This window comes from Lepidochelys olivacea, assembly GCF_965140295.1.
Source record: "Lepidochelys olivacea isolate rLepOli2 genome assembly, chromosome: 13".
NCBI classification, from domain to species: Eukaryota; Metazoa; Chordata; order Testudines; family Cheloniidae; genus Lepidochelys; species Lepidochelys olivacea.
The window spans coordinates 38,824,480-38,878,059 of NC_140423.1; the positions used below are offsets into that span (position 1 = coordinate 38,824,480).

Below are 53,580 nucleotides of genomic sequence, written 5' to 3' on the forward strand. Positions count from 1 at the left end.
CTCCTCCAGGATGGAGGGGCTGGGGACTGGGAACTGGTAGTCCTGGAGAGCAGGATGGGGGATAGGATGGTCTCCATCTCACGTGGGGATGCAAAGGGACCCAAGGCCAGGATCCCAGGTTGTTGGGGGTTGGGGCTTCCCCTTAAGGAGCATCCCTCCCTGCTGGGGTGGGGATAGGGGAGTCTCTCCCCTTAGGGACCCTGCTCTCCTCCTACCTGGCTTCTTGGAGATGGATTTGATGAGGGGTGAGGGCAGCTCTGAGTGCTCCACTTTGCAGGTGAAGGTCTCTCCGGCTTCCCAGTCGCGGGTGAAGATAGGCATGGAGCTGGAGGCGGTGAAGGTGCCGTTGAACTGCTCACCGATATCCAGGCGATCAGGGCTCATGGACTCTGGCTTCTCCCGGGACCAGACCACCCTGAGGCTGGAGTTGCTAGGCAGGTTGACCACCAGGCAGGTGAGCAGGGGGCTCTGGGCCACATACAGGGCGGTGGGAGACGGGGGCACCGGGAAGACCTGGATGTTACTGGGAGATGTTTTTTCTTCTGGGGACAGGAGAGCCCAGATCAGCAGGTAGCCCTGGGTTCCCCTGCCCAAGCCCATCCCAGTCTCCCCCGCAGTCCTCTCCCCCCTGGAGCCCAGCCCGGCACCCACCTCCCCAGAAGTGGATTTCCAGTAAAACCCAGAGTGCCCTGGCACAGGGCCTCCCAATGGCAGGGGGCCCCAGGGCCGGGCAGCTGCGAGGGCAGAAGCTTGGTTCTGCCCAGTGGGAGATTTAGAGTTAGTGGAGCCCCTCCTTGGGACCCAGCCAGGAAAAAGATCACTCTCTCCTATCTCCCCCCCGCCCCCATTTCTCATTCTTGTTTTCTTCCTCCTCCTCCTGTAAGTAATAGCAAGTGAATGAAAATGAAGTGAGATACTGTGACTGGTGTTGTCGTCAAACTTATTTTCCCACAGACCACTTGAAAATCGCTGGGGGTCTCGGCGGACATGTAATGATCTTTCCAAATATTGTGTGTACAGTTCGCTAACGATTGTAAAGTGCTTCGGATAAGAGCCTTTTGTAAAAAAATGTAAGAAAAGGTGGGGTGAGGGGTGTGGCCAGGAGTTAGGGTTTGGGAGGGGGCTCAGGGTGGGGGGTGCAGGGTCTGGGAGGGAGTTAGGGTGCAGGAGGGGGCTCAGGGTCGGGTTCCAGGGTCTGGGAGGGAGTTAGGGTGTGGGACAGGGCTCAGGCAGAGGGTGCGGGGTCTGGGAGGGAATTAGGGTGCGGGAGGCGGCTCAGGGTTGGGGGTGCAGGGTCTGGGAGGGAGTTAGGGTGCGGGAGGGGGCTCAGGGTTGGGGGTGCAGGGTCTGGGTGGGAGTTAGGGTGCGGGAGGGGGCTCAGGGTTGGGGGATTGGTGTCTGGGAGGGAGTTAGGGTGTGGGAGGGTTCTCAGGGTGGGGGGTACAGGGTCTGGGAGGGAGTTAGGGTGCAGGAGCAGGCTGGGGGTTGGGGTGCAGGGTGTGGCCAGGAGTTAGGGTGAGGAAGGGGGCTCAGGGCTGGGGCAGGAGGTTGGGGTGTGGACCAGTTCCCTGGGGAGCTCCATTTGGTGCGGAGGGTGGGGGTGGGAATGTGGGGGGGTTCAGGAGTCAGGGCTGGGTGTGTGGGGGTGCTCCCAGCCCCCTGCCCCTGGCGACTCACAGGGGGAGATGTGCGGGGGGAGTGCGGCAGGCCCGAGCGCCGGCAAACAGCTGTTCGGGGGCAGGGGCAGCGCTGGGGAGGGGCAGGGAAGAGGTGGGGGAGGGGGGAGCGTGATGCCGGTGGGGGCGGAGCCTGCAGAGGAGCCCCTGGAGCCGGCAGGAGCAGATGCGGATTGACAGTAAAACACGGGGGGGGGGGGGTCCAGGGCCGGGCAGCTGCGGGGGAGAAGCTTGGTCCCCGCACTCCCCCTACACATACCCCCCCAGGCCCTGCTGTGAGCCGCTTGGGGGAGGGGACTGGGAGCACCCCCATGTGCCAGTCCCCTGCCCAGATTCCTGGACCCCCCCACATTCCCACCTGCACCCCTGGCACCAAATGGAGCTGCCCCAGGTAAGCGCTGTGCACCCCAACCTCCTGCCCCAGCCCTGAGCCCCCTCCCGCGCCCTAACTCCCTCTCAGACCCTGCACCCCCCAGAGCCCCCAGCCACCTGCCCTCCCTGTCTCCTGCACCCCCCTACTGCCCCCAGCCTCCTGCCCTCCCTGTCTCCTGCACCCCCCCACAACCCCCCAGCCTCCTGCCCTCCCTGTCTCCTGCACCCCCCACAGCACCCAGCCACCTGGCCTCCCTGTCTCCTGCACCCCCTCACAGCCCCCAGCCACCTGGCCTCCCTGTCTCCTGCACCCCCTCACAGCCCCCAGCCTCCTGCCCTCCCTGTCTCCTGCCCCCCCCCAGCCCCCCAGCCTCCTGCCCCCCTGTCTCCTGCACCCCTCACAGCCCCCAGCCACCTGGCCTCCCTGTCTCCTGCACCCCCCCACAGCCCCCAGCCTCCTGCCCTCCCTGACTCCTGCACCCCCCCCACAGCCCCCAGCCTCCTGCCCTCCCTGACTCCTGCACCCCCCCACAACCCCCCAGCCTCCTGTCCTCCCTGTCTCCTGCACCCCCCAGAGCCCCCAGCCACCTGCCTTCCCTGACTCCTGCACCCCCTACTGCCCCCAGCCTCCTGCCCTCCCTGACTCCTGCACCCTCCTACTGCCCCCAGCCTCCTGCCCTCCCTGACTCCTGCACCCCCTCACTGCCCCCCAGCCTCCTGCCCTCCCTGTCTCCTGCACCCCCTCACTGCCCCCCAGCCTCCTGCCCTCCCTGTCTCCTGCACCCCCCCCACAGCCCCCAGCCTCCTGCCCTCCCTGTCTCCTGCACCCCCCACAACCCCCCAGCCTCCTGTCCTCCCTGACTCCTGCACCTCCCACACTTCCCACAGCCTCCTGTCCTCCACAGAGCCCTCCAGCCTCCAGCTCTCCCTTACTCCGGCAACCACCAATCCCCATCCCACTCCCAGCCCCCTGCCCTCCCTGACTCCTGCAGACCCCCACATCCGCACCTGCACCCCTTGTACCAAATGGGAGCTGCCCCAGGGAAGTGATCCACACCCCAATCCCCTGCCCCAGCCCTGAGCCCATCCCTCCCCCTAACTCCTGACCACACCCTGCACCCCAACCCTGAGCCCCCTCCCGCACCCTAACTCGTGGCCACACCCCTCACCGCACCTTTTCGTACATTTTTTTACAAAGGGCTCTTATCCGAAGCGCTTTACAATCATTAGTGAATGGTACACACAATATTTGGAAAGATCATTACGTGTCCGCTGAGACCCCCAGCGATTTTCAAGTGGTCTGTGGGAAAATAAGTTTGACGACAACACCAGTCAAGGTACCTCCCTTTATTTTCATTCACTTGCTATTACTTACAGGAGGAGGAGGAAGAAAACAAGAATGAAGAAATGGGGGTGGGGGGGAGAAGAGAGAATGATCTTTTTCTTGGCTGGGTCCAAGGAGGGGCCCAAAAATGACGCTGATCACAGGGCCCCACTCCCTCTACATCTGCCACGGCCCCGTCTCTTCCGAGGCAGCCTAGTGGGAGTGACAGTCACCTTCGCACTTGCAGGCATGGTCCTCGTTTGTGGTCTTGGTGCCCGGGTGGTACACGTGGCAGGTGTACGTCTTGCCCTCCCGCCACTCGTCCTGGGAGACAGTGGTGTTGCTGCGGGTGCTGAAGGTGCGGCCGTCGGCGTCCTTCTTGGCAGGGTCGGTGTCACCATGAAGTATCCCGGGCTGGCCATCCACCAGCCATTGCACCGTCAAAGGCTCGGGGGAGAAGCCGGAGATGAAGCACACCAGCTGCACGGTGCCTGGCTTGGCGGTGCAGGAATATAGAACGTGCACCTCGGGTTCAGAGTGCTGGCCCTCTGGCAGAAGGGTGGCAGGGGTTAGTTTTTGTACAGACCCCTGCTGAGCCCCCCCACCTTGCTCCCCGCTCCCCGGCGCCCCCGACGGAGCCCCCTGCCCCTTTCCCTGCACTGCAGCACCCGTCACTTCTCTCGGCGTGGTGTCTCTCTCTCTCCGTCCATCCACCCACCACAGCGACTCCCTCGGCTCACAGCGCCGGCAGGCTCCCATCCTCTCTCCCTGCTGCAGTCACCAGATCAGGGAGCTGAGAGACCCCCAACCCCTCCCGTTCCCCCCTCGGGCTGCACCGCGCTGTCCCTACTTGGGATTTCCTTGGAGATGCTGGAGCTGGTGGGCCGGTGTTGTACGTTGCAGCTATAGGTGTTAGACTCCCAGCTGCTGGCCGGGACGGTGACCTGGCTGCTGAGCGCGTAGAGGCCGCTGGAAGGTTGCAGCAGGGAGGGATAGGTCTTCACGCCCGAGGAGGCGACGCTTGGGCTCCACGTCACGGTGACCGGCTCGGGGAAGTATCCTTTGGCCAGGCAGCCGAAGGTGACCTGGGGGGTGTCGTCGCCGGTGCAGGAGGTCAGGGGGAAGACAGACGGGGCCGTGGGGCTGACTGCAAAGGGAGAGAGAGCGAGGCCATGAGACGCAGCCCCTACCCCGCTCCATGCAGCCCGGGGGCCCTAGCGTGGCCCTGGGCCCAGCACTCAATGCCGGGGGAGAGCGTCCCCTAACGGAGCCCCACTCTGCTCCATTCAGCACAGCAGACAGCTTGTGGTGACACTGATGCAAGGTCTGTGTGTAAGTGGGTGCCTGAGAGAGGCTGCCCCCGTCTTCCCGGCGGAGTCACAGAGTCACCAGGAGCAGGGCCCCCAAATCACTTAGCGCTAAACAGGCCCTGTCTGTGGTCGGGGGCCCCATTACACGGGTGCTGCAGAGAGACACAATGACAGACAGTCCCTACCCCAAAGAACTTACAGGCCAAATAGGCAAGGTAAAGGAAGGGTCAGAGGGGAAACTGAGGCAGAGGGCGAGGAAGGGACCTGGTTACAGCAGGTCAGTGGCACAGCCAGGTACTTAAATTGGGGGACACATCTGGGCTCTCGGAAGAAGTGTGGTACCAGAAACTTTTGGGTCTTCCGGTCTCCAGCTGAAGACATGCAGAAGTTAGACCAGCAATTTTAGCTTGGGTACGAATATTAAATGTTATATTCTCATGAGGCTCCTAGGTTCACTGCTAACATCATCAGTGCCTACTGGCCAATTAGCAATTCTGTTGCTCAAACACACGTTATTAGAGTCCTGGGAACTCACTTGAGACACTGGTAGGAAAGACTGGGACTGTCCAAATCAACCCGGGACATTTGGGCCCTTTGGGTTAGAGTTCGGGTTATCATTATACATGGGGAGGAGGATTAAGGGTTAGCAGTTAGGATTAGGTGCTGGGGTTAAGGGCTATAATTAAGTGTGATGGTTTAATGGTTTGGGTCAAATACCTTTCCACTCTCAAGTTCAATATTTGATGTGTTGTGATTGGATTGGAGTTAGTGAGACTCTTGGGTCCTATCCCAAGGGGCAGTTTGCCACGATGACTCATAATTCTGATGCTGGGATGCTTGATACCCCACTGGAAACATGGAAACCCTAGTGCTCAGAGGGTGAAGGTGGGGAGGTTAGGGTAAGAGCTGGGGTTATGGTTAGGGGTATAATTGGTCGTTAGTACTTGTATCACAGTGTCTAGAAAACCCAATCTAGGATCAGGGACCCATCGCGCCAGGAGCTTTACAGAGACATAAGGGTGAGGACTTTACTGATCCCAGGACCATTGCAGCATAAGAAATCTAAAGGTTGGGGGGATCAGGTTGGGATGTTAGGGGTTGGGTTTGACGAGAGGGTCAGAGTTGGGGTCAGAGTTAGGGAGTAGGGGCTAGAGAGCCGGGGTTCAGGATGAGGATAGGACTATAGGGAAAGGGCGAGAATTAGGGTGTTGGGGTTAAGGAGTTGGTGCATCTTTTGGGGGTTCGGACACTGGGGTTAGGATCCTGGTTAGGGAGTTAGGTCAGAGTTGGGGGTCTAAGTAGTTGGGTTTAAGGTTGGTTTAGGGTGATAGTTCTGTGGTTAGGGTAAAAAAGCTTCCCTCCCCCAAACTCTGTAGTTGACTAGTTATCATGACTTCTAGCTCACAAGCTTTCTAGCCAGATTCCCACACAAGCAGTTACTGGGGTCTGCATCTCCAGTGGGCTTTAGCCGGAGACGTCAGAGCTCGTCCCCCCTGGAAAGGAAGCCCAACGCGTCACCAGCTGAATGCGCCGCAAAAACGGAGCCAGCTCAACTGAAAGGCCAAATTAGGAGCCTGAACTCTGAGCTGTTGCCCGAACAGGGGCTGCCAGTTACGTCCAGCCCCAGGCAGCCAAGCTGACATCTAGCTGTGCTGGGAACTCCCCACGCTCGGCCCTCAGCATGGAGCATGAGCACAGAGCTGGTGGAGGGAGGCTGGGACGGCTCAGAGAGACGTGTTCCTGCACTCGGTGAGTTGAGGGTTTTACCTCTGACAAGGGACATGCAAAGGGAAATTTATGCCTCAGTTTAGAAAGTTTTTGGTAGCAAATATTTGCGACTGGGCTAAAGAGAGGAGACAACAAAAGTCCCTTAGAAACAATTCAGCTGTTCCCCCAAACCTCTAGTTTCAGCCCCCCCAACCCTGAGCACCCCATGTCTGCTTATGTCCCTAAGTCCTGACCCCCAGCCTCCTGCTAGCCCAGCCCTGTCCCCCACAACTCTGCCAGTGCCCCTCACTCCTGACCTGCAGCCTCCTGCTAGCCCAGCCCTGGGCTCCCCCAGACCTGCCAGTGCCTCTCACTCCCAACCCACAGCCCCTGCTAGCCCCGCTCTGCCCCACTGCCCTGCCAGTGCTCCTCACTCCCGACCCGCAGCATCCTGATATCTCAGCACTGCCCCCCCAGCTCTGCTGGTGCCCCCTCACTCCTGACCTGCAGCCCCCTGCTAGCCCAGCCCTGGGATCTCCCTACAGCTCTGCGGGTGCCCCTCACTCCTGACCCATATCCCCTGCTAGCCCAGCACTAGGCTCCCCCACCCAGCTCTGCCAGTGACCCTCAATGATGACCTGAAGCCCCCTGATATCTCAGCCCTGTCCCCCCCGGCCTTGCTGGTGCCCCTCACTTCCGGCCCACAGCACTGTGCGAGCCAGGCCCTGGCTCCCTCACAGCTCTGCGGGTGCCCCTCCCTCCAGACCCGCAGGTCCTGCTAACCCAGCCCTGGGCTCGCTCCCTACAGTTCTTTCAAAACTGTTATCCCAGCTTATAGGTGGAGTGTGAGATAAGCACCTCTGTTCCCCTGTCTCTGTGGGGGGCGGGGGGCACAGCGCTGCCTATGTTACCCATCCCGACCTCCCCAGCATATCCAGGCTCTGCAGGGGAGCCATGTTCTGCACCCTGCTCTGGTTTTGGGTCCACACAGGGGGCGTACCCCACTGCCCTTCATAGGTGGGACCAGAGCACAACAGTCCTGGATCCCTGACCCACTGTTTTAACCTCTGAAAACCCGCCCCCCTCCCAGAACTGGGGAGAGAACCCAGGCATCTTGCTCCCCTCTCTAGCACACTCTGCCCCCAATTATTTATCTCTGATAGGGTTAAAACACCCTCTGCACTCATGTGAGAAGCCAATAGCAGCCACTTTCCTGTTTTTACTCACCATGTTGGGTCGTGGTCCGGCACTGTAGACCGGGGGGTTCTGTCCGGGAGTCCAGCTCTGCTCTGTGGCTGTCGTGTAGCTCTTCTGAGGTATCTTTGCCTGTCAGACATCCCCTCTCCTCCCTACCAGATGGTAGTCAAGATAATTATAGATTGAGAACAATAGATGACGCCCACTGGGGAGCTTTCACTGTTACAGCTGGTGAGAAGGTGTGAAAATTGGACAGGCGGGGAAGCCGAGGGGGCTAAAACCGGGGTGAAAAAACAACCTCAGTGTGACTTTCACTTCTGTAATCTTCCCCTTTTCAGCCCATGTTGTTTGTTTGTTTTGTTGGTCGGTTTTGCCCAGAGATTCGGTCACGAAGGCCCCAAAGCTCAGAAAAGATTGAGGCCTCCTGGGGGCTCTTTTTGAGAACCTGCTGTGCGGAAGGGTGAAGAAGGAGACTTTACGGCTGTCCTGGAACTGGGGATAGAATCCAGGAATCCTGACTCTCAACCACGCAGGATGGATAGATTGATAGTGGGTGTGTACGGGGATAGATAGATGTCCTGTACCTAGGTGCGCACAAACATCATGTCTCCTTCTAGCCATCTTTTAATTCTTTTAACATCTCCTGGCAGTTTGTCTTTATTATTTGTCTTTATTGTCTCTTCTGGTTCTTGCTCCTGTGAAGGTGGTGAGAAGTAGTTGGGTGGTTCCTCGCACCATGACTGGTGGTGGAATGTCCACTGCAATTTGACCTGTTTAGAACTCATCAATTTTGGAGTGAAGTTTCAGGGCAGAAGAAGGGATCACCATGATTGGCACGTCTCCCGGCGATCCCTGGCCCAAGCCCCAACCTTCTGGTCGAGCAGAGCCGTTAGACAGAGAGGCCAAAGCTGGCTTTAAGGACTTCGTGTCATGGAGAGTCCACCAGAATCCAGAAATAAGGACTGCAACCCCCAAAATACTGTAAAATTGGGAAAGCCAGCTGGGAGTGAAGATTTCGTCCTCAGTGAATTGCCCCTGGACCTGTCAGTGTCCCGGAGAGGCAGATTGTAGCACCCAGAATCCGAGGTGTATTGTTTGAAAGATCTGTTTGCACAGAAGGGCAGGGACCGGAGGAGAAAGCGCGCGTGTTGAGTTATCTCATCCATCCATGACTCTTGGAGGGCTCTTCCCTAGCTTTAACGAATGGTCTTGTCATCAAACAGAGGAAGGGACTTAGGGAGCTGGCTTTGGTTCCCAGATCTCCCACAGACTCACCCTGTCACCTTGGGGAAGCCACGTCATCTCTCCAGGCCTCAGTTTCCCCATCTGTTCAACAACAGTACTGATGCTCGCTTCATACTGGAGAGATGAGGAGGGCTGGACTCACATTGTGAGGCGTGTGGGGAATATTTCTGCCTTCCAAAGGATCAGAGTCTCCTCTTAGCATCACTTGCACAAAACCAGAGCTAGTCCTCTGGAGTTGCTCCAGGTTTACACTGGAACAGCCAAGGTCAGAATCCCATTTCTCGTGTTTTTCGTCCATCGCTCCGACACCACTTCACAATGGAAAGTTAAAGGGCGAGAGAAGGTCTGCGACAGGCCCACGGTCCCACAGCAGCTGGGAATAGAACCTCAGAGTCCTGACTCCTTTCCCAGTGAATTGGCCACTGGGCCAGGCAGCCATCAGGCCACAGAGGGAGGTGGATGGACGGATGTAGGTTGATCAGTGGCCGGTTTTCAGAGTTTCCCCTTTTGATGGTTTCTCTCATATTCTCTTTCTTTTTCCAGCGACCCGCACAGCCCCCTCCGTTTTCCCCCTGGTTCCCTGCTGCAGCAAGACTGGCAATGTGCCCCCGGACACCAGCTTGGCCTGCCTCGTAACTGGCTATTTGCCATCATCAGTGGACATCAAGTGGAATTCTGGCCAAGTGACCAAGGGGGTCAAAACTTTCCCAGAGGTGACGATGAGCAATGGGCTCCACACCCAGAGTAGCCTGCTGATCCCCTCCGACAGTTCCCGGCAGGGCGATCCCTACCAGTGCGACGTGACGCATCAAGGCACAGGGAAGACAGTGTCCGGGAAGTTCCCTCAGGAATGTAAGACATGCGGCGGGGGGAGGAGGGGGCAGCCAGGCTGAGATTTTCAAAGCACCTAGAGGGTCTGGGAGCCAGTTAATCTTAATCCACATCCCGTAGGTACCTTTGGAAAAATCTCACCCTGCAAGAGTGGGGAAAGTTTGGCCCCATGTTGAAACACACTGAGCCCCGGTGCTTTGTCATTGCAGAACTCCCGCCCCCAGCGCCCCTCTCCGTGGGCCCCTTAATGAGGCAAACCTCAGGGTGAAATGCACCCCTGGGCAGAGACCTATGTTCCACGAAGGGGGAGATTTTTCAGCCCTGCCTAAAATATTTAGGTACCCATTTCCCATGGGAACGTGGCACGTAAATCCCTCAGGCACCTTGGGAAATCTTAGACACGCAGCTGGTCTGAAATGGCACCGAAGCCTCATGCTGCCCTTCTGTACAGGGGAAATCTTCGGCTCACTGCCTTACTACCTCACCCTCACCCAAACCCAAACCCAGACCCAGACTCCTCCCACTGGGGGGGTAGAACAAAGCCCATTCGCTGCTTCAGTCCAAAGGCCAGGTTTGTTCACACACAAGGACTCAAAGCAAAACCAGTGGAACTCAGAGCACAGGCTCCCAGCCACCCGGGGTCCCCCCAGCGTTCAGCCGGCTGGATGGGGAGCACACGCCCCCTTTCCCACTAGGTCCCCTTTCCCGCATGGTTCCTAGCCCTCCTGCCTGGTCCGCATCTAGAGATTTCCCCCTCAGGTGCTTTCCTCAGCACTGAGCCAGAAGCTTTCCCTTATATAGACTGCAGCAAGCAGCCCCATGAATCTCCAATTCCCAGCAACCACTGGCCCTAACGGGGCTACACCCCCTTACAAGCTAGCACTCGCTTACACCTCTTTGTCATGGAGCTGTGTGTGTTTCTTGCTCTCCGGCTGTTCTCGGGCATCTTTTGAAATGGATACAACCCCAGAGCAGCAAACCTAGGCATTCTGGGGTCAGAACTTCAACGGGTGTAAATCGACTGATCTCCATGGAAGTCAGTGGCCCTGTGTCGACTTACATCAGCTGAGCATTTGACCCTTTTTCCATACTCAGACACAGTCAGTCCTCTCCCAGGTTTTCTTCTGATGCCATGTCATGCTCTGCAGTGCCACACTCCCCCTTAAACAGGGGACATTAATTGAGGAAAAGAACTTCAAAGAAACAAAGCTCAAGTTCCAGCTTTGTCCCTGCTGTTTACCAGGGAGAACATACTCCATGCAGCATGTGCAGAAAAGCAGCATGTGCAGAAAGAATGCACGGAGGCATTCATTATTTGCCTAAATGGTTTAAGGGCCCTGTTCCCATTTGTTTTAATCCCTTACATGGCTGTAAAGTTAATCCCTAGAGGCTGAATAAAGTATGCAGTGTAAACACAGCACAAGAAGGTGGGGGTTTTGCCAGTGCTGGGAGGACTGTAGAGTTAGCACTCTCTCGGGAAGGGGAGTGGGGATCTACAGAGAGTGACACTGGACTGTGTTTTCCTTTGTCATAAATATAAAGGGAAGGGTAAACCCCTTTAAAATCCCTCCTGGCCAGAGGAAAAATCCTCTCATCTGTAAAGGGTTAAGAAGCTAAAGGTAACCTCGCTGGCACCTGACCAAAATGACCAATGAGGACACAAGATACTTTCAAAAGCTGGGGGGAGGGAGAGAAACAAAGAGTCTGTGTCTGTCTGTATGCTGCTTTTGCTGGGGACAGAACAGGAATGGAGTCTTAGAACTTTTAGTAAGTAATCTAGCTAGGTATGTGTTAGATTATGATTTCTTTAAATGGCTGAGAAAAGAACTGTGCTGAACAGAATGACTATTCCTGTCCGTGTGTCTTTTTTGTATCCTAAGGTTTTGCCGAGAGGGATTCTCTATGTTTTGAATCTAATTACCCTGTAAGGTATCCTGATTTTACAGAGGTGATTCCTTTACTTCTATTAAACATCTCCTTGTAAGAAAACGGAATGTTTTTTCATTGTTCTAAGATCGAAGGGTTTGGGTCTGTGGTCACCTATGTAAATTGGTGAGGATTTTACCAAACCTTCCCCAGGAGGTGTGGTGCAAGGGTTGGGAGGATTTTGGGGGGAAAGACGTGTCCAAACTACGTTTCCCAGTAAACCCACTTAAAGTTTGGTGGTGGCAGTGGAAATCCAGCATCAAAGGATAAAATTAATTTGTACCTTGGGGAAGTTTTTACCTAAGCTGGTGAAAGTAAGCTTAGGAGGTTTTCATGCAGGTCCCCACATCTGTACCCTGGAGTTCAGAGTGGGGAAGGAACCTTGTCATCCCCTCTGTCTGCCCTCAGCATATGGTTTGACAGTGCCACCCCAGGTTTACCTCCTGGTCCCCACCTGTGAGGACAGCGCCACAGAGAGCCAGGTGGAGCTGGTTTGCCTCCTCCTGAGCTTCAGACCCGGGAAAGCTGACATGAAATGGCTGGTGAATGGAAAGGAGAGGAGCCCCCCCACCCCGGCCTTTTCCTCTGCAATGGGCACAGATGGCTTCTACATGGGGCAGAGCTGCATGACCATCACCAGGCAGAGCTGGGAGATGGGGGACATCTTCACCTGTCAAGTGACCCACCCAGAAGTGGGAACAGAGCTCTCCATGCACAATGCCAGCAAGTGCTGGGGTGAGGGGCTACGCCCGTGCATGGTGGGGTGGAGAGTTACTCAGAAACCAGCCCTGCCTAAGGGTAGGTGGGACTGCACCTAGACACTAGTGTGATGGGAGACATAGGAGTACCATAGAGAAATTGATACTGTAAGTGGATGGGAAGAGAAAGAGATATAATGGGGGGATGGATGGATGGGATGGATAGTACCAGTGTTCTGATGGAGGTGGATGGATAGATTAGATTAGATTTCGATAGTCTTTTTCTGCCTTTCCACATTATTTATGCTGGTCATTGACCTCTCTTTGCATTTCTCAGCCAGCCTCAGAAGTTCACTTGACCCAACCATCTACTTAACCAAACCCTCCTATGAAGACGTCATCAAAATTCTGGTCATGTTACCTGTCTAGTTTTGGGTTATGACTTAGCAGCCAGCAGAATCGCATGGAAAGTGGATGGGGAAGTCAGCTGTGCGGCGAAGACAGAAACTCTCAAGAAGAACAGCAACGGGACCACCAGCCTGGTCAGTTCTCACCCTGTGTCACTGGCCCAATGGGGACAAGGCACCATATTTACCTGCAAAGTGACCACACTCTGTTCTGAAGAACTAACCCAGGACATAACCATGAGCAATACAGGTCAGTAGCCTTGGCATCTCAAAGGAAAAGGCAAACTCCAGTCATTATTAATTGGGATTAGAGGGTGAAACTCACCCCGCACAAGTCCTAGGCAGCCTCTAAGTCCCAGTTAACCCCCCGAGAAGTAGGACTTTAGCGGAGCCCAGGCCCTCAGCAGAGGGGTGTATTGCAGGTATAATTATTATTTCTCCTATGAATCTTTCATTCTCTATCTCTCATTAATTTCCACTTGCACAGTTTCCCCAGTATTCCCTGCTTTATCATTAATTTCCTGATTCTCCAAGAATTTCACTCCCTCTGCTCCCTGGGATCCAGCGATGTGGCCTGTTATGGACTCTGGTCTGATGTGCATATGTACTTCTTACCTCTGGAAATCAGGCTGGTGCTTGTCGCTGGCATCTGGTCTTTCAGGGATATTTCTGATGAGAATCTCTAAGTCTCCAGTGGAGTTAGGTGCCCAAATCCCATTGAAATACCCAAGGTGTCCAAGTCCCTTAGCCAGCCTTTGAAAAATCTCAGTTGTGTTTAATTTTGCTGTGAGTGTTTGAAGGAGGGAAGAGGCTCCATCTGAGTGAGCAAATGGGTTGGTGACCCAATGTCATGATGATGCATGGTGGAGACTTGGGGTGAAGAGGAGATAGTGTGGTTCAAGGTTTGGGGTGAGGGTTCAGATTTGAGACACAGGACTCGCTCAAAGCCCCCTGCCCATCTGCGTTACTGTAAAACCAAGCTGAGGATAACAATTAGGATGATGATCTCGAAGGGGATGAAGATGATGTCGATAACAATGAAGAAGGAAATGAAGATGCTGAAGGAGAAAAAAAGAAAGAATGTTAGAATGCTGGAGAAGATGAAGATAAGGAGGAAGGAAGGGAGGTGAAGAAGATGAATATGGTGATGGAGATGAAGATGATGATATTAAGTTGTTGCCATTGAAGGTTGAGGATCTGGAAGTTCACTGTGCATTCTGCGGGGAAGGCTTTGGAGTTCAGTTGAGTCTTTGGGTGAAGATCCAGGCTTTTTGAGTTTCAAGGGAGATGATGCTCAAGGGTTGGGTTTTTATTTTGCCTGGTCTAGCTTCACACGTACCCTGAACAACTGCCCTTCCTGTCCCCTTCACACAGAGATAGCTGGTGGATCTAAGTCCTTAACTTAGACAGACAAACCAAGTCTTATTCTTTTCTTGCCCCTCTTCCTTTTCATTTAGGCATCCGTGAGAAGGCAGGTATTAATTTGGGGATATCCACACATGTATTTATCCCGTCCAGCCAATGGCATAAACAACCGAATGACTCCATGTGAGCCCTGGTGGGGGGAGGCGGGGTGGCAATGAAGGCATTATAATGGAGAAAGAAATCTGTCTTTGGTGAAACCAAGATTTATTGCAACCTGAGCTGGGTGGGAACCTCCGCTCCACTCCAGTGCAGGAGATTACCCTGTATTCCCAAGGCATTATCCAATCCGAAATGCCCCAATTAATGGGGATCCCACCCCACCCCTGGAGGAGATGATTCTGCAGCTTCATAGACCCCATCACCACTAACGGAAATGCAGGAAAACTGTCCTAACTGCAAGAGGGAATTTAAAGAAGGGTGCAGAATGTAATCTCATTGGGCTGTGATTTGGCCAAGACATTGGGATGGACACTCTTGATCTTGGGGAAAGTTCACAGAGGACTTTCATGGCAGGGAGGTGGTTCACTGAAAAATTTCTTTCCTTCTTAACCATGGATCCCCCTGGGAGTTGTTTGCTCCACATTTGGACATGGATTCCCAAGGTGGCTGTTTCAGAATTTTGTCCTTATTGTCCCTTTTTATTCCTCAAATTTGTTGCTGGCACATTAGGAAAGTCTTCATGGATCTGCAGCCATGACAGGCACCCAATTAAAATCTGTTCTGAAGGAAAAGATGTGTTGGGGTGGGGCAGATTCCATATCGGATTCAGAAGCCCATGAATTCATTCAAACAAAGGAGAGAAACCTCTCAGCTCCATTGCCCCACAGTGGGGCTTGGACGTTCACTTTAGAAACTAATCTCATGAGCGACACCATGCATATCCTTCACACAACATTCAAGAGAGGACATTGTCCCTGGGTGCCAGGGCTCCCATGAGTCTGGGTTTCCCTGCTGAGATTTCTAAAGTGATTCGAGGTCTCCCCTCCTCCATCGGCTTGCAGTGGGAGTTGGGGGACTCATGTCTTGAGGGACCTCAGCAGAACACAGGTGTGAAATATAAATGGCCCTTCTCCCTGTGCAGAGGGTAGGGTTTAGGGAACACAAGTTCTGTCCTGAGCTGTGGGTGCAGTGTGGGGTCTAGTGGTTAGAGCAGGAGGATCTGGGTGCCAGTCATGACCATGGGCAGGTCATTTGTCCTGTGTACCAGCTGCCATCTCTGGGAAAGGGGAATAAATGCATTGAGCTCAGGTGGGTCATCAAGCTCATGAATTTCTGGCTGGAAGGACCCAGAGTTGAGCAACCATGGCAGGTCTGTCCCTGGCCATGTTTTCCTCAATGGGGCTTTCTCCCAACAAAGCCGGAGACCTTCAGATTTGCTCCTGGCACCGAGAGACCCAAATAAGCATAATTGGACCCAGGAATCCCAATCTCTCTGTTGGTTGGAAAATCTCAGCCATTTTCCCCGCTGCTCCATAAGATGAGGGTCCTGCCCCTTCTACCAGGGCCCCGAGTGCCCTATTTCCACCTCCAATGACCCTCAGCCCCTTTCCCAAACAGCCCCTGGGCTTTGCGCCCCTGAGAGAGAGGCACTCAGTTACCACCTCGTGCCTGTTGAAATATTTGCTCAGCCCAGCCCTCAATGCTGCCTCCTGCCCCCCACCAGGTGTCAGCAACTGTAATCGACACCCTCTGGAGGTCTCTCTCCTTCCCCCTTCCTTGGAGAAGCTCTACATAGGGCAGAACGCCACCATCAGTTGTTTGGTGAGTGGCATGGAAACCCCTGGCAGCCTGGAGGTCTCCTGGAACCGGGGTAGTGGGGGCCCGTTGGCCGTGGTCTCCAGGGAGGCAGTGCTGCAGGAAGATGGCACCTACAGTGCAACCAGCATCCTGCGGGTGTGCGTGGAGGAGTGGCAGGCGGGGGAGGAGTTCACCTGCACCGTGAAGCACCAAGACATCCCGTCGGCCATTGTCAAGAGCATCCGCAAGAGTCACAGTAAGAGCTCAGCCTTTCCCCTGTAGGGGGCGCCAGCTGCCATCCGGCTGCAGGCTTGGGAGAGTGGCTGGCTCAGGATGTGGGGAATGGGACACGGGACCTTCTGTCTTTAGCTGTGATCCGGCTTGAGGTCTTTGGGACTGGGTGTCGCAAATTTGTGGTTGGGATGAAACGGGCAAATTTATGAGACAGAAGGGGACAGAGTCAGGACTCCTGGGTTCTTTTTCTTTCTCTGGGAGGGGAGTGGGATGTCGTGGGTTAGAATAGGGAGACTGGAAGCCATGAGTCTTGAGTTCTAGCCACTTTTCAGGGAAGGCATTTGGATCTGGTGGGTTAGTGTGGGCCGAACTCCTAGATTGTATCCATGGGTCTGGGTGGGGAGTGGGGGGTCTCGTGGGATATAGCAGGGTGATGAGGGTGGGGGGTGGTAGCCAGGACTCCTGGGTCCCAATCCTTTGCATTAACCCTTTGCTGTTTCTCATGGCAGTGGTTTCCCTCCGGGCCCCTTCTGTCTACATCTCCCCTCCTCACGCTGAGGAGCTGGCTCTCCGGGAATCGGCCACCATCACCTGCCTGGCCTCCGGCTTCCAGCCCAGAGCCATCTTGGTGACACGGACCCAACAGGAGCAGCCTGTTCCCCAGGAAGCCTACACCAACATCGGCCCCGTCCGGGAGGCTGGGAAGGAGGAGCGCTACTTCATCTACAGCAAAGCCTTGGAAACAAGCTGGGAGAACTGGAGGTCCTGGTGATGTCAAGGAACTATGACGTGATCGAAATAACAGAGACTTGGTGGGATAACTCACATGACTGGAGTACTGTCATGGATGGTTATAAACTGTTCAGGAAGGACAGGCAGGGCAGAAAAGGTGGGGGAGTAGCATTGTATGTAAGGGAGCAGTATGACTGCTCAGAGCTCCGGTACGAAACTGCAGAAAAACCTGAGTGTCTCTGGATTAAGTTTAGAAGTGTGTGCAACAAGAGTGATGTAGTGGTAGGAGTCTGCTATAGACCACCGGACCAGGGGGATGAGGTAGATGAGGCTTTCTTCCGGCAGCTCACGGAAGCTACTAGATCGCATGCCCTGATTCTCATGGGTGACTTTAATTTTCCTGATATCTGCTGGGAGAGCAATACAGCGGTGCATAGACAATCCAGGAAGGTTTTGGAAAGCGTAGGGGACAATTTCCTGGCGCAAGTGCTAGAGGAGCCAACTAGGGGGGGCGCTTTTCTTGACCTGCTGCTCACAAACCGGGTAGAATTAGTGGGGGAAGCAAAAGTGGATGGGAATCTGGGAGGCAGTGACCATGAGTTGGTTGAGTTCAGGATCCTGACACAGGGCAGAAAGGTAAGCAGCAGGATACGGACCCTGGACTTCAGGAAAGCAGACTTCGACTCCCTCAGGGAACGGATGGCCAGGATCCCCTGGGGGACTAACTTGAAGGGGAAAGGAGTCCAGGAGAGCTGGCTGTATTTCAAGGAATCCCTGTTGAGGTTACAGGGACAAACCATCCCAATGAGTCGAAAGAATAGTAAATATGGCAGGCGACCAGCTTGGCTTAATGGTGAAATCCTAGCAGATCTTAAACATAAAAAAGAAGCTTACAAGAAGTGGAAGGTTGGACATATGACCAGGGAAGAGTATAAAAATATTGCTCGGGCATGTAGGAATGATATCAGGAGGGCCAAATCGCACCTGGAGAGGTGGTTAGGGACTATTTAGAAAAGCTGGACGTGCACAAGTCCATGGGGCCGGACAAGTTGCATCCGAGAGTGCTAAAGGAACTGGCGGCTGTGATTGCAGAGCCATTGGCCATTATCTTTGAAAACTCGTGGCGAACGGGGGAAGTCCCGGATGACTGGAAAAAGGCTAATGTAGTGCCTATCTTTAAAAAAGGGAAGAAGGAGGATCCTGGGAACTACAGGCCAGTCAGCCTCACCTCAGTCCCTGGAAAAATCATGGAGCAGGTCCTCAAAGAATCAATCCTGAAGCACTTGCATGAGAGGAAAGTGATCAGGAACAGCCAGCATGGATTCACCAAGGGAAGGTCATGCCTGACTAATCTAATCGCCTTTTATGATGAGATTACTGGTTCTGTGGATGAAGGGAAAGCAGTGGATGTATTGTTTCTTGACTTTAGCAAAGCTTTTGACACGGTCTCCCACAGTATTCTTGTCAGCAAGTTAAGGAAGTATGGGCTGGATGAATGCACTATAAGGTGGGTAGAAAGTTGGCTAGATTGTCGGGCTCAACGAGAAGTGATCAATGGCTCCATTTCTACTTGGCAGCCGGTATCAAGTGGAGTGCCCCAAGGGTCGGTCCTGGGGCCGGTTTTGTTCAATATCTTCATAAATGATCTGGAGGATGGTGTGGATTGCACTCTCAGCAAATTTGCGGATGATACTAAACTGGGAGGAGTGGTAGATACGCTGGAGGGGAGGGATAGGATACAGAAGGACCTAGACAAATTGGAGGATTGGGCCAAAAGAAATCTGATGAGGTTCAATAAGGATAAGTGCAGGGTCCTGCACTTAGGACGGAAGAACCCAATGCACAGCTACAGACTAGGGACCGAATGGCTAGGCAGCAGTTCTGCGGAAAAGGACCTAGGGGTGACTGTGGACGAGAAGCTGGATATGAGTCAGCAGTGTGCCCTTGTTGCCAAGAAGGCCAATGGCATTTTGGGATGTATAAGTAGGGGCATAGCGAGCAGATCGAGGGACGTGATCGTTCCCCTCTATTCGACATTGGTGAGGCCTCAGCTGGAGTACTGTGTCCAGTTTTGGGCCCCACACTTCAAGAAGGATGTGGATAAATTGGAGAGAGTCCAGCGAAGGGCAACAAAAATGATTAGGGGACTGGAACACATGAGTTATGAGGAGAGGCTGAGGGAGCTGGGATTGTTTAGCCTGCAGAAGAGAAGAATGAGGGGGGATTTGATAGCTGCTTTCAACTACCTGAGAGGTGGTTCCAGAGAGGATGGTTCTAGACTATTCTCAGTGGTGGAAGAGGACAGGACAAGGAGTAATGGTCTCAAGTTGCAGTGGGGGAGGTTTAGGTTGGATATTAGGAAAAACTTTTTCATTAGGAGGGTGGTGAAACACTGGAATGCGTTGCCTAGGGAGGTGGTGGAATCTCCTTCCTTAGAAGTTTTTAAGGTCAGGCTTGACAAAGCCCTGGCTGGGATGATTTAATTGGGGATGGGTCCTGCTTTTGAGCAGGGGGTTGGACTAAATGACCTCCTGAGGTCCCTTCCAACCCTGATATTCTATGATTCTAACTCAATGTCTTGGCATCTGAATGGGGACAGGGGGACACGTACGCCTGCGTGGTGGGGCACGAGGGTCTGCCCATGACCTTTGTCCAGCGGAGCATGGACAAAGCCTCCGGTAAACCCACCACCGTCAATATCTCTGTGATCTTGTCCGATACTGACGTCACCTGCTACTGAGGAGCAGAGCCGCGTGGGCTCCTCATGGCATATCTGAGATGGCCAGGGAACCTCGTGGGCTCTGGGATTCCTCTTAGCCTGTGTGTAAAGCTGTGGGAGCTCTGGTGTACAGAGCGTGGCTGTGTGTGGAATATGCCCAAATTAAAATGCAGCATGCCAGAGTTTGTGATGAAGGGTGTGTCTTCTGGCGGAGACTGTCTCTGTGTCTCATCCACGCTTCCTTCCCCAATATCTAGATCTATCCCCCCACCTTTCTTTCTTTCTTTCTTTCTCTTTAGCCATCCTCTTTTCCTTATGGATTGTCTACGTCAATTCATCCTTCCACAGGATTTATCCATCCATCCTACCCTCTGCAGTACCTGTCTCGTTGATTGCACAATATCTGTCCATCCATGCATGCAAAATTATGCAATCTCCTCTCTGCATCCATCCATCCATCCTCATGGTCATGTTTCCACCTGCCCATCCCTCTGCAGGGAGTTGCTATCCATCCATTATTATTCATGATATTGCAGCTCCTAGATCTCCTGACTGATGTCAGGGCCCCATTGGATGGGTCCGGTATGAACACACACACAGCAAACGTCCTGGAAGCAAGGAGCTGATATTTTGGCAGAAAAGGATTAAAATTGTTAAGCTAAAATGGAACGAGACACCCAACTCCCATTCAATTGTGAGTTTATTTCACTGGCACCTAATTTCCTAAGAGTCCTTTAAAGTCCCCAGCCCAGGTGGCTTGTCTCGGGTCATACTGCAGGTCAGTGGGAGAGGTGGGAATAGAGCCCTGATCCCCCATCTCCAAGACTTGTTTCGTAACTATTGCACCTGTCTCACAATGTAGCCCTAGCCACTCCGGCATGAGAAGCCTTAGGAGATGTGTCCTCACTTGACCACATAAGGTTAGAGGCAGAGCGCCCAGGAATTTGGTGTTATGTCTTCAGGGAGATAGGCAGGAGGGTGAGACTGAGTTAGGAGCCTTCATTCCTCCCAGCTCTGTCCCTGGATGTATAAACATGGGGGTGGTGTGCAGGGGAAGTGATTTCACCTCTGTGTACGGGGTTAGGGAGACCGATACTGGAATACAGCACTCAGTTCTGGAGTCAACACAGAGTGACAGTCAGAAAAGGTAACAAATGGTAGGAACCATTAGGAAAGGGACAGATATTAAGACGGTAAATCTCATAATGCCACTGTATAAATTCATGGTATGTCCACAGCTTGAATACTGCATGCAATTCTGGTCGCCCCATCTCAAGAAAGATGTATTAGAAATGGAGAAGGTACAGAGAAAAGGGACAACATTGATCACGGGGATGGAACAGGTTCCGACTGAGGAGAGATTAGACAGGCTGGGACTTTTCATCTTAGAAAAGACATGACTAAGGGGGATATGACAGAGGTCTATAAAATCATGGCGGGTGTGGAGAAAGTAAATCAGGAAGTATTATTTTCCCCTTCACATAATACAAGAACCTGGGGTCACCCAATGAAATTAAATGGCAGCTGGTTTCAAACAAACACAAGAAAGAACTTCTTCACACAACAGAGTCAACGTGTGGAAGTAGTTGTCAGGGGATGTTGTGATGGCCCAAAGTATAAGTGGGTTCAGAGAAGAATTAGATAAGTTCCTGGAGGATAAGTCTGTTAAAGGGCACTCATGAACACAGAGCGGTGTGGCCTAGTGCCCATGGTGAATATATCAGTCCTCAAGTGCAGGACTTTGTTTTCTTGGGGCTAGAGTCAATATGGCAGCCCTTGAGTGTAGGGGAGTGTGGCCTAGCAGCCAGAGTGAATAGAGAGGACCTCAAATGCAGGGCAGTGTGGTAATGGCCAAACCCAGGGGCTGTCACCGGAGGGGATGAGGCAAGGGCAGTGGGACACGGGCTCACCTGAGCGCTCATCTAGTCCCGGCCCCTGCACTCACGGCAGGACTAAGTATTATCTAGACCGCCCATGACAGGTGTTTGTCTAACCTGCTCTTCAACATCTCCAGTGATGGAGATTCCACAACCGCGCTAGTCAATTTATGCCAGTGCTTCACCACCCTGACAGGAAGTTTTTTCTAGTGTCCAACCGACCCCTCTCTTGCTGCAATTTAAGCCCATTGCTAATTGTCCTACCCTATGAGGTTAAGGAGAGCAATTTTTCTCCCTCCTCCTTGTAAGAACCTTTTATGTTCTTGAAAGCTGTTGTCATGTCCCCTCTCAACCTTCTCTTTTCCAGCCTCAACAATCCCAATTTTTAATCCTCCCTGAAAGCTCATGTTTTCTAATCATTTGTGTTGCTCTTCTGTGACTGTCTCCAATTTGTCCACATCTTTCCTGAAATGTGGCACCCAGAACCGGACACAATACTCCAGTTGAGGCCTAATCAGCACGGAGTAGAGCGGAAGATTGTTCCTTCCCAAGTGGAGTACTTTGCATTTGTACTTATTGAATTTCATCCTTTTTACTTCAGACCATTTCTCCACTTTGTCCAGATCATTCATAGTCAAGTTGCAGTGGGGGAGGTTTCGATTGGATATTAGGAAAAACTTTTTCACTAAGAGGGTGGTGAAACACTGGAATGAGTTACCTAGGGAGGTGGTAGAATCTCCTTCCTTAGAGGTTTTTAAGGTCAGGCTTGACAAAGCCCTGGCTGGGATGATTTAACTGGGAATTGGTCCTGCTTTGAGCAGGGGGTTGGACTAGATGACCTTCTGGGGTCCCTTCCAACCCTGATATTCTATGATTCTATGATTTTGAATTTTAATCCTAACCTCCAAAGCACTTGCAACCCCTCCCACTTGGTATCATCCACAAACTTTATACGTGTGTTCTCTATGCCATTATCTAAATCATTGATGAAGATATTGAAGAGAACTGGTCCCAGAACTGATCCCTGTGGGACCCCACTCATTATTCCCTTCCATCATGACTGTGAACCACTGATAACTACTCTCTGGGAATGGTTTTCCAACCAGTTATACACCCACCTCATAGTAGTTCCATCTAGTCTGCATTTACCTAGTTTGTTTATGAGAAGGTCACATGAGACTGTATCAAAAGCCTTCCTAAAGTCAAGATATACCATGTCTATCGCTTCTGCCCTATCCACAAGGCTTGTTCCCCTGTCAAAAAAAGCTATCAGGTTGGTTTGACACGATTTGTTCTTGACAAATCCACGCTGTTACTTATCACCTTGTTTTCTTCTACATGTTTGCAAATTGATTGCTTAATTATTTGCTCCATTATCTTTCCGGGTACAGAAGTTAAGTTGATTGGTCTGTAATTCCCCAGGTTGTCCTTATTTCCATTTTTATAGATGGGCACTAGATTTGCCCTTTTCCAGTCTTCTGCAATCTCCTCCAACTTCCATGACTTTTGAAAGATAATCGCTAATGGCTCAGATATCCCCTCAGTCAGTTCCTCGAGTATTCTAGGATGTGTTTCATCCGGCCCTGGTGACTTGAAGACATCTAACATGGCTAAGTAATTTTTAACTTGTTCTTTCCCTATTTTAGCCTCTGATCCTACCTCATTTTCACCGGCATTCACTACATTAGACGTCCAATTGCCACCAACCTTGTTGGTGAAAACGGAAACACAGAGGTCATTAAGCACCTCTGCCATTTCCGCATTGTCTGTTATCGTTTTCCTCCCCTGATTGCAACATGCTGACCTTAGACGGGTGGGAGATACCACTCCCTCCCCCTCCCTGGGTCACTTGCTACCGGGCTTCCTGAAGCTGCAGTCCATATCACGTTGGGGTCTGCGAGCTCCTCGGAGCAGGTATTTCCCTGTGACTCCGACTCCAGCTGGTCAGCTGAAGGCAAGAGGTCCCAGGTCTGTCTCAAGATGTCCACCTTCCACAGGCAAGGGCTGTAATGGCTCCTGGGTTGGAGCCTCGACCAAATGTCCTTCCTCCTTGGCGGTCAGTGCAGAGTGAGCTGGCCTGCTCTTCTTCCTACCAGCACAGCATTTGGAGCTTGCTTAGCATGGTGTGAGGTGAAGGACTTCCTCCACCCCTAGGGTGTGATTAACCCTTTCCTGGCTAGTGCGGGTATGCACACCCTGCCACCAGCACAAGATCTGGAAGGGAAGCATTGGAATGAACTGGCATTGGCTGGGAAGATGCCGCTGTTGGATGGGTGCGCATGGCCCTATTGAGCTATGCATTGGCAGGTCTCAGCCCAGCTCTGTTGCTGGCCTGGGGAGGGGAATCGCATGCGCGGGGTGGCTGGGGCGTGTAAAGGAGCCAAAGGGCGTGAAATTTAATGGAAGTTGGGGCTGAAATCCCTGAGGTTGCTGTGAGAATTGCAGCCTGTGACGGGGGGTCTCCCCCTGCAGCCTGCCCGGTCTCCCCTGGCCTCTCTCCTGCCCAGAGCCCAGATCAGACCTCCCCGCTGTGCCCACTCAGCTCCCTGGGTTAACGAAGAGGCCTCTCTAATTGGCACGTTTGTCTCATCCCCAGCTCCTCACTGCCTAGTGGAGGACCACGGCATCTCTGTTGAAGGAGAAGAGGAGGAATCTGACTGCCTCTGGACACCTGTTGCCTTCATAAATATAAAGGGAAGGGTAAACCCCTTTAAAATCCCTCCTGGCTACAGGAAAAATCCTCTCACCTGTAAAGGGTTAAGAAGCTAAAGGTAACCTCGCTGGCACCTGACCAAAATGACCAATGATGAGACCAGATACTTTCAAAAGCTGGGAGGAGGGAGAAAAACAAAGGGTCTGTGTCTGTCTGTCTGATGCTTTTGCCGGGGACAGAACAGGAAAGTCTTAGAACTTAGTAAGTTATCTAGCTAGGTATATGTTAGATTATGATTTCTTTAAATGGCTGAGAAAATAGCTGTGCTGAATAGAATGAATATTCCTGTTTGTGTGTCTTTCTGTAACTTAAGGTTTTGCCGAGAGGGATTCTCTATGTTTTGAATCTAATTACCCTGTAAGGTATTCACCATCCTGATTTTACAGAGGTGATTCTTTTCTTTTTACTTCTATTAAAATTCTTCTTGTAAGGAAACTGATTGCTTTTTCATTGTTCTAAGATCCAAGGGTTTGGGTCTGTGGTCACCTATGCAAATTGTTGAGACTTTTTACCAAACCTTCCCCAGGAAGTGGGGTGCAAGGGGTGGGAGGATTTTGGGGGGAAATATGTTTCCAAACTATGTTTTTTCTGGAACCCAGATAAAGTTTGGTGGTGTCAGTGGAAGTCCAAGGGCAAAGGGTAAAATAGTTTGTACCTTGGGGAAGTTTTAACCTAAGCTGGTAAAAGTAAGCTTTGGAGGTTTTCATGGAGGTCCCCACATCTGTACCCTAGAGTTCAGAGTGGGGAAGGAACCTTGACATGGTGGAAGAGCGGTGGGATTAAGGCAGAGTAGTTAACCTCCTGCAGGGAAATTCTCAAGTTTTCACAGACCTAAGAGCAACTAGAGGGGATTTCTACCTATTTGTCTGAATACAAAAGTGTTAGTTTTTGGGTTTTTTAGGATTTTTATTTTTTTTTTTTTTGGACAAGGAGCAGATTTGAAAAGGAAATTTTTTCCTTTGGGCTGCTAGAAAGCAGGTATCCAACTGGAAATCATTGGAAGCAAGTGTTGAATCTCCAGTAAATTTGCCCTTCCTAATGCAAATGGAACAATTCTTAGAGGGTGTTCCTGAGGAAATAGAAAGATACATCCTAGATGGGCAGCCCAAAAAGATACATCCTAGATGGGCAGCCCAAAACTGTAATCGAGGCAGGAGAGATTGGAGCCAGATGGGTGTTGGTGGCAGAGAAGAAAACTGGTCGCAGTTGGAGTGGAGACCAGAAGGGACAACCCAAGACCACACCCTATTACCGGGGGCCACCCAAGGCCCCACCTACCTCCCAAAGAACCCTCCAGACACCTTATCGTCCCACCTCCCCGTTCTCCAGCAACCCGCCTCGCCCCAGTGACCCGTCAGCTGGACGATGTTTTAAATGTAACGAGCTGGGGCATGTAAAAGCCAACTGCCCCAAGAACCCCAACAGATTACAGTTCATTGCACCGGAATCACACCAGAGATCTGCAGGCCCAGATACCTCCCAGATACCCTTGGAGCGGAGGGAAACTGTGAGTGTGGGCAGGAAGAAGGTCACCGCGTGGAGGGACACCGGAGCACAAGTATCAGCTATCCATGCTTCCTTAGTGGACCCCAATTTAATCAACGCAGAGATTTAAGTGACGATTCAACCCTTCAAGTCCAACTCTTTCAATTTGCCTACAGCCAAGTTGCCTGTCCAGTACAAAGGCTGGTCAGGAACGTGGACTTTTGCAGTCTATGATGATTATCCCATCCCCATGCTGTTGGGGGAAGACTTGGCCAATCATGTGAAGCGGGCCAAGAGGGTGGGAATGGTCACCCGCAGCCAGGCTAAACAAGCCATGAGGCCTAGCTCTGTTCCAGAAACTTCTATCAGGACCCAGTCAGAGGTGATGGAACCGGGACCCCAGGCCAATGTCTGCAACAGCAGTAGTGGATCCAGTCCCAGAGACCCAGACGGAACCAGTCCCAGAACTGGAACCAGCGGAACAACCAGCACCGGACCCATTGCTAGCACTGAATCCAGTACTTGCAACCCCAACACCAGAGGGCCCCACCGAACCTGAACCGGCAGCAGCCGATAACCCTACACCAGAGGCTCAGCCGGAGCCTGAATCCCAACATAGTACACCAGCGGAGAGCGGTTCACAGTCAACAGAAACAGCTCCATCCCCTATATCGCTTCCAGAGGGACCAAGCCTAGGTCCACAATCCCATGAGGAACTGATGTCTCCAGCATCAAGGGAACAGTTCCAGACCGAACAGGAAGCAGATGAAAGCCTCCAGAGAGCTTGGACGGTGGCACGGAGCAACCCACCGCCTCTCAGCTCTTCTAATCGATCCAGGTTTGTTGTAGAAAGAGGACTTTTATAGAAGGAAACTCTTTCTGGTGGACACCAGGAAGACTGGCATCCTCAGAGACAGTTGGTAGTTCCAACTAAATACCAGGCCAAGCTCTTGAGCTTAGCCCACGATCATCCTAGTGGCCATGCTGGGGTGAACAGGACCAAAGACCGTTTTGGGGGGTCATTCCACTGGGAGGAAATGGGCAAGGATGTTTCTACCTATGTCTGGTCTTGTGAAGTATGCCAAAGAGTGGGAAAACCCCAAGACCAGGTCAAAGCCACTCTCCATCATTGAAGTTCCATTTCAGTGAGTAGCTGTGGATATTCTGGGTCCTTTTCTGAAAAAGACACCCAGAGGAAAGCAGTACATACTGACTTTCACGGATTTTGCCACCCGATGGCCGGAAGCAGTAGCTCTAAGCAACACCAGGGCTAAAAGTGTGAGCCAGGACTAGTAGACATTTTTGCCAGGGTAGGTTGTCCCTCCGACATCCTCACAGATGCAGGGACTAATTTCCTGGCAGGAATTATGGAAAACCTCTGGGAAGCTCATGGGGTAAATCACTTGGTAGCTACTCCTTACCACCATCAAACAAATGGCATGGCGGAGAAGTTTAATGGAACTTTGAGGGCCATGATATGTAAATTTGTAAATGAGCACTCCAATGATTGAGACCTAGTGTTGCAGCAGTTGCTCTTTGCCTACAGAGCTGTACCACATCCCCGTTTAGGGTTTTCCCCATTTGAACTTGTATATGGCCATGAGGTTAAGGGGCCATTACAGTTGGTGAAGCAGCAATGGGAGGGATTTACACCTTCTCCAGGAACTAACATTCTGGACTTTGTAACCAACCTACAAAACACCCTCTGAACCTCTTTAGCCCTTGCTAAAGAAAACTTACAGAATTCTCAAAAAGAGCAAAAAGCCTGGTATGATAAACATGCCAGAGAGCGTTCCTTCAAAGTAGGGGACTAGGTCATGGTCTTAAAGGTGCTCCAGGCCCATAAAATGGAAGCATCGTGGGAAGGGCCATTCACAGTCCAGGAGCGCCTGGGAGCTGTTAATTATCTCATAATTAACACCTCCAACCTCCCACCTCCAACCGAAAGCCTAAGGTGTACCATATTAATTCTCTAGAGGCCTTTTATTCCAGTGAATTAAAGGTTTGTCAGTTTACAGCCCAGGGAGGAGACGACGCTGAGTGGCCTGAAGGTGTCTACTACGAAGGGAAAAGTGCTGATGATGTGGAAGAGGTGAACCTCTCCCTGACCTTTGGGTGTATGCAGCGACAGCAGATCGAGGAGCTGTGCACTAGCTATGCGCCGACGTTCTCAGCCACCCCAGGACTGACTGAATGGGCATACCACTCCACTGACACAGGTAATACTCACCCAATTAAAGTCCAACCTTACCGGGTGTCTCCTCAAGCTAAAACTGCTTGAGGAGACTGGGAGATCCAGGATATGTTACAGATGGGTATAATCTGCCCCTCTGGCAGTGCACGGGCATCTCCAGTGGTTCTAGTTCCCAAACCAGATGGGGAGATACGTTTTTGCGTGGACTACCGTAAGCTAAATGCTGTAACTCGCCCAGACAACTATCCAATGCCACGCACAGATGAACTATTAGAGAAACTGGGACGGGCCCAGTTCATCTCTACCTTGGACTTAACCAAGGGGTACTGGCAGGTACCGCTAGATGAATCCGCCAAGAAAAGGTCAGCCTTCACCATACATCTCGGGCTGTATGAATTTAATGTCCTCCCTTTCGGGCTGCGAAATGCACCCGCCACCTTCCAAAGACTTGTAGATGGTCTCCTAGCGGGATTAGGAGAATATGCAATCTTGAGGGATTCTCTGTGTTTTGAATCTGATTACCCTGTAAGGTATTTACCATCCTGATTTTACAGAGGTGACTCTTTTTTTCCCTTCTATTAAAAGCCTTCTTCTAAGGAAACTGATTGCTTTTTCATTGTTCTAAGATCCAAGGGTTTGGGTCTGTGGTCACCTATGCAAATTGGTGAGGATTTTTATCAAACTTCCCCAGGAAGTGGGGTGCAAGGGTTGGGAGGATTTTGGGGGGAAAGACGTTTCCAAACTACGTTTTTTCAGGAACCCAGATAAAGTTTGGTGGTGTCAGTGGAAGTCCAAGGGCAAAGGGTAAAATAGTTTGTACCTTGGGGAAGTTTTAACCTAAGCTGGTAAAAGTAAGTTTAGGAGGTTTTCATGCAGGTCCCCACATCTGTACCCTAGAGTTCAGAGTGGGGAAGGAACCTTGACAGCTCTCTTCCTGCTCAGCCTGTTGTACAGCGCCGGCATCATGCTGCTTAAGGTAACAGCAACAGCATGGTCCTGTTTTACTGCTTAGAGCAACAACCAGTGCTCAAGAATCGATCCCATGCCATCAGCATGCAGCCAGCCGCCAGCCGCGGGAACTACTTAGTCACCCACATTCAGTGATGAAATTCAATAAGGACAATGCCAGGTACTCCACTTAGGAAGGAACAATCAGTTGCACACACACAAATGGGAAATGACGGCCTAGTGAGGAGTACTGCCGAAAGGGATCTGGGGGTAGTAGGGGATCACAAGCTAAATATGAGTCAACAATGTAATACTATCGGGGAAAAAAATGAATTCTGGGATGTATTAGCAGGAATATTGTAAGGAAGATATGAGAAGTAATTCGTCTGCTCTACTCCGTACTGATACGGCCTCATCTGGAGTCTTGTGTCCAGTTCTGGGGACCATATTTCAGGAAAGAAGTGGAAAATTTGGAGAAAGGCCTTAGGAGAGCAACAAAAATCATTCAAGGGCTAGAAAACATGAGCTGTGAGGGAAGATTGAAAGAACTGGAGAAGAGAAGACTGGGGTGGCCTGGGCGGGGGAATGAGATTATAACATTTTTCAAATCTACAAAAGGTTGTTCTAAAAAGGAGGGTGAAAAATTGTTCTCGTTAACCTCGGAGGCTAGGACAAGAAGCGATGGGCGATAATTGCAGCAAGGGTGGTTTAGGTTGGACATTGGAAAAACCTTCCTTACTGTCAGGCTGGGTAAATACTGGAACAAATTGCCCAGGGAGGTTGTGGATCCTCCATTGTTGGAGGTTTTTAGGAGCAGGTTAGACAAATACCTGTCAGGGATGGACTAGTTATGACTTAGTCCTGCCTCAGGGCAGGAGAGGGGACTAGGTGAGCTGTGGAGGTCTCTCCCTGTCCCACAGCTCTATGATGTTACGGTTGTCAGAGGCTAACACCAAAGTCAGGAGTTAGAGCCCAGCTTTAGGAACAGGTTACCTGGAGAGAAGAAAGCCTGGGTGCAGGACAGCAGCTGGGCTGGACCCAGAAGGGAAGAAGGCAGGAGCCGGGCTGGAACAAGCAGTCACAGCTGCTATTGCAGCCCTGGGGAAATTCATTGGGCAGCTGCTTAACTTCTGCTGGGCTCATGAACCGGGCTGCTGACTCTGCCAAGCAATCAGGGCGGAGCCAATCAGGCAGCCGGCTCCAGGCCAGGTGCGCACGTCAGGTTGCCTGGGACTCGCTCTGCTGCCAGCCCTGATTCCTGACAGTGACCAACGATCAGTGAGAGAGAATCAGGAACGATTACTTATTAATAATCCACCACCCGTCATCACTAATTAATGAGCTCCCATCAAGGTTAATGCGGCAGTGATCAATAAATGAGTATCAACAGTCTATTATCAATTCCAATTGTTTATCACTGAGAAATCAATAATCATGGATTGGCTATCCCTGGTCAGTACGGAGTGATCTGTACTTAATGCTGAATAGCCATTAATCTGCAATTAATTATCAATAATCAACACTCACAGATCAGTAATTAATGTTAAAGAATCGAGGATCAAGCATCAATAAGCTGCTAATAATTATCAATTGATAAGAATCACTTGTCAATAATGAGGAATTAATGATCAATGACCAAAAATGAATGATCCCTAATTAAGAAGCAAGAGGAAATGTTCCAAGAGCAAGGCTCAATGAGGGTCAATCAATAAGCACTCAGCCGTGATCACTAAGGATCAGTGGTCAGGCCCAGAAGCACAAAGGGCCAGAGGTGCCCGTGAAGCCGGTTCTGTGCCGGGCCGCGTTGCAATGGGGCTGGTACCAGAAGCAGGGAGAATCGGCGGAGGCAGCTGCGGCTCCCCAGGGACTTGATGTGCGGCACCCGCTGGGCAGTGGCCGTTCCCTGAGGCGGTTTGACAAGGCTGGTGTCTCTGTCTGGAAGATGAGCTCCAGCTCAACCCAGACATCCTGGCAGGATGCAGGCGTGGCTGGGCGAGGCTAGATGGTCCCAAGGGTCCCTTCTGGCCTTGCTCTCCCAGCCGAGGATGCTGCCCGTGAGCGGCACCGGCTGAACCCCTCTGCTCTCTGTGTCCCACAGGTGCGGTGAGTGCCCGGCTCCGGGCTCCTAGGAGGGGACAGCACTGCTTCGTCCTCTTCATTCCCTCCCTCCATCTTCAGCCCTCCCGGGCTCCGGCCCCCTCTCCGGACACAGGGAGGGACCATGTTCCACGGCAGCGCGGAGGGCGCGACAACGGCCGCTGAAGGGTCTGAGCTCTGCAGAACGCAGAGCAGGGAGGGCAGAGTCCTTCCCCGGACGTCCCCGTGGGGCAGACCACGCTGGAGCTTGAGCTCAGCCCCGTGCCCCTCAATCCTCCACCCCCATCCCACGGCAGGGACTGGATTTCCTTGTGTGTCTGTGTGTGCAGGGCTGTAGTGTCCTGAGGTCTGGTCAACGTGGACTGTGGCGAGGGAGAAGAGTCTCATTTGATCCACCGTTTAACTTGCAACTTACACAGGAATTGTGTGTTTGATCGAAAATAAAATAAAGCTGCATTTCAGGGTGGTTTGGGGGATTTAACCAAGGAGAACGGTACCCACTGTATGTCCCAGCCCACCGGTGTCTATCTACCCATCCGTCCATTCTCAGACATACACATCTTTCTTTCTTTCTTTCTTTCTTTCTTTCTTTCTTTCTTTCTTTTCTTTCTTTCTTCCTGACCAGTGGTATTCCCTGCCCCAGAGATCTCCCCTTTCTGCCCCTCGGTCCCAGCTCTCTGGGTTCGTAACTAGGCCCCCATCTCCCATTGGGGCCAGTGCAGCGGGCATCCTTCATTTCATTCTCCATGCCCTGAGACACTCCCTACAGACACGACATGACCCTCTGGCGGGTGTCAGCGGTCCCTGAAAGTGGGGGATGGAGGTTATGAATGAGATGGAGCCTGATTTGTATATCTATTTATTTATTTATTTATGGTCACTCAGTGCACACAACAAAAGTCACACCCACACACCACCCATAAAAATCCCAATGAAGAGCTAAATATGCAACATACAGCACGACAGACACAACTCTGGCTATGGTCCTGCCCCAGGGCGAGGGGCTGGCTGGCGCAGGGGGTGGGGAAGGGGATATGGGGGCCTTTCCGCTCTAGGGCGCGCTGGCTCTGATCCAGTCCCAGAGCAGAGGGCTGTTGGGCTCGGGAGGGTGGGAAGTGGGAGTCGGGTTGTTTCCTCGCTAGGGGTGCTGGTCCCCTGCATGAAGCGAGTTGTCTGGTCTCAGCCCAGCTCCTAGCAGGGCAGCGTCCCCAGTGGCTGAGGGTGGATTAGGCCATGTGGGGTGAGCTCCTCGCTCCCCCCAGGGGGGTCTCCCAGGGGCACAGCGCTAGCGGGGGGCAGCTGTGGGACTCAGGGTGGTGTCACCAATAGAGCCGGGAGTCCCGGCCCCTTGTCTCTGGGCGGACGGGGGCAGCGGCCCCTACACCACGCGCTGGACAACGTTCTTGTACTCGGGGCCACTCGCCTGCCTCAGCTGCACCATGGCGGAGAACAGCCACTTCACCTGCACGGGGGCGGAGAGAGCAAGGGTGAGAGGGGTCAGGGCTGGGGGAGCTGCTCAGTCTGTCTGTCTGTGTCATCCCTTCCTGCTTTTATGTCTGTGTCTCATTCACTCAGTCTCTGTCTTATTCACCTATTCTTCTTTCTCTTTCCTTCTTCTGTTCTTTCTTTCCCTTCCATGCTGCCCTCTGTGATGTTATTGACATGAACTGTGACGGCATGGATCATTGTTGCAACCACTGTTATGTATTTGCAGGAAATGTTGTACGAAGATTGTTGTATGACGTGTCTATGACAAGGTTATGACTTGCTGGTTGTGATGATCCTGTGTGTGTGTGTGTATGATTTTTGTAGTTGAAGTTATGGATATTGGCTTTGGACTTGTATTTCAAAGTGTTTTGATTCTAAGTAGCCTCAGTCAAGCATTTGCTCAGCTTCCTGCGAAAGGACTATTCTCAGTAAGTGGCCAATCCAGAAACACTTAACTGACAATGAATTTGGGAGATGCCAATCCACGTCTGAGCTTTCCTGGAAATGTTCAAACTAACATGTAAACAATAGCATCGGCCTGCAAACTGAGCCATGCATGGACATGTGACTTGCCCATGTGACTCCAGACTCCATCTTGGTGCTGTGAGTTTCCACAGTAAGAAGAAAGGATAGAGAATATAAAAGGCCCGGAAAACCCCTCCGTTTTGTCTTCAGTCCTGCTTCAGACCTCTGGAAGAACCTTGCTAGAAACTGAAGCTCTGAACAAAGGACTGAATGACCCATCCCCTCTGTGGATGTACTCCAGAGACTGGATTTGAACCTGTATCACTGGTACAAGCCTGGACCAAGAACTTTGCCATTACTCTCTGTGTCATAAATATAAAGGGAAGGGTTCCAACCTTTCTGTATGCAGTAACATAAAATCGCTCCTGGCCAGAGGTACAGAATCACTTACCTGTGAGGGATTAATCAGTGCAATTAACCTAGTTGACACCTGAGCAGAAGGACCAATGGGGAAAGAAGATACTTTCAGATTGTTTGTGCTCTCTTTGTTGTTCCCTCTTAGAACAAAGAGAGAGACGGAGCAGGTAACCCAGCTCCTAAAAAGATCCTGAAATAATATGTCTAAAATTACAGAAATTGTAAGTAATAGCAAGGAAATGCGTTGGATTATTTTTTGTTTTAGCTTGTAAATTTTCCCTATGCTAAGCGATAATTTTATTCCTGTTTTGTGTCTGAGAAGCAGAGTCAGAGGGGAATTCCCTGTGTTTTAAATCTTTTTATTTACCCTGTAAAGTTACCTTCCATCCCAATTTTGCAGGTGTGATTCTTTTACTTTTTTTTAAATAAAATTCTTCTTTTAAGAACCAGATTGATTTTCAGTCCCCTAAAAACCAGGGATTTGGTCTGTGCTCACTTTGGTAACCTATTGGTTGGTATATTATTCTCAAGCCCCCTCCAGGAAAGGGGGTGAAGGGGCTTGGGTGGATATTTTGGGAGGGAGGCTAAGGGCTCCAAGTGGCCCCTCCCTGAATGTTTGTTTAAATCACTTGGTAGTGGCCGCGATACTGTCCAAGGACAAGGAAAGGAATTTGTGCCTTTTGGAAGTTTTTAACCTAAGCTGACGGAATATAATCTTCGAGGGTCTTTCATGCGGGTCCCCACGGCTGTACCCCAGAGTCCAGAGTGGGGAGGGAACCCTGATACTCTGGCTGGCTGGTTTGGTGCTTTAGAAGTGGAGAAACCCCAGCCTTGGGCTGTGACGGCCCTACTCTGAGCAATTTGTCCTGAATTGAGACTCTCAGAAGTGTCCCGCCAGAGGCAGCGTCGTTACGGTCATGTAGTCGTGCTGGGATCCACAGAACCAGATCTGTTAAGCTTTGGACCAGAACCCCACACTATCCAAAGTTGAATTTTGGTGTTGAGAGTTTGGCTGGCTACAGAGCAGTTGCAATGGGTGAGCAAAGAGCGTATGAGGGCTGTGAGAGAAAGGCCCTGGAAGATTTGTGTTCAGAAAAGGGAAAAAGCTTAAAAAAGAAAGCTACAAATGAAGGACTGGGAGATCTGTTCATGGGCAGTGATCAGGAGGCAGGAGCACAGCCCTTACCTGAGGCTACAGAAGCTGCAGAAGCAATTGGAATGCAAAAGGCAGGAAATCATAGAATCATAGAATCATAGAATATCAGGGTTGGAAGGGACCTCAGGAGGTCATCTAGTCCAACCCCCTGCTCAAAAGCAGGACCAATCCCCAATTAAATCATCCCAGCCAGGGCTTTGTCAAGCCTGACCTTAAAAACTTCTAAGGAAGGAGATTCCACCACCTCCCTAGGCAACGCATTCCAGTGTTTCACCACCCTCCTAGTGAAAAAGTTTTTCCTAATATCCAACCTAAACCTCCCCCACTGCAACTTGAGACCATTACTCCTTGTCCTGTCCTCTTCCACCACTGAGAATAGTCTAGAACCATCCTCTCTGGAACCACCTCTCAGGTAGTTGAAAGCAGCTATCAAATCCCCCCTCATTCTTCTCTTCCGCAGACTAAACAATCCCAGTTCCCTCAGCCTCTCCTCAGAAGTCATGTGTTCCAGCCCCCTAATCATTTTTGTTGCCCTTTGCTGGACTCTTTCCAATTTATCCACATCCTTCTTGTAGTGTGGGGCCCAAAACTGGACACAGTACTCCAGATGAGGCCTCACCAATGTCGAATAGAGGGGGACGATCACGTCCCTCGATCTGCTCGCTATGCCCCTACTTATACATCCCAAAATGCCATTGGCCTTCTTGGCAACAAGGGCACACTGCTGACTCATATCCAGCTTCTCGTCCACTGTCACTCCTAGGTCCTTTTCTGCAGAACTGCTGCCTAGCCATTCGGTCCCTAGTCTGTAGCTGTGCAGTGGGTTCTTCCATCCTAAGTGCAGGACCCTGCACTTATTCTTATTGAACCTCATCAGATTTCTTTTGGCCCAATCCTCCAATTTGTCTAGGTCCCTCTGTATCCTATCCCTGCCCTCCAGCGTATCTACCACTCCTCCCAGTTTAGTATCATCCGCAAATTTGCTGAGAGTGCAATCCACACCATCCTCCAGATCATTTATGAAGATATTGAACAAAACCGGCCCCAGGACCGACCCTTGGGGCACTCCACTTGACACCGGCTGCCAACTAGACATAGAGCCATTGATCACTACCCGTTGAGCCCGACAATCTAGCCAGCTTTCTACCCACCTTATAGTGCATTCATCCAGCCCGTACTTCTTTAACTTGCTGACAAGAATACTGTGGGAGACCGTGTCAAAAGCTTTGCTAAAGTCAAGAAACAATACATCCACTGCTTTCCCTTCATCCACAGAACCAGTAATCTCATCATAGAAGGCGATTAGATTAGTCAGGCATGACCTTCCCTTGGTGAATCCATGCTGACTGTTCCTGATCACTTTCCTCTCATGTAAGTGCTTCAGGATTGATTCTTTGAGGACCTGGTCCATGATTTTTCCGGGGACTGAAGTGAGGCTGACTGGCCTGTAGTTCCCAGGATCCTCCTTCTTCCCTTTTTTAAAGATTGGCACTACATTAGCATTTTTCCAGTCATCTGGGACTTCCCCCGTTCGCCACGAGTTTTCAAAGATAATGGCCAATGGCTCTGCAATCACCGCTGCCAGTTCCTTTAGCACTCTCGGATGCAACTCATCCGGCCCCATGGACTTGTGCACGTCCAGCTTTTCTAAATAGTCCCTAACCACCTCTTTCTCCACAGAGGGCTGGCCATCTCTTCCCCATTTTGTGATGCCCAGCGCAGCAGTCTGGGAGCTGACTGTGTTCGTGAAGACAGAGGCAAAAAAAGCATTGAGTACATTAGCTTTTTCCACATCCTCTGTCACTAGGTTGCCTCCCTCATTCATTAAGGGGCCCACACTTTCCTTGGCTTTCTTCTTTTTGCCAACATACCTGAAGAAACCCTTCTTGTTACTCTTAACATTTCTCGCTAGCTGCAGCTCCAGGTGCGATTTGGCCCTCCTAATTTCATTCCTACATGCCCGAGCAATATTTTTATACTCTTCCCTGGTCATTTGTCCAACCTTCCACTTCTTGTAAGCTTCTTTTTTATGCTTAAGATCTGCTAGGATTTCACCGTTAAGCCAAGCTGGTCGCCTGCCATATTTACTATTCTTTTGACACATCGGGATGGTTTGTCCCTGTAACCTCAACAGGGATTCCTTGAAATACAGCCAGCTCTCCTGGACTCCTTTCCCCTTCATGTTAGTCCCCCAGGGGATCCTACCCATCCGTTCCCTGAGGGAGTCGAAGTCTGCTTTCCTGAAGTCCAGGGTCCATATCCTGCTGCTTACCTTTCTTCCCTGTGTCAGGATCCTGAACTCAACCAACTCATGGTCACTGCCTCCCAGATTCCCATCCACTTTTGCTTCCCCTACTAATTCTTCCCAGTTTGTGAGCAGCAGGTCAAGAAAAGCTCCCCCCCCCGCTAGTTGGCTCCTCTAGCAATAAATAAAAATAGAAATAAACTGCAACTTGAGCATGAAGAGAAACGAGCAGACAGTTTATGGCTGGAAAAGCAGGAGAACGGCTGAAGTAGAGAAAGAAGCTGCTGAGGGAGAGAGAGAAGCCAAGGAAAGGAATGCTGAACGAGAAAGGGAAGCTGATGAAAGAAAGAAGGAGGCGGATGAGAGCGAGGAAAGGGCTCGTAGGGGGCGCAGGGAGCTGCTGGCTGCCGAGGAGAAGGTTCACCAACTTTAGCTCCAAGGGATGGAAGAGCAAAGAAAGTCCTCGCCCCCTGGTGCGCTGCTTCCTCGCCATAACGAGAGGAACTGGGAAAGGATCTGTCCCATTTACAAAGATCCTGACGGCCTAGAGGAGTTTCTGTCTGTATTCGACCGTCGATGCACTCTTCACGGGATCCCAGATGAGCAGCGAATGCCTGTTCTGCTGGCCAGACTGATGGGAAAAGCCAGGGCACAAGGAGAGCAGAAAGGGGCTTTGATTGTGTTACCTACTGACAGTTTGACAACTTGTAGCAAGAAGGAAATAATTCCTAAACTTGTTTGTGTTGAGCCCGACAACTTCCATGTTGCCAGTGAGTGTGAGGAAAGTTGCAGAGGGAAAGAGAGTACCTCTGACCTTTTATCTAGCGAGTCTATGAGTTTGCCTGAAGGGGATTGTGTAGAAATCCGCCTGACGAGCCAAAGGTAATGCAGAAAGTGTCTGTTGTTGCTCAGGAGAGTGTTCCTCTAGAGCCAGCCCTAGGTGTAGAGGGCAGAATTTCTGTGAGGGGTGAATTTTGTTGCTTAGAGAAGCTCCTTGGGAAAGGAATCCTCAGGGTAATCTGTGCAAGGAGTTTGCTGTAGCTGAAGGGTGTGGAAGCGATTGAATCAAGAAAGTTTCAGGTCCTAACAGCCAGAAATTTTCTGTTGTGAATGGATCCACTGACTTTCCCTTTGAAAGATCCCATGTGGATAGCTTTGAGAAGGTCTCAGATGGAGGGAAAGCTGTTAAGAAAGTCGAGCAGCCCTATAACACCAAGTGGCTGTGCTTGACCAGTTTGCTGGGGAGACGTTGAGAGAGGAATGTCTCTGTGCTGATTCTGTAAGTGAGCCGTCTGTGCTTCAGGGTCTGAGGACAGATTTGGCTACTAATGTTTTAGAGCCGAACAATTTTATGGCCAATGCAACCAGTGAATTCTGTTAAGCAAGAGAAATCAGGGTTTGATCCTTCAGGACAAGGAGGAAAAAGAGAACTTGATTTTGCAAAGGGTAACCCTGAAAGGCCCAAACCCCAGTGGTATTGAGCCAAAGGTGGGCAAAAATGATTGTAGATGGGCACTTGCAATGAATTTGTTGTTCTTGCTACTGGTGATTTTTGTAACGAACGTGTTGCTAGTACCAAGAACTGTAAAAATGTCCAATGTGCCTAATCTTTTGGAAGAGCCCTTGAACCTGTTAAAAGAAATACATGAGAACACACTTTATGTGAAAAGGCCTTGTGATGCCGATGGTTCACCGTTAATGCCTGTAAACTGTATTCGAACTTTTCACAGGGGAAAAGACATTCCAGACCGAATGTGCTGTATGAAAAGGGAAACTGAGGCACACTACCATATTGCTTTCACGGCTAAATGCCACGATTGATATAGTATGGACAACATTAATTTCTACATTCACTGGATATTAATTGGGTTCCAAACATTTGCCAGAGTTTGGATAAATAAAGTAGCTATTTTCTTTAGCTCTTGGCAAAATCACCTCAGACATACTGGAACCATGCTGCAAGAGCAGATCCAACCCACTATTGTTCAAACCACGTTTTCCCTTGAGTTTGTAAAGAGATTCAGTCAGGTCATTGAACATGACTTTGATAAACCATTTCTGTTACACACTGGTACAGCTTCTAACCCAATACTAACTGTAGTAAGACAGAACCAAGGATTGGGGAGCTCTTGGGATGCAGTCAGGGATGTTTGTGTCATTCCTTCCTGCATCAATTTTGCGTTGGGGATGTGACATTATTGACATAAGCTATCACCGTATAGATCATTGTTGCAACCACTGTTCTATATTTGCAGCAAATAATATACAAAGGTTGTGGAGACAGGGTCTATGACAAGGTTCTGATTTGCTGGTTGTGATGATCCTGTCTGTGTGTGTGTAGGATTTTTGTAGTTGAAGTTATGGATATTGGCTCTGGACTTGTTTCTAATGTGTTTTGATTCTAAGTAGCCTCAGTGAAGCATTTCCTGAGCTTCTTGAGAAAGGACAGTTCTCAGTAAGTGCCCAATCAAGAAACACTTATTTGACAATGAACTTTGGGAGACGCCAAACCACATCTGAACATTCCTGGGAACCTCCGAACTAACATGTGAACAATGGCGTCGGCCTGCAAACTGAACCAGGCATGGACATGTGACTTGCCCATGTGACTCCAGACTCCATCTTGCTGCTTTGATTTTCCACAGTAAGAACAAAAGGCTGCTCTTCCACCAGCAGAGACTATAAAAGGCCCTGAAAACCCCCCATTTTGTCTTCATAGCTCTGGAGGAACCTTGCCAGAAACTGAAGTGCTGAACCAAGGACTGAAGGACCTGTCCCAGCTGGGGATGTTCTCCAGAGACTGGATTTGAACCTGCCATTTCTTCCATCACCGCTACAAGCCTGATCCAAAAACTTTGCCATGACTGTATGTCATTGATTCCACGTAACCAATTCCAGCTCTCATCTCTATCATTTTCTTTTATGAATAAACCTTTAGATTTTAGATTCTAAAGGATCGGCAACAGCGGGATTTGTGGGTAAGATCTGATTTGTAGATTGACCTGGGTCTGGGGCTTGGTCCTCTGGGACTGTGAGAACTTTTTCTTTTTTACTGGGGTATTAGTTTTCATAACCATTTGTCCCCATAAGGAGGGGCACTAGTGGTGATACTGGGAAACTGGAGTGTCTAAGGGAATTGCTTGTGTGACTTGTGGTTAGCCAGTGCGGTAAAACCAAAGTCCTCTGTGTCTGGCTGGTTTGGTGTGCCTTAGAAGTGGAGAAACCCCAGCCTTGGGCTGTAACTGCCCTTCTCTAAGCAATTTGGCCTTAATTGATACTCTCAGAAGTGTCCCACCAAAGACAGCATCATTACAAGAGGCAGCATCGTTACACCCTCTACTGTGCTAAACTCGTTCATTCTTTCGTTCCTATGGTCGTTCTCTCTCTCTCTCACCTTGAACAGGGTCATGGTGGCGCTGTAGCAGACGCTCAAGAGGAAGAGGGTGATGAAGACCGAGATGGTGGACCAGAGGCCGTCTATCTCCTTGTCTCCATCCTCGCTGCAAAACTCACCTGACACGATCACCTCTGTTGGGGGAGAGAAAGAGACATCAACTCCAACTCAGCCACTGTGAGAGAGAGAGCTCGGACTGTGAGTCCAACACCAACCTGCCTATCCCCTTCTCTCTCCATCCTTCCATTCCTCCACTCATCTATCTCTGGATACATCCACCCATCCCTGACCACAAACCCTCCATCATTCCATCCCTAGACACATGCCTCTTTCCATTTATCCATCTCTAGATGTATCCATCCATCTGCCCATCCCCATTCACTCCTCCATCCATCCATGACCACAAACCACCCATCGATCCATCAGTCGATCCTTAGATACCTGCATCCATCCAACCATTCCTAGATACACCCCTCCAGCCATCCACCTTTAGGTACATCCATCCATCCATGACCAAAACTCATCATCCCTAGACACACCCCTCTATCCATCCATCCATTCATGATAGCAACCCCCCCATCCAACCAGCAGTCCACCCCTAAGACGCACCCCTCCATCCATCCACCCACCCCTGCCCGTTGTGATGAAATGAAGGATGCAGAGCCTCCCAGGTCTCATTTCACTTGTCCCATGTGGCCATGGCCCTACACCCTGGCACTGAAGCTTGGCCACATGTTGAATTTCTCTGTGCCTCAGTTTCTCTGCCTGTGAAAGGTGGCTCAGGATCCCTCTGAGGTGGGTGAGGTGCCGGGATGCTGCCATGGTGCAGGAGCTTCCGAAAGACCAGGATGGATGGATTTCACACGTGTGCCTCTATGACCCTGATCCCAATGTAACTATACACCCAGAAGCCACATCAGATGGAACGCAGCCACCTCTGGGCCTGTTTATACAGGACTCTCTTGCCAACCTGGAGTTGCCTCGGCTGTGGGGATTTTGAACACTGTTGTTTTTAAGAACAGAGTCACAAGAATTTTAAGGACGGGATCTAATGTTTCTCTCTGACACATAACAGATGCTGCTCCCTGAAGCACGGTGCCCCCTACTGAGCCCCCTGCCCTAGAGATGTCTGGAGAACAGGTGCATGGATCTGTGTGGGTGCATGTTTGTCTCTCTCTGTGTTGTGTGTGTCTCTGTATGTAGAAACACGACAGCCCAGGTGGGAGGGTCCCTGGGTCATTCCATGTGACAGGTGTGTCCATCTGCCCTGGACTGAGCTCTCTCTCAGCCAAGCTGCACACGCTCTTTCTCTGTGTGCCCTTGCACGGCCCCCAGGATAACAGCCCTAACACTGCCGCTGCAGGCTACCCACTCTGTAATGCCAGGTGCGAGCTCTGTGCTCGGCACTGGTGGGTTTGAGCCCTGCGCTCGCCCATCCAGCCTTGGGGCTGATACACACATAGCGGGGAAGGTGTGTGAGTGAGGGGCTGGGTAGGAGACGGGGCTCATGTGGGGGGCCATAGGGGTATCTGCCTCACCTTCCCACCCCACTGCCTGGGCCCCCTATGTCACCAGAGCTAGTGAGACTTTAACTGAGTCCCTGCTAAGTGTCCTCTCCAGATAACAGCCCTACTACTGCTGCTACTTTGTGGGGACTGAGTCCCAGCAGCTGATCCTTTCTGTGAGGTGTTTGCCTGACGTTGTCCTATCTCCCCGTCCCCAGCTGCCACTGAGGGTAAGGGGTGGAGGGAAACCCCTTAGCCTCCTAGCCAGCAGAGGAGGTGGGTGTGGGGGTCACGGTATTTTAATTACCTTCCCACCCTGACTCTGTCTGGAAAATCCCCATGGGGCATCTGCTCCTCTCTGAAGTGGACGGGGGTGTAGGGTAAATTCTGATCCTGATACGGTGCCCCTCTGGGTATGCATGGGTTGTAGCCTAGAGGGGATCTTGCCTCAATGAGATGCCAGGGATGGCTTGGCCATCCACCGATATACCTACTCACCCAGCCATCCCACACTCCATCCATCCTTATCTCTAACCATTATCTATATCTTCCACCCATCCATATAGATCTATACCCATCCATTCCCCTACCTCCACATCCATCCACATCCATCATCATCCCTACCCATCTATCCATTCATCCTCACCCATGTCTTCCATCCATCCACGCAACCCCATCCACTTATCTATCATCCCTTTATATATTATCCATCTCCAACCATCCATCACCATATGTCTCTATTAACACACTCAGTCGTCCATCCATCCATTGCCACATTCACCCATCCATTCATCCTCGTCTATCTGTCACTATCTGTACCAGCCCATCCATCCATCTGTCCATCACCATCCATCCACATCGGTACTGATCCATTACCATATGCACCCACCTACCCATTCATTTATCCATCCGTCCCCACCTATCCCCATCTCTAGCCTTCCATCTATCGCAGTCCATCCACGGCCATCCATTTATCCATCCCTTCATCCTTCAGAAGGGGTACCCCTCCTACCTTCACCATAGATTTATCCATCTATCCCCATCCACTTATCCATTGGCACCCCACCCGGGAACCATCCACCCATCATTCCCGCAGTGCAGCAGAGTCTAGTGGGACTGGGTGAGACTCTGAGAACACCTGGGTTCTGTTTCGAGCTCAGTAACGGATGTGACCTTGGGCAGGTCCCTTCCCCTCTTGGTGTCTCTGTCTCTTCTCCCTCCTTCTCCGTTTAGGTGTGAGCCCTTTGACACAGGGACAGTCTCCTACTGTGTCTGTGCCATACCCAGCCCATCAGGGCCCTCTCTGAGTTGGGGGTGGAAGTGCTACTTTAATCCAAATAATAATCTCTCTCTCTCCTTCTCTCTGTGATATCTGTTGGTCTATTAGTCCTTCCCTCTCAAGTATGTATGTATCCATCTAACCATCTCTCTGAACACTGGGCCTTCCTACTGACCTGGGTTTGGTCATGGGCTCTTTAGTATGTGTGTGTGTAACTGTCCATCTACCCCCCTCTCCATCACTGCTTCTGTGTTGTTTTTGTATCCATGTATGTACCCATCCTTCCTTCCTATGGCACCAACCCGTCCTTCCTTCTATGGCATCAACCCATGTATCTACCAGTCCTTCCTTCCATGGTATCTACCAATCCTTCCTTTGATGGCATCAACCCATGTATCTACCAGTCCTTCCTTCCATGGCGTCAACCCATCCTTCCTTCCATGGCCTTTACCCATGGATCTACCCATCCATCCATGGTGTATATGTATCCACCCATTCAGGATCTGGGAATTGGCATCCCCAGACTTGTAGCATCTCGGCTTCTCCCAGCCTGCAACCTGGGACCTCGTCCACCTTGGGCGACCTGCAGATTTGACCCAGTGACACCACAACAAGGAGACCTGGGGGTGAGCACAGACTAGTTCCGTTTATTCACTTGTCGTCATTGCGGGCACAGAGATTATTTACAAGAAGCTGTTCTGGACAATACTAACAGTGGGGCTGGGAGGAGACGTCTTCATTTACCAGAGACTTTGCTGATGCTGCGTTGGGTGAACTTCATCTGCAGGGCTTCGTGGATGACCATGCAGGTGTAGGTGTCCCCGCTGTTCCAGCTGGCCTTGCTGACTTTCAGCTTGCTGTAGAGGAAGAAGTTCGAGTCGCCGGCTCCGTCCTTGATGGGCTGGGTGGTGATGTATTCCATGCTCTCGTCGGGTTTGTGGTTCTTCATCCACTGCACCGAGATGTCCTCAGGGAAGAAGCCCCGCACCAGGCAGGTGAGGCTGACGGAGTCTTCAGAGCTGCTCAGCTCATCGTTGTGGGGGTGCAGGAGGTAGATGCCTGGGCCAGAGCGCCTGCCTTCGGTGCGTGGGGATGGAGGACACAGGGGAGCCATGCACATCACTCAGCTGGGCCACGTGGGGAGAAGGAATGTATGTGTGTGTGTGTGTGGGTGTGGGGATAGAAACATCCCCTCTCTCCTCCAGGATGGAGGGGCTGGGGACTGGGAGCTGGTAGTCCTGGAGAGCAGGATGGGGGATAGGATGGTCTCCATCTCACGTGGGGATGCAAAGGGACCCAAGGCCAGGATCCCAGGTTGTTGGGGGTTGGGGCTTCCCCTTAAGGAGCATCCCTCCCTGCTGGGGTGGGGATAGGGGAGTCTCTCCCCTTAGGGACCCTGCTCTCCTCCTACCTGGCTTCTTGGAGATGGATTTGATGAGGGGCGAGGGCAGCTCTGAGTGCTCCACTTTGCAGGTGAAGGTCTCTCCGGCATCCCAGTCGCGGGTGAAGATGGGCATGGAGCTGGAGGCGGTGAAGGTGCCATTGAACTGCTCAACGATGTCCAGGCGATCAGAGCTAATGGACTCTGGCTTCTCCCCTGACCAGACCACCCGGAGGCTGGAGTTGCTAGGCAGGTTGACCACCAGGCAGGTGAGCATGGGGCTCTGGGCCACATACAGGGCGGCGGGAGATGGGGGCACGAGGAAGACCTGGATGTTGCTGAGAGATGTTGTTTCTTCTGGGGATGGGAGAGCCCAGGTCAGCCACTAGCCCTGGGTTCCCCTGCCCAAGCCCATCCCAGTCTCCCCCGCAGTCCTCTCCCCCGTCGAGCCCAGCCCGGCCTCCACCTCCCCAGAGGCAGATTTCCAGTAAAACACAGGGTGCCCTGGCACAGGGCCCCCCAATGACAGGGGCCCCAGGGCCAGGCAGATGCGAGGGCAGAAGCTTGGTCTTGCCCAGTGGGAGATTTAGAGTTAGTGGGTGCCTGGGCTCAGTTTCATTTTTGGGGCCCCTCCTTGGGACCCAGCCAAGAAAAAGATCATTCTCTCTTCTCCCCCCCCGCCCCCATTTCTCTCTCTTGTTTTCTTCATCCTCCTCCTGTAATTAATAGGAAGTAAATGAAAACAAAAGGAGGTACCTTGACTGTTGTTGTCGTCAAACTTATTTTCCCACAGACCACTTGAAAATCGCTGGGGGTCTCGGCAGACATGTAATGATCTTTCCGAATATTGCGTGTACCGTTCGCTAACGATTGTAAAGCGCTTCGGATAAGAGCCCTTTGTAGAAAAATGTTAGAAAAGGTGGGGTGAGGGGTGTGGCCAGGAGTTAGGGTGCGGGAGGGGGCTCAGGCAGGGGGTGCAGGGTCTGGGAGGGAGTTAGGGTGGAGGAGGGGGCTCAGGGCTGGGGCAGGAGGTTGAGGTGTGGAGCGCTTAGCTGAGGCAGGTCTGTTTGGTGCTCGGGGTGCAGGTGGGGATGTGGGGGGTGCAGGAATCAGGGAGGGCAGGGGGTTTGAGGGCTGTGAGGGGGCGCAGGAGTCAGGGCTGGGGGTGCAAGGTCTGGGAGGTAGTTAGGGTGCAGAAGTGGGCTGGGGCTTGGGGCAGGAGGTTGGGGTGTGGAGCACCTACTGGGGGCAGCTCTCGTTTGGTGCAAGGGGTGCCGGTGGGAATGTGGGGGGGGTGCAGGAGTTCCTGTTTGATGCTCAGTTCAGGGCTGGGTGTGTGTGGGGGGGAGTGCAGGAGTCAGGGAAGGCAGGGGGCTGCGAGTGTGTGAGGGGGGTGAAGGGGTCAGGGCTGGGGGTGCAGGGTCTGGGAGGTACTTAGGGCATGGGAGGGGGCTCAGGGCTGGGGCAGGAGATCGGGGCATAGAGCGCTCACCTGGGCCAGCTCCGTTTGGAGCGAGGGGTGCAGGTGGGGATGTGGGGGGGTGCAGGAGGTCTTGTTTGGTGATCGGGCGGATCCGGGGTGGTGCAGGTGTCACGTCAGGGGCTGGGGGGCTGGGAGCGTGTGAGGGGGTGCAGGAGTCAGGGCAGGGGGCTGGGGTCGTGGGGGTGCTCCCAGCCCCCTGCCCCGAGCGGCTCACAAGAAGGGGCGGAGGGGGTGGCATGTGTAGGGGGAGGGCCTGGGCCCTGCCTTTGCTCCGCCGCTTCCCCCGGCGCCCTGCGGCCCCACTCCTCCCTCTCCCTTCAGGAGTGCAGGCCAACAGCTGTTCGGCAGCGGGGGAGGGGCAGGGAACAGGTGGGGGAGGGGGAGCTTGGCTGCCGGTGGGGGCGGAGCCTGCAGCGGGAGCCCCTGGAGCCAGCGGGACCAGACGCAGATTTACAGTAAAACACAGGGGTCCCCATACTCCCCTACACACACCCCTGCCCCCCAGCCCCTTGCCATGAGCCGCTCAGGGCAGGGGGCTGGCGTGACTTAGGGCAGGGGGCTGGGAGCACCCCTAAGACCCCTGCCCTGACTCTTGCACCCCCCCATCCTCACCACCACCCTGAGCACCAAACAGGAGCTCTTGCACCCCCCACATTCCCCCCTCCACCCCTTGCACCAGATGGAGCTGCCCCAAGTAAGCGCTCTGCACCCCAACCTCCTGCCCCAACCCTGAGCCCCCTCCCGCACCCTAACTCTCTCCCAGACCCTGCACCCCCAACTCTGAGCCCCCTCCCACACCCCAACTCCCTCCCAGACCCCACACCCCCCTGCCTGACCCCCCCCGCACCCTAATTCCCTCCCAGACCCTGCATCCCATCTGAGCCCCCTCCCGCACCCCAACTCCCTCCCAGACCCTGCACCCCCCACCCTGAGCCCCCTCGTGCACCCTAACTCCCTCCCAGACCCCGCACCCCCCACCCTGAGCACCCTCCCGCACCCTAACTCCCTCCCAGACCCCGCACCCCCAACCCTGAGACCCCTCCCGCACCCTAACTCCCTCCCAGACCCCACACCCCCCACCCTGAGCCCCGTCCCGCACCCTAATTCCCTCTGAGACCCCGCACCCCATCTGAGCCCCCTCCCGCACCCCAACTCCCTCCCAGTCCCTGCATCCCCAACCCTGAGCCCCCTCCCACACCCTAACTCCCTCCCAGACCCCGCACCCCCCACCCTGAGCACCCTCCCGCACCCTAACTCCCTCCCAGACCCCACACCCCCCACCCTGAGCCCCGTCCCGCACCCTAATTCCCTCTGAGACCCCGCACCCCATCTGAGCCCCCTCCCGCACCCCAACTCCCTCCCAGTCCCTGCATCCCCAACCCTGAGCCCCCTCCCACACCCTAACTCTCTCCCAGACCCTGCACCCCCCACCCTGAGCCCCCTCCCACACCCTAACTCCCTCCCAGACCCTGCACCCCCCACCCTGAGCCCCCTCGCGCACCCTAACTCCCTCCCAGACCCCGCACCCCCCACCCTGAGACCCCTCCCGCACCCTAACTCCCTCCCAGACCCCACACCCCCCACCCTGAGCCCCGTCCCGCACCCTAATTCCCTCCCAGACCCCGCACCCTCTGCCTGAGCCCCTCCCGCACCCTAACTCCCTCCCAGACCCCACACCCCCAACCCTGAGCCCCTCCCGCACCCTAACTCCTGGCCTCTCCCCTCACCGCACCTTTTCTTACATTTTTTTACAAAGGGCTCTTATCCGAAGCGCTTTACAATCGTTAGCGAACGGTACACACAATATTTGGAAAGATCATTACGTGTCCGCCAAGACCCCCAGCGATTTTCAAGTGGTCTGTGGAAAAATAAGTTTGACGACAACACCAGTCAAGGTACCTCCCTTTATTTTCATTTACTTGCTATTACTTACAGGAGGAGGAGGAAGAAAACAAGAATGAGAAACAGGGGTGGAGTGGAGAAGAGAGAATGATCTTTTTCTTGGCTGGGTCCCAAGGGGGGCCCCCAAAGATGACGCTGATCACAGGGCTCCACTCCCTCTACATCCGCCACGGCCCCGTCTCTTCCGAGGCAGCCTAGTGCGAGTGACCGTCACCTTTGCACTTGTGGGCATGGTCCTGGATTTTGATTCCGGTGTCCGGGTGCGACACCTGGCAGATGTACGTCTTGCCCTCCTGCCACTTGTCCTCGGAGACACTGGCCTTGCTGCGGGTGCTGAAGGTGCCATCGGCGTCCTTCTTGGCAGGGTCGGTGACACCATGAAGTGGCTCAGACTGGCCTTCCACCAGCCATTGCACCTCGGAAGGCTCGCGGGAGAAGCCGGAGATGAGGCACACCAGCTGCACGGTGCCTGGCTTGTGGGTGCAGGAGTGGAGGACTTCCACCTTGGGTTCAGAGTGCTGGCCCTCTGGGAGAAGGGTGGCAGGGGTTACTTTTTGTACAGACCCCTGCTGAGCCCCTCCGCCTTGCTCCCCGCAGCAGGGTGCCCCCGACAGAGCCCCCCGCTCCCCGTGGCACGGCGCCCCCGACGGAGCCCCCCGCTCCCCGTGGCACAGTGCCCCCTTTGGAGCCCTCTGCCCCTTTCCCTGCACTGCAGCACCCGTCACTTCTCTCGGCGTGGTGTCTCTCTCTCTCCGTCCATCCACCCACCACAGCGACTCCCTCGGCTCACAGCGCCGGCAGGCTCCCATCCTCTCTCCCTGCTGCAGTCACCAGATCAGGGAGCTGAGAGACCCCCAACCCCTCCCGTTCCCCCCTCGGGCTGCACCGCGCTGTCCCTACTTGGGATTTCCTTGGAGATGCTGGAGCTGGTGGGCCGGTGTTGTACGTTGCAGCTATAGGTGTTAGACTCCCAGCTGCTGGCCGGGACGGTGACCTGGCTGCTGAGCGCGTAGAGGCCGCTGGAAGGTTGCAGCAGGGAGGGATAGGTCTTCACGCCCGAGGAGGCGACGCTTGGGCTCCACGTCACGGTGACCGGCTCGGGGAAGTATCCTTTGGCCAGGCAGCCGAAGGTGACCTGGGGGGTGTCGTCGCCGGTGCAGGAGGTCAGGGGGAAGACAGACGGGGCCGTGGGGCTGGCTGCAAAGGGAGAGAGAGCGAGGCCATGAGACGCAGCCCCTACCCCGCTCCATGCAGCACGGGGGCCCTAGCGTGGCCCTGGGCCCAGCACTCAATGCCGGGGGAGAGCGTCCCCTAACGGAGCCCCACTCTGCTCCATTCAGCACAGCAGACAGCTTGTGGTGACACTGATGCAAGGTCTGTGTGTAAGTGGGTGCCTGAGAGAGGCTGCCCCCGTCTTCCCGGCGGAGTCACAGAGTCACCAGGAGCAGGGCCCCCAAATCACTTAGCGCTAAACAGGCCCTGTCTGTGGTCGGGGGCCCCATTACACGGGTGCTGCAGAGAGACACAATGACAGACAGTCCCTACCCCAAAGAACTTACAGGCCAAATAGGCAAGGTAAAGGAAGGGTCAGAGGGGAAACTGAGGCAGAGGGTGAGGAAGGGACCTGGTCACAGCAGGTCAGTGGCACAGCAGGATACAAAACCCAGGAATTAGGTGCCAAAGTGCTCAAGTGGCAGAGAAATTCTCCTTGGAGAAATCACAGCGTCTGCAGCTAGAAAACAACCCAAGTTTTTGAAAGGAACTGAAATTGGGGGACACTTCTGGGCTCTCGGAAGAAGTGTGGTACCAGAAACGTTTGGGTCTTCTGGTCTCCAGCTGGAGACATGCAGATGTTAGACCAGCAATTTTAGCTTGGGTACGAATATTAAATGTTATATTCTCACTAGGCTCAGAGGTTCATTGCTAACATCATCAGTCCCTAGTGGCCAATTAGCAATTCTGTCACTCAAACACACATTATTAGAGTCCTGGAAACTCACTTGAGACACTGGTAGGAAAGACTGGGACTGTCCAAATCAACCTGGGACATTTGGGCCCTTTGGGTTAGAGTTCGGGTTATCATTATACATAGGGGAGGAGGATTAAGGGTTAGGGTTAGGTGCTGGGGTTAAGGGCTAGAGGTTGCTGTGATAGAATTAAGGGTGATGGTTTAATGGTGGGTCAAATACCTTTCCACTCTCAAGTTCAATATTTGATGTGTTGTGATTAGATTTCTAGCCAATTTTGAAGCCATTCAACCATCAGATTCCTACCGGTTCTGCTGCCATTTCCCAGAGAGAGTTAGTGAGACTCTGGGGTCCTATCCCAAGGGGCAGTTTGCCACGATGACTCATAATTCTGATGCTGGGATGCTTGATACCCAACTGGAGACACGGAAACCCTAGTGCTCAGAGGGTCAAGGTGGGGAGGTTAGGGTTACAGCTGGGGTTAAGGTTAGGGTCATAATTGGTCATTCGTACTTGTATCACAGTGTCATACTAGAAAACCTAATCTAGGATCAGGGACCCATCGCGCCAGGAGCTTTACAGAGACTTAAGGATGAGGACTTTACTGATCCCAGGACCATTGCAGCCTAAACAATCTAAAGTCAGGGTTGGGGGGATCAGGTTGGGACGTTAGGGTTAGGGGTTGGGTTTGACGAGAGGGTCAGAGTTGAGGGTCAGAGTTAGGGAGTAGGGGCTAGAGAGCTGGGGTTCAGGATGAGGATAGGACTACAGGGAAAGGGCGAGGATTAGGGTGTTGGGGTTAAGGAGTTGGTGCATCTGTCCACTGGGGTTAGGATCCTGGTTAGGGAGTTAGGACAGAGTTGGGTGTCTAAGTAGTTGGGTTTAAGGTTTGGTTTAGGGTCAGAGTTTTGGGGTTAGAGTAAAAAACCTTCCCTCCCCCAAACTCAGTAGTCGACTGGTTTTCACGCCCCCTCGCGCACGACCTTTCTAGCCAGATTCCCACTCAAGAAACACTCATATTCTAACCAATTTGGATGAAGATTTTGCTGGACACTTTCCTAAACTCTACAGGAGAAATCTCCCAAGAATTCCAGTGGCCTCACTTTCTAGAAGCCCAAACTTGAGGTGCACTGGGGAGCAGTTACCCAGTCTGCATCTCCAGTGGGCTTTAGCCGGAGACCTCAGAGCTCATCCCCCCTGGAAAGGAAGCCCAACGCGTCACCAGCTGAATGCGCCGCAAAAACGGAGCCAGCTCAACTGAAAGGCCAAATTAGGAGCCTGAACTCTGAGCTGTTGCCCGAACAGGGGCTGCCAGTTACATCCAGCCCCAGGCAGCCAAGCTGACATCTAGCTGTGCTGGGAACTCCCCACGCTCGGCCCTCAGCATGGAGCATGAGCACAGAGCTGGTGGAGGGAGGCTGGGACGGCTCAGAGAGACGTGTTCCTGCACTCGGCAAGTTGAGGGTTTTACCTCTGACAAGGGACATGCAAAGGGAAATTTATGCCTCAGTTTAGAAAGTTTTTGGTAGCAAATATTTGCGACTGGGCTAAAGAGAGGAGACAACAAAAGCCCCTTAGAAACAACTCAGCTGTTCCCCCAAACCTCTAGTTTCAGCCCCCCCAACCCTGAGCGCCCCATGTCTGCTTATGTCCCTGAGTCCTGACCCCCAGCCTCCTGCTAGCCCAGCCCTGGGCTCCCCCCAGACCTGCCGGTGCCCCTCACTCCCAACACACAGCCCCCTGATATCTCAGCCCTGCCCCCGCAGCTCTGCTGGTGCCCCCTCACTCCCAACCTGCAGCCCCTGCTAGCCCAGCCCTGCCCCCCACAGCTCTGTCTGTGCCCCTCACTCCCGAGCCGCAGCCCCCTGCTAGCCCAGCCCTGGGCTCCCCCCAGCCCTGCCTGTGCCCCTCACTCCCATCCCACAGCTGCCTGCTATCGCAGCCCTGGCTCCCCCCAGCTCTGCTGGTGCCCCATCTCCCAACCTGTAGCCCCTATTAGCCTGGCCCTGGGCTGTCCCCACTCTGCTGATGGCCCTCACTCCCGACTCACAGCACCTGCTAGACCAGCCCTGGCCTCCCCCCAACTCTTCCGTTGGCTCTCACTCCCGACCTGCAGCCCCTGCTAGCCCAGCCCTGCCCTGCAGCCCTGCCTGTGCCCCACACTCCTGACCTGGAGCCCCTGCTAGCCCAGCCCTGCCCCCTGCTAGCCCAGCCCTGCCCCCCACCCAGCTCTGCTGGTTCCCCTCACTCCTGACCTGGAGACCCTGCTAGCCCAGCCCTACCCCCCAGCCGTGCATGTGCCCCTCACTCCTGACCCGCAGCCCCCTGCTAGCCCAGCCCTGGATCCCGCCCAGCCCTGGCTCCCACCCATCTCTGCGGGTGCCCCTCGCACCTGACCAGCAGCCCCTTCTAGCCCAGCTCGGGGCTCCCCTACCCAGCTCTGCCTGTGCCCCTCACTCCCGACCCACAGCCCCCTGCTAGCCCAGCCCTCGGCTATCCCCAGTTCTGCCTGTGCCCCTCACTCCCGACCCACAGCACCTGCTAGCTCAGCCCTGCCCGCCCCCCCCCCCAGCTCTGCTAGTGCGCCTCAATCGTAACCTGCAGCCCCTGCTGGCCCATCCCTGGGCTCGCTCCCTACAGTTCTTTCAAAACTGTTATCCCAGCTTATAGGTGGAGAGTGAGATAAGCACCTCTGTTCCCCTGTTTCTGCAGGGGGCGGGGGGCACAGTCTGGCCTCCCCAGCTTATCCCCATTTATCTCTGATAGGGTTAAAACACCCTCTGCACTCATGTGAGAAGCCAACAGCAGCCACTTTCCTGTAATTTACTCACCATGTTGGGTCGTGGTCCGGCACTGTAGACCGGGGGGTTCTGTCCGGGAGTCCAGCTCTGCTCTGTGGCTGTCGCATAGCTCTTCTGAGGTATCTTTGCCTGTCAGACATCCCCTCTCCTCCCCCCGCAGAGGGTAGTCAAGATAATTATAGATTGAAAACAAGAGATGATACCCACTGGGGAGCTTTCACTGTTACAGCTGGTGAGAAGGTGTGAAAATTGGACAGGTGGGTGAGCCCAGGGGGCTAAAACTGGGGTGAAAAAACAACATTGGTGTGACTTTCACTTGTGGAAACTTCCCCTTTTCAGCCCACGTTGTTTGTTTGTTTGTTGGTCGGTTTTCCCCAGAGATTCAGCCAGGAAGGTCCCAAAGCTCAGAAAAGATTGAGGCCTCCTGGGGGCTCTTTTTGAGAACCTGCTGTGCGGGAGGGTGAAGAAGACAACTTTAGGGCTGTCCTGGAACTGGGGATAGAACCCAGGAGTCCTGACTCTCAACCACGCAGGATGGATAGATTGATAGTGGGTGTATTCGGGGATAGATAGATGTCCTGTACCTAGGTGCACACAAGTATCATGTCTCCTTCTAGCCATTATTCTTTCTTTTAACGTCTGCTGGCAGTTTGTCTTTATTATACAAAGGGTTTCTTCTGGTTCTCGCTCCTGTGAAGGTGGTGAGAAGTAGTTGGGTGGTTCCTCGCACCATGACTGGTGGTGGAATGTCCACTGCAATTTGACCTGTTTAGAACTCATCAATTCGTGGAGTTTTAGGGCAGAAGAAGGGATCACCGTGATCGGCACGTCCCCCAGCGATTCCTGGCCCAAGCCCCCACTTTCTGGTCGAGCAGAGCAGTTAGAAAGAGAGGCCAAAGCTGGCTTTAAGGACTCTGTGTCATGGAGAGTCCACCAGAATCCAGAAATAAGGACTGTAACCACCAAAATACTGTAAAATTGGGAAAGCCAGCTGGGAGTGAATATTTCATCCTCAGTGAACTTCCCCTGGACTTGTCAGTGTCCCAGAGAGGCAGATTGAAGAGCCCAGAATCCGAGGTGTATGGTTTGAAAGATCTGTTTGCACAGAAAGGGCAGGGACCGGAGGAGAAAGCGCGCGTGTTGAGTTATCTCATCCATCCATGACTCATGGAGGGCTCTTCCCTAGCTTTAATGAATGGTCTTGTCATCAAACAGAGGAAGGGACTTAGGGAGCTGGCTTTGG

At 52.7% G+C, this 53,580-nt stretch overlaps 3 gene segments (V, D, J or C); 1 reads left to right on the top strand and 2 right to left on the bottom strand.

Annotated features, from left to right (window-relative positions):
- Window positions 1–4,572, bottom strand: part of LOC311529932 (immunoglobulin heavy constant gamma 1-like) — a 9,523-nt gene extending 4,951 nt beyond the window's left edge. The window contains exons 1-4 of the C gene segment in view: window positions 4,563–4,572; window positions 4,223–4,519; window positions 3,606–3,920; window positions 216–542 (exon numbers count right to left, since the gene is read on the bottom strand).
- Window positions 4,573–6,370: 1,798 nt separating this feature from the next.
- On the top strand, window positions 6,371–31,019 carry LOC311529933 (Ig mu chain C region secreted form-like). The segment is given in 6 exons: window positions 6,371–6,431; window positions 9,375–9,683; window positions 11,997–12,323; window positions 15,782–16,111; window positions 16,599–16,817; window positions 30,856–31,019.
- Window positions 31,020–32,232: 1,213 nt separating this feature from the next.
- LOC311529934 (immunoglobulin heavy constant gamma 2-like) lies at window positions 32,233–50,043 on the bottom strand. The segment is given in 7 exons: window positions 50,010–50,043; window positions 48,470–48,766; window positions 47,784–48,095; window positions 44,215–44,541; window positions 43,548–43,880; window positions 40,020–40,153; window positions 32,233–32,316 (listed from the first exon to the last, which is right to left on the bottom strand).
- Window positions 50,044–53,580: the final 3,537 nt, after the last annotated feature.